This window comes from Phascolarctos cinereus, unplaced genomic scaffold (assembly GCF_003287225.1).
Source record: "Phascolarctos cinereus isolate Bilbo 61053 unplaced genomic scaffold, phaCin_HiC Scaffold_3;HRSCAF=262, whole genome shotgun sequence".
Taxonomy (NCBI): domain Eukaryota; kingdom Metazoa; phylum Chordata; class Mammalia; order Diprotodontia; family Phascolarctidae; genus Phascolarctos; species Phascolarctos cinereus.
The window spans coordinates 67,511,050-67,580,668 of NW_027555736.1; the positions used below are offsets into that span (position 1 = coordinate 67,511,050).

Consider the following 69,619-nt stretch of genomic DNA (forward strand, 5'->3'; position numbering starts at 1 on the left):
GGAAAATTATTAGATTTGGTGATTGGTGATATAAAGGATCAAGGCAAGTGAGGTAGTGCACACACGCTATTTTAGATAAAACTGGAAATTCAGGTCCCTTCATAGTCCAAGGTAACATTTCCTGCCACCCCAAGGACACTTTGCTTTTTCCTATGATTAAGGCAGCATGTATGGTAGAAACAGCACTGGACCAGGAGTTAGGAAGCCTGGGTTCTTCTCCTGGAACTGCCAATACAAGAACTGTGGGATCTTGGGAAAGTCATTTCATGTCCTTGTGTCTGTTTCCTTGCCTTTAAAATGAACGTTGAACTGAAAGATCTTTATGGCCCCTTCTGGTTCTAACACTTCTCACACTAGAACTAAAGAGACATTTGTTGAATAGCTATCATAAGTGCCTTTGAAAATTAATTTAAATGTCTTTTTTTAAAGACCTGGAAGGATCCTGGAGGTTATCTAGGTACAATCTTATTTTACAGATGGGGAAACTGAGGCCCATAGAAATAAAGTGACATGCCCAAGATCACACAGCCAGTCAGAGGCAGAGCTGAGTCTGAATCGCTAGATTCTCCTTCCCCTCCCCCCTCACTCTCCTTGAGCTCTTCCAACTGAACTATTTTACTTAATACAATGGCTAAGTCCCTGAAAGAAAGGAGCCATGGGTACTTTTAACAATAATCTCACCAGCAAATATCAAGGCTTTGCAAATCTTCTACAGAATAATTTGGGGAATTAGTGTTGAGAAGATTTTCATCCACGTTGCCAGGAGACCAATGGGTGAATTAAATGAGTCATATGAAAAGCTTTAGAAGACCGGGAAGCTAATTTTGTTCCTGTCTCTGATGCTGACTTCTAGTGTGATCTTTGGAAACTGATTTAGTTTGCATTTGTTCCAGGCTGGTTGTGCTAGCAGCCCCTAGCAAGGGGCATCATGGAAGCAATAATAATGACTGATATTTATGTGGCATTTAATGTTCTCAACATATATCATCTTCTTACAATCTCACAAGAAACCCATGAGGCAGGTGTGATTAGCCCCATTTTACAGATGAGGAAACTGAGTTTCAGCTAGGTCAAGTGATTTCCCCAGTGTCATACAGATTGTGAATGTCAGAGGTGGGATTTGAACCTAGATCTTTCTTACTTTAAATCTATCACTCTTTCCACTATGCCTGGAGCTTACTGAGAACACAAGTCAATTGTGGAAGCCAAACACCACAGAGTCACACAATCACAGAACTCAGTCAGCAAGGATGTCAAAATCCATCAAGTACGACCCCTATTCAAACAAGAATTCTATCTACAGCAGAAGTTCTTAACTTGGGGTCCATGAACTTATTTTTAAAATAAACTTTTGTAACTATTTAAATAAAAATTGTTTCCTTTGTTACCTATGTATTTTATTTTATGCATTTAAAATATTATTTTAATTCCCCAGGCTGCCAAAGGGGGTCCGTGACCAAAAAAGGTTAAGGATCTCTGTTCTACAAGCTACATCTTTTCAACATTTCTGCTTTTGCTTAAAGACCTCCACTTGTGGGGGAGAGAGGAGCCCACTACCTTATAAGTCATCCCAACTTTCCTTCGGATTTATTTGTTCTATTTGGATTTATTGTTATGCAGTGTTTCTTTACAATGAGCCCAAATCTGTTTCTCTTTAACTTCTATCTACTGCTTTTCCTTCTGTACTTTGGAGCCAAACAGAAAAAATCTTAAGACTTCGACCTGACAGATCTTCAGATATTTCAATATGGCTCTCAGGTCTCTGACATTATGATTATGTGACAATGCTCTGGGCACCTCTCCAAGACTATAAATCACAGAGGAAGCTCCAACTTGTGTTGGTCAAGGGAGTTCCTACACCGATGAACTATTAGATTCTGCCCACTAACTGTGGGTGCACCCTAAAGTCTTGTCCCAGGCCCTCTTCTCTTTTCTCTCTCTTCCCTGGTGATCTCATCAGGTCCCATGGATTCAATCATCATTCTATGTGCATTATTCCTAGATCTTTTTTCCTGGCCCTAGTTTCTCTTCTGAACTCTAGTCCCACATCACTATCTTTTAGACATCTTGAACTATGCCCAGCAGGCATTTCAAACTCAACACATTCCAAACACAGATCATCTTTTGTCTCCAGCCCTTTTCCTTGAACTTTCCTCTTACTGTTGAGGGCACCACCACCTTCACAATCACTCAGGCTCTCAACTCCAATGTCTTCCCTTCTCTTCTCACTCACCCCATAAATCTAAGGTGTTGTCAAACCTCATCACTTTTATATTCACAACATCTTTCATATAAATTCCCTTCTTTCAACTCACCCAGGAGCCACCCTAGTCCAGGCCTCATAAACTCTACCTGATCTATTTTAATAACCTACTAACTGGTTTTCCTGCCTCAAATTTCTTTTCAGTCCCATTCACCCTCCGCTCAGCTGCCAAAGTAATTCTTCTAAAGCATAAACCAAGGATGTGCTGGGAAATGTTTAACAACTGGCTCTCTAGGGAAAAATTGTACATATGATATACTTGTAAGTTTAATTTACAATATTAACATTTTCTCCATCATTTTCTGAAGTTTAGATTGACAATCAAAGAACAACAAATTGAGCCCTGATTTATAGCTTTTTTCTGTTCCAGTGGTGTAAATGCTCACATTAAACATTTAACAAGTGGCTCCAGGGTATAGCATCCCACTGGGTTTGGTGATGTCACTCCTCCTACTTAGTAAACTCCAGTGGCTTCCTGTTACTTCCAGGATCAAATATAAAACCTTCTCTTTGGCCTTTCAAGTTCCTCCTGACTGGACTCCTTCCTACCTTTCCAGTTTTCTTGCTCTTTACTCCTCTCCAGGAATGCTATGGTCTAGGTACAGGTGTCTAGTTGGCGATCCTTGCACAGAACACGCCATTTCCTTTCCCCCACCTCTCATCTCCCTGCCTTTTCTCTAGCTAGCCACCCTATGTCTGGAATCCCCTAATCTCTATCTCTCAGCGTCCCTGCATTCCTTCTAGACTGAATTCAAATCTTACCTAATGGAAGAGGTCTTTCCTGGTCCCTCCAGGTGCTGGAGGTTACCTTCTGTGTACAGTACATATATCATATAACCTACACGTACCCAGAATGTGCGTTCCATGAGGGAAGAGACCAGGTTTTGTTTTGTTTTTTACCCTTCTTTGTATCCCAGTGCTTGGTATGTAGTAGATACTTAATAAGTGTTTATTGTCTGACTGACTGACTACTGTGGTTTCTGCTCTAAATGTCTAAACAAGCATTAGAAATGCCAATAGACCAAGTTCTTCTCCCAGTGATTGGGTGATTTCTAAGAATGAGAGAGGTTTTTCTTTTTTCTTTTTTTTTTTGCCAGAGAAAAATCTCCTCCAAATCTAGGGCTTTGGTACATCAATCAGTTCTTTGATCTTTTAGTATTAGGCAGCTAGGTGGCAGAGTGGATAGAGTGCCAGGCCTGGAGTCAGGAAGACTAATCTTCCTGAGATCAAATACAGCCGCAGACATTTACTAGCTGTGTGACCCTGGGCAAGTCACTTAACCCTATTAACTCAGTTTCCTCATCTGTAAAATGAGCTGGAGAAGGAAATAGCAAACCACTCCAGTGTCTTTGCCAAGAAAACCCCAAATGGGGTCATGAAGAGTCAGACATGACTGAGCAGCAAAACAAATTGCAAACCTTAAAGTTCTATACTAATGCTATCATCATGATTGTTATTTGTAGCATCTGGGTGATCCCTCACCTGCGGGACCCTAAAAACCTATCCCAGATGTGAAGTGCTTTGTGGGTCAGATTATGCTCAAAATCATAACTTATAAGCCCCAATAATGTTTTTCTTTTTCTAAACCAACCAGAAAATACATTAGTTCAAAGCAAAACACATTTAATCTAATAGCATAGCAAAGTAAATGACCAGAAAGATACTTCTCCCAGCCACATTCAGTGGTGTGCACAGGGATATGCTTATAGGCTATCTCAGCATTAGTCAACTACCAAAAAGATGGTGTTTGGAGGGGGGAAAAGGTTGCAGATGTCAGGGAAGAGATGTATGGAGCTAATTTCTTGTCTTTCAGGAACTGAGTAAACAGGATCTTTATTTTTCCCATGCTTCCTTAATCAGAAGCAATACAAACTTGTATAAATACTACTTATCTCTTGACAAAAGAGTAAAAGCCAGATCAATCATGCATGATTCTGGAAATAGCTACAAGAAGCCGGCAGACCCGAGGTCAAGGTTCTGTAGCCACTCAGAGAGATTTTAAGAGGAAACAGTGACCATGGTAACAAACTTTTGATAAGACTGACATTTAGGAAATTAAAAAAAAAATCCCAAACCCTTCTCATTTATAATAAAGGTGGCTTGTCCCAAAGATAAGTACGGCAAGCTCCTACATCAAAAGGCGGGCCCCATACATTCATCATTGAAAAGATAATAAGGAGACTATCATAAGTAAATACACAATTTAGACTATTTAAGCTGTTACCCAGACTCAAGTTACCAAGGCTCCCACCCTCACTGAAATACAATTTCAATTTTCTTTAGGCCTGGTTAAGTGCTAAGAAATACATTTATTTTCACAAAAGGCTATGGTGTTCCCATTATCTCTTGAAACAGATGAACTCTTTTGGTTGCTATGATTCTCCCCATCTCCTGAGTCAGGAGTATTTGAACTGGGTTGAATGATCCATTATTTTTGGTGTGAAGTCAAGTCTGCCATGGGCCTGTTCTGTTCCAGTGCCATCATTAATCACAGTGGAGGAGGAGGTCTCTAGGCACATCTTGCCACAAAAGCCTCAGACAGCTTTGGGTGACCTCAGCTTCAGGGAAAACCTTAGTGTATTTGCTCAGCATCAGTGGAGAATGCTTAACTGTCTTTGAACCCTGGGCTCAAATGGCTGCCAAGACTCTTGAGGTCGATGGGGGATTTGTTGAAACCATCAAGATCATGGTTGCTTACATCTAACTTTGTGGGTTTGCCTCTTGCAGGAATATTTGTATGTATTCATGTTGCTAGCCCCACCCAACCAGTGAGTGAACATGCCTTTCAGACATCACCTTAAGGAAAGGCAAACAGGAAAGTCCTGGTTATCAGAGGGCAAGAAGTTCGACCCTGATGGCTAATTCAGGGCTCTGCCTGCATAAGATGTTTTCATTCTTCGTCTTTGCTAAATTTCTCTTTTGGATGCTTTTTAGGGCATTTTTGGAGCCTAAACTCATAGGAATTAGGATCCATGTTTGGGAGTTGAGGGTGGTGGAATGGGGGGAAAGAGAGAGAGAGAGAGAGACAGAGAGAGACAGAGAGAGACAGAGAGAGAGAGAGAGAGACAGAGAGAGAGAGAAAGAGAGAGGGGGGGGGAGAGAGCAGTATATAGACTTGGGTGGAGCAAACACCACTTGAGTCTTTAGAAAATTGGTATAGAGGCATAACCTGGGGGACTTATGCTAGTGAGTACTCTCCTGGGATCACTCCTGGGTCCCAAGGAGGCCTTCAATTCATCCCTTTATTTTTTTACAAAGCCCAGGGACTGAGTCATCTGCTTCCCTTTTGTGGACTCCACCTATTTTTCTTCTCAGGATTCTTACCTGGGGTGGGTATGGGGTCTAGTTTTATATGTGGTGAGACATGGTTTCAGGGTTTCCAGAACCCTGATCTTGGAGTCAGGAAGACCTGAGTTCAAATCTGACCTCAGACATGTAGTAACTGTGTGACCCTGGAACAAGTCACTCCTACCTGTCTCAACTGTAAAATGGTGTTAATAATGGCACCCACTTCCTAGTGTTGTTGTAAGGACTAGATGAGCTAATATTTGTAATGTACTATGTGACTGGCACGTAGTAGGTGCTTAATTTCTTATTTTCTTCCTTTTCTTCTTCTGCTCCCGGCCCTGAGCAAGAATCACACCCTTTGGTATTTTCTTAAAGTGCTTATTGATGGCAATTCTGGAGAAATAGATGGGAATGAAAGGGATCATATTAGTAATAATATCTCTCCATGGCATTTAATGACACATAACTGGAGATGGGCCTTAGCACTGGTCTCTTCAACTCACTAATGTCTCTTCGAGCCCATTTTGTGAATTGGCCCCTGCAAAGTCCTGAATTCATTTTTTGCTTCCAGGCGGGTGCTGCTGAGTCACCCCCACCCTCCTCAGTTTGGCCGTGCTTTCAAAGCATCCTGTGATTCCTGACTCATGTGGATGCTTGAATCTGCCCTCTCTGTAGCAGCGGTAATCTTGGAACTAAAGACGTAAGTTAGAAAATAAGATGGAAACACAGAATACTGAAGTGGCTAGAGAACCTTGACCTTGGATCTTCTGACTTCTTTTTGTTCCTAAGACCGGCAGCAAATATTGGGACAAGCTGGAAGGGTGGGAAGGAGGCGCATCTTGTTGGCCTACCCCTTTATGGTTAGAGGCACAGGTGGTGGCAGGTTTAAAAATTTGTAGAAAAAGAAAAAATGGAATAGATAGTAATGGAGAATTTTAACTAAGGTAGGAAGGCTGGGAACGTGTCCTGGGTATGAATTAGGGGGACTTCTCCATGGTGCTCCAAAGGCTATTGTCTTAACATCACAAGGTGGAAAAGATGGCAAGGGAATGGAGTTGAGAGCTGGTGGAGGACAGCAGTGGGCTGGTCTTTCCCTTCTTCTGGTGCGACTGGACCAAGTCCTTATGTGTGGCTTTCCACTCTCGCATTGCGTCCCAATAATTTCCCACCATCCCGTTTTGTTCCAGGTAAAATGATTTTTAGTTATGTGAATTAATCAAGTAACAGTTATTAAGTTCCTACAACGTGCCAGACATTGTCTGTACAAATATGAGAGGCAAAGTTAGCGAGGCAATGCGGCTTAATGAGAAAAAGTGTTGAATTTGGAGGCAAATGACAGGACCTCCCCTCCCAGAGGCTGAAATGTGCAATGGAGTCTCTGTTTGACTTTGGACAAGTCACTTAACCTCTATGAGCCTAAATTTCCTCATCTATGCAATAAGAGGCTTGGACTAGATGACTTTTGAGCCCCCTTACAGCTTTAAAATCTATGACGTATTATGATCCGCACTGTGTAAATTTGGGAAAATATCATTACGATTCACAATCCTGTAACTCTATGACCTAAGCTCCATACAATTTTACTTTTTTCTGCTCTCTTTAGTAACAAAGGTTTTCTGATCTCTAGCTTGGCTCTAGTAATTAGATCAGGATTAGGGGAAGATTCAGATGCTGCCTAAGATACTGGGGAAATTCTGAGTACCTCCTAGGGGGCTAGTGCTTTACTGGTGGTAATGACCATATGATTTATGAGTTCTAGAGTCCAGGGTTCAGGACTTCATGGAGTTATGACTATTCCATAGAGGGACCAGTCTTGGAACCTGGCTGCTGGTGGTGCTGGCTCCTTGCTGCACCCCATTCAAAGAGTTAGACAATTAGGCTCACGAAGACTCTCATGAAATTAAGTTCCATTTCAGAGGAAACTCCAGGCAGATCTCCATCTGTTTTCAGAAGCGATGTCATCTTAGGTCTTTCCTTCCAGTTTTAGGGATGGATCTCATGCTATACTGTGCTTTGTTAAGCCCTCTGAGCCTAGGATTTTCTTTTAAAGTTTATATTTCTTCCCATATCTGATTTGTTCAGCTCTATTTCTTCACTTACTACAGGCAAATTTTTAGACTCCACCTCTCATCTTGAGAACAGAAATGGCAACCCTTCCTTCTAATGGTACTAATCACTATACCAACTATTTTTGCAAGAATTCCTTTGTAAGATCCTAGGTTTGGAGCAGATCTTAGAGTCTGCTACCCCCTTGGAGTCCAACCCCTTCCTTTTACAGATTAAGAAACGAGGCCCAGACTAGGTGACTTGCCCAAGGTCATAGAGGTAGCAAGTATCAGAGATGGGATTTGAATCCACATTTTTGTCTCCAGAGTGAAGTTCTTTCTACTGTCCTTACTCTCTCTTTGTATTGCTCATCTCTGGCATCACAGATAGCAAAATAACGTGATTTAGGGACGGAAGAACTGATGTGATTTTGTTAGAGGAAATGACAGCAAAGAAGAGGCCTTGCCATGTGTTTTGCCGCTGCACCCTACAGACTGTGGGACAATTCCATCTGACTTGCAACTGACATTTTCCATATGTGTTGCCCTTATTTGCAGGTGAGCTTGCTGAGACTGGAAATATTGGGCTTTTTGCATCCTCATCACTTAGTTCAGTTAGAGGTTGTTAGGTAGCATGGTGGATGGGGTGCTGGGCCTGGAGTCAGGAGGATCTGAGTTCAAATCCAACGTCAGGCACTTACTAGCTGTGTGACCTTGGGAAAGTCACTTAAGCCTGTTTGCCTTGGTTTCTTCATCTGTAAAATGAGTTGGAGAAGAAAATAGTAAACCACTCCAGTATCTTTGCCAAGAAAACTCCAAATGGGGTTACGGAGAGTTGGACTCAACTAAATAGCCACAATAATTGCACACAGTAAACACTTTAATAAATTGTTTTTTCCATTCATTCATCTAAAATGTCATCTGGTTCAATCTCATTTTACAGATGAAAAAACAGACCCACAGGTAGTAAATAGTAGAATTAGGATTAGCTCCCAAATCTAAGGTTCTTTCAGGTATACCACACTCCTTCCAAGGAATTGTTTATTGAACTTCTATCAGGTAGGGTCACAGTCTTGTGTCACACTGGATAAAGAGCTGCTCTCAGGCCAGGGAGACCCGGGTTCAAATCCTACCTCTGAACACTGGCTGTGTGACCCTGTACAGATAACCTGTCGGGGCTCTAGGCAAATCGCTAAGACTCTTTAAGTTCCAGAGAAAGACTCAAGCTCTGCTGGTAGAGGGGACTTTCCTTATTTAGGGGTTCTCCATAGTGGTGAAATCACAGGCTCAGTTTTACTCCAGCCCTCATGCCTATCAGGTAGGCTACAGATGAAGCTGTCTACATGACTGGTGCCAAAACTGAGTTCTAGTCTTTCGTGCATGCTCAGGCTTCTCCTTTGAGAGCTGGGGAATGTTTTCTCTCCCTCCTTTATCTCCCTGTGTCTGGGAAAAGAGAAGGTGCTGGTTTAAACAAGCTTTAGTTCTTTCCAGCATTTCCAGGAGCTGAAGCTATGTCAATACTTATTACAGGGCACAGATCTGGCAATGTGTATGGCCCCATGGGCCTGGGCGGTTGAGCTGCTGTCCCCTTGCTTTACAGACAGAACTCCACAAGCTGCTCCCGCCCCCCCACCCCCAGCTGGGCAAAGTGCTCCGAGCCCAGCCCGCATGAGCTCCTCTCACAGAGATTTGTCTCCCTTCCTTTTCAAGGGGTCCAATGTCTAGTTCATAGACTTCCTCTGCACCCTCAGCCCTGCTTTTGTTACTCCTTGGGCACTTTGACATACGTGTACATGCCCCCTCAGACATTCTAGCCTCTCAGTTTACCAACCTCTCAACTCCATGACCTATACTCACCTGTACCTTCACCCAACCTCAGCTTCACATAGAAATTGGCCCTTTTTTTTCTTTCTTTTTTTCTTTCTTTCTCTCTCTCTTTCCTTCTTTCGCTAGCAGCTGGAGGGCATGAAAAAGGCCTCCTGAAGAAGGTGGTGTTTGAACTGAGTTTTAAAAAAATAATATTTTACTCTTTACCCCCAATTACACTTTTTTACACTAAAAAAAAGTTTTGAGTTCCAAATTGTATCCTTCCCTCCCTCCCTCCCTTCCTTCCTTCCTTCCTTCCTTCCTTCCTTCCTTCCTTCCTTCCTGAGATGGTAAGCAATCTGAAATAGGTTATATATGTGCAATCATGTAAAACATTTCTACATTAGTCATTTTGTACAAGAAGATTTGAACAAAGAAAGAAAGAAAGAAAGAAAGAAAGAAAGAAAGAAAGAAAGAAAGAAAGAAAGAAAGAAAGAAAGAAAGTGGAAAATAGCATGCTTCAGTCTGTATTCAGATGTCAGTTCTTTCTCTGGAGGTGGATAGCATGCTTCATCATGAGTTCCTAGGGAGAATTAGCTAAGTCATTCATAGTTCTTTATCATACAATATTGCTGTTACTGTGTACAACATTCTTCTGGTTCTGTTCACTTCACTATGCATCAGTTAGTGTAAGTCTTTCCAGGTTTTTCTGAAATCATCCTCCTTGTCATTTCTTATAGCACAACAATATTCCATTACAATCATATTCCACACCTTCTTTAACCATTCCCCAAATTGTTGGGAATCTCCTTAATTTCTAATTCTTAGCCATCACAAAAAGAGCTGCTATCAATATTTTTGTACAAATACGCCCTTTTCCCTATTTTAAAAATGTCTTTGGGATATAGACTTAGCAGTGGTATTGTTGGATACAGTTTTGCAGTCCTTTGGGCATGGTTCCAAATTGCTTTCCAGAATGGTTGGATCAGTTCACAACTCCATCAACAACGCTTTAATGTCTCAATTTTCCCAAATCCCCTCCAACCTTTATCATTTTCCTTTTTTGTCATATTAGCAATTTAATAGGTGTGAGGTGGTCAGAGTTGTTTTAATTTGCATTTCTCTAATCAACAGTGATTTAGAATACTTTTTCATATGATCATAAATAGCTTTGATTTCTTTGTCTGAAAACTGTCTGTTCCTGTCCTTTGACCATGTATCATTTGGGGAATGACTTGCATTTTCATAAATTTAACTCAGTTCTCTATATGTTTGAGAAATGAGGCCTTTATCAGAGATACTTGTTGCAAATTCCACCCCACCCCAGTTTTCTGCTTTCCTTCTAATTTTGGTTGCATTGGTTTTGTTTGTGCAAAAACTTTTTAATTTTATATAATCAGAATTATCTCTATCACATTTTGGAATGCTTTCTATCTCTTGTTTGGTCCAAATTCTTTCCTTATTCATAGATCTAACAGGTTATCCATTTCATGCTCTCCTAATTTGCTTATGGTATCACTCTTTATGTATAAATCATGTACTCATTTTGACCTTATCTTAGTATACAGTGTGAAATGTTGGTCTATACCTAGTTTCTGCCATACTGTTTTCTAGTTTTCCTAGCAGTTTTTAATCAAATAATGAATTTTTGTCCCAGAATCTTGGATCTTTGGGTTTATCATATACTAGATTACTATGGTCATTTACTAAATATAATGTGTACCTAATTTATTCCACTGACCCACCACTCTATTTCTTAGCCAGTACCAGATTGTTTTGATAATTACTATTTTATAACACAGAGATTTAGTATGACTAGATCACCTTCCTTCACATTTTCCCCCATTGATTCCCTTGATATGCTTGACTTTTTGTTCTTCCAGATGAACTTTGTTATTTTTTTCTAGTCCAATAAAATATATATATTTTTTGGTAGTTTGATTGGTATGGCACTGAATAAATAGATTAATTTAGATGGAATTGTCATTTTTATTATATTGGCTCAGCCTACCAATGAGCAATTAATATTGTTCCAGTTGTTTAGACCTGCATTTATTTGTGTGAAATGTGTTTTGTAATTGTGTTGAACTGAATTTTGAAGGAAGCCAGAAATGCTAAGAGGAGGAGGTGAGAAGAAGGCCTTCCAGCTAGTACAAAGGCTTGGAGGTGGGAGATAGGATGTCCTGTGTGAGGCTGCTGATTCTTTCACACCCCAATGTGTTCTTCATGGCTTCCTCACCTCTGCCCCTAAGAATCCTTAGCTTCCTCCAAGGCTTAGTCCATATGTTATCTCCTATGGGCTTTCTCAGTTATTGTTCCTGCCGTCCTTCTCAAGTTATTGTGTATATATTTGTTTACATGTTGCATCCAATTACTAGAATGTTAACTCCTTGAAGTTGGGGTTACTTTTCATCTTGTCTTTGCACCCCCAGTACTTAGTAAAGTGCACTGCACATAGTACACAAAGGCTTGTTAGTACAAGGCAGTTTGGCAGAAATTTGCTTTATACCAACATCTTACTCCAAATACCATGATAAGCTAACAATGGACATAGGTGGACTGAATATTAAAGGCCCTATCATCTAAACAAATAAAACAATAACAAGATAAGGCATCTTTCCTAGTTATGACTAGGGGGACAGTTTTTAATCAATCTAGGGAAAGAAGTTACCACAAAAGATAAAAGATAATTACAACAACGTGAAATTGAAAGGTTCTTGTGTGAGCAAACTCAATTAAACCAAGACAAAAAGGGAAGCTATTGATAAGGAATAGTGTTTGCATCAAATCCCTTTGATAAGGGCTTGATAACCAACATTTATATCCATATCTGTATCTATATACATTTAACATAAATGATTAAGACCAAGAGTTATTCACTAAGTAGTCAAAGGATATGAACAAGCAGTTCTCAAAAGAATTTCAAAGTAGTAACAGCATTTGAAAGATTGATCCAAATCATTAATAATGAAGATAAATGAAAACACTCCCAAAAAACCACTGAGGTTTTCATCTCACAGCTAGTGAAGTGACAAAGATGATAAAAGAGGGAAACGGTCAAAGTTGGAGAGCTTGTGGTAAAATAGGCATACTAAAACATTGTTGGCAGAGCTGCAAATTGTCCAATGATTCTCCAGAAAGCAATTTAAAATCATGCTAAAAAAGTGACTAAAATGTCCATACCCACTGACCCAGAAGTGTCCTTGCTAGGTGTAGAAAATGAATCAATTAATTAACATTTATTAAGTGTCTATTATTAGACTAGTACTATGCAGAAAGACAGAAGGATGGATCCCACGTAGCCCCAGATATCCATAGCTGTACCTTTGTGGTAGGTAGGAAAGGACTGGAAATAAAGTGTAGATGCCTATTGATTGCAGGTTTTCCAAATAAATTGTGGTATATAAACATATTGGAATATTACCATGCCATGGTGGACAGTGACTATGAAGAAGTCAGAGAAGCTTGTCAAGATTTATATGACCTGATGCAGAATGAAATGAACAGAATTAGGAAAATCATACACAGTGACTACAATAATGTTAAGAAAAAGAAAAAAATGAAACTGATCACTATGTAATTATAATGTGCAAGTCTAAATAAAAAAGAAAATATATTTCCCTTCCTTTTCAGAGGCGAGGAATTTGGGCGTGGAACATTGAGTGTATTGTCCAACTCAATTAATATGTTACTTAGTTTTATTAAGCTACTTTTTTCTTTTCTGCTCCCCTGTTATTTAAAAAATGTTGTTTCAAGAGATGGTTCACTGGATAAGGGAGGGAAAGGGCTATATTTGGAAATAAAGGTGGCCTAAAAGAGAAGATATCAATAAAATTGAAAATTAAAAAAATGCTTTTTAGATTGGATAAAGAGGCAAAATATATTAATGAGCAATGTCCTTGATGAATCATCGGTGATTTAATAGGTTCGTGATCATAGCAGAAAACAAGAGGTCATGGTGAAGTCACTCCCATGTCAAATTAATTATCACTCAGGAGCCTCTTAATGTGGAGGAGCAGCCAGCCTCATTGTCTGAGGATGTATTATAAGAGGCCTAATTGAATAACCCAATTGGATTGCAAAAGCTGAGAACATAATTTTTGCATATATCTTTCTGATAAGCACTACGTATTTTAATAGCTGGAAATGCAGTTATGATGGTTCATTTATATAGATTATTTCACCTCAGTATATCTGAGTGGTCTTTTTTTTAAGCAAATTAGTAATTGCAAGCAGTTGATTCGTGAACATTGCCCTTTACAATCAGCCCTGAAATGCAGCCACTTTAGGGATGGAATGTAGCCAGAATTTTCTAATACAAATAAGAAGACAAGACTGGATTAGGGTAAGAAGGAAGAACTTTTGGTTGATTTTACCAAGCAAAATAAACTTCATTTGGAAGAATTGAAGTAATGTGGTATGACATAGTTAAAAGACCTTAGGCCCAGAGGTCACAAGCCCTGGGATTTAATCTTGTCATAAACTATTCGACCTTTTTAAAATAAATGTGTTTCTATGAAATCTCAGTTTCCCCATTTGTAGACTAGACAGTTTTTATGATCCTTTCCAGCTCTAACATTGTATGAACTATTAGCTAACCATGTTGAAGGAACAGTAGCTTACAACCCTTTTCAAATGATAAAGACCTTCCTGGAGACTGATTTCGTTTCCCACAAACAATGGGTTCTTCAGTGGTACCCAGGAAGAGACAACCTCCACAAAGCTGTCAGTCTGAGTTGCCATGGTACCGGACCACAAAGCAGGGTTTCCAAGGCAGCTAGACCTTGGTATTTCCTCTCCTCATCTCTATAGGCACAAGTGCCCACTAGTCCTCCAGACCAATAGCATTGCCTGCTGACAGATGGCCAATTATCCTCTAACACTAGAAAACCCCTGCCTCACTATTGACACGATGTCAGTGCAAGATGAAGTTGTGGCCATGGAGGTCAATGAGGAGAGTTCCAGGATGAAGAGGGGCGGGGAAGGAAATAAGCACCTACTATGAGCCAGGTACTGGGCTAAGTGGTCTGATAATAATAATAGCTGACATTTATATAGCACCTACTATGTGCCAGGCACTGTTCTAAGCACTTTAATAATAATAATAAAAGCTGGTATTTATATAGCACCTACTGTGTGCCAGGCACTGTGCTAAGTACTTTATAATAATAATAGCCAACATTTATACAGCATCTACTATGTGCTAGGTGATGTGCTAAGTGCTATAATAATAATAATAATAATAATAGCTAACATTTATATAGCACCTACTATGTACCAGGCATGGCACTAAATGCTATAATAATAATAATGATAATAATAATAATAATAATAATAATAGCTAACATTTATACAGCGTCTGCTATGTGCCAGGTGCTGTGTTAAGCACTTTAATAATAATAACCATAGTTGGCATTTGTATAGCACCTACTATGTGCCAGGCACTGTGCTAAGTGCTATAATAATAGTAATAATGGCTGACATTTATACAGCATCTGTGATGTGCCTGGCGCTGTGCTAAGCACTTTAATAACAACAACAATAATAATAATAATAATAATAATAATGATAATGACAGCTGTCATTTAGATAGCTCCTACTATGTGCCAGGGCCTATGCTCAATACTTTAATAATAATAATAGCTTTTATGTTTTATATAATATATATTTTATAACATTTATATATTGCCTGCTATGTTCCAGGTGCTGTACTAAACCCTTTAATGGTAATAATAGCTAACATTTATGTAGTACTGACTATATGCCAAGTGCTGAGCTAAGCACTTTATAATAATCTGATTTTCATTTGATCTCATTTGACCCTCACAACCACCCTGGAGGTAGGTGCTATTATCACCCTCATTTTACAAAGAGGAAACTAAGGCAGACAGAAGTTAAATGACTTGCCCAAGGTCATCCAGCTAGTAAGTATCTGAGGCCAGATTTGAACTCAGATCCTCTTAACTCCACATCCAGTGCTCTATCCTGCATGCCATCCAGCTGCCTCTTCTTCAAGAGATGCCCTACTTCTACTAAATATGTAGTTCCTTCACCCACTTTGCACCATTTCCTAGTAAGGCCTCTAATAAGTAGGTCGAATATAAGCTGATGTGAAATGAGATAGCATGCCGTATAAGCAATCATATTGCCTTTGGACTTAGAGGACCTGTGTTCAGATCCCAGCTCTGCAGCTTATTGCCAGCATGACTTCAGACAAGCTATGTCAATGTTCATAGCCTCAGTTTCCTCATCTGTAAACTGAGCTGGAGAAGGAAGTGGTGAACCACTCCGGTATCTTTGCCAAGAAAACCCAACAAGAGGTCTCAGAATAACTGCACCACCACAACAACATGGACTAGTTGACCTAAGGAAGCATCACTAGAAGTGTCCCAGTCCCATCTGGGTTATAGAAAGGACTCATGCATCAGGTAAGTGTTTGGAATCCAGGACCGGCAGGGGCCTTTCCTCTCAAAGGTTCTATGACTCTGAGATGCTCACTTGCATTCCTAGAGCATGCTCAACCTCTTTTTCGTATTTCACTATTGACTAGCATACCCCTTGGAACCCCCCTCCCCCTTCTGCTTCCTGTTGGCTAATTATCTCTGCTCGTGGAGATTTAATTAATGCCCTCAACATGGAGTGTGGTTCCATGCATCACAGGGCTTGGCCTCAAATGAATGAAATAATTTGATTGCTCCAGATGAATGTGACACAAAATTAAAAGATGCCAAAAGACATTGCAACAAATTGAATGACTTTGCTCCAATTTATTATATTTCAAATTAAATTTGGTTAAGTCTCCCCAAATATTAATCCAGATTCTGGCTACAGAGACATAAACTTAAAAGTTTATTATTGTTTACTTCCAGGCTTTTCTGTCTGGATTAGATTCTAACATGAGAATCAGCTGGAAAAATAGACAGGGAAGGTCAATGAAGTTTGAAAGCAGCAGGACATTCCTCTAACCAACCTACATCCTGCCGAAAGGGAGAGTTTTTACAGTGTAGGATTTGGTTTAAGCTACTCCAAAATTATTTTCAGTTTGCGAACATTTTGATTCAATTTAGAAAAAAAAATTTATTTTTCTGAGCATCTTACTATGTGGTAGGTCCTGGAGAAACAAAGGCAAAAATGAAATAATCCCTGCTCTCAAGGAGCTTACATTCTTCTCGGGGGCTATAACCCATATACTCATAAGTAGAATATAAGGAAAATTGAGGAGGGAGGGAATATTAGCAACTTCAGGAGGGGAGCCTGTCACGGAAGACTTCACAGAGAAGGGGTGACAAGCATTATAAAAGGTGGGGACAAGGAAAAAGTGCACTACAGACCTTGGAGACAGAGACAGAGGAGATGGAGCACCCAGCCTGGGGAAGCAGCTAGTAAGTAGCTCAGGTTGTTTGGGATGTAGAATTCAAGAAGGAAGGGGCAGTACCATGAAAAAAAAAAGGCTGGCAAGGAAGATTGGAACCAAACTTTGGAGGGTTTTACATCCCAGGCTAAAGAGTTAATATTTTACCCCACAGGCAATAGGGAGCCACTGAGTGTTTTAGAGCAGGGGAGTGACCTGGTCAGTTGCATGTCTCAGAAAGGTCATTCTGGCAGCTTTGTGGAGGATAGACTGAAAAAGGAAGAGACTGGAAGCAGGAAGTCCAATTAGGACAGGATGGCTGACTTGTTTGTCTGCCCCTCTCTGCTAAGGATGGTGATCTCTGGCCCAGCTCTGTCAACCTTCCTCCTGCCCAGCTGAATTCCTAGTTCTCTCTATCTCTTTTTCTCCACCCTCCATCTCCATCTGCACCCCCTGCTGCAGGATCCCCAGCCCTGTTCTACAGCAATTGGCTCCTTTGGGTTTTGATGCCAAAAGAAAACGTAGCACCGTGTAATAATCCTAGGCATCTATGCGGTGCATTCACATACACCTTTTCATTTAATCCCAGTGCCATCCCTGGGAGGAACATAGAGCAAGCATTATCATCCCCACTGCGAAGACTAGGAAAAGAAAGTTTTGAGTGAAAAAATAATAATTGATATTTACACAGTGCTTTAAAATATTTTACACATATGATCCAATTTAATCCTTCTCACAACCATTAAAAGGTAGGTACTCAAGGTGTCATGATACCCATTTTACAGATGAGAAAACTAAGTGACTTACCAGGTCACATGGCTAATAAGTGTTAAAACCATCAGCACAACGTGGGCTTTTTCTGAGCTCCAGTCCAGCACTCTAGTCATTCAAACACGGCTACCTCTTGGTAACAATACTTAGCACACTTTTCCCAAGCTGAGTCAGCTAGGTGAGTATATAGAGAATGCTAGACTTAAGAGTCAGAAGACCTGAATGGGAATCCTGCATCAGACACTTACTAGCTGTGTGGCCCTGAGCAAGTAATTTAACTTCTCTCAGCCTCAGTTTCCTCAACTGTAAAATGAGCATAATAATAGTACCTACCTCACAGGGTTGTAAGGACCAAATCAGATAATGTGTCAGGAGCTTTATAAATCTTAAAGTTTTATGTATATGCTGGATGTTATGATTCTTATTATTATTACTAATGTGACTTGCCCAATTAGCAAGGGGCAGATCTGGAACTCAAACCCAGGATTCTTTTTTTTTTAAAGGCAATTGGGGTTAAGTGACTTGCCCAGGGTCACACAGCTAGTAAGTGTCAAGTGTTTGGTTTGAGGCCAGATTTGAACTCATGTCCTCCTGACTTCAGGGTCGGTGCACTATCCACTGGGCCACCTAGCTGCCCCCAAGATTCTTGATTAGAGGTGTAATTCATGTCCCATTACATCATCCTCTCCTACTTCTCTCCTACTGTGGAAATAAGGAAGCAGAGATGCATCAATCACCAAGCATTTGTTGAGTGCCTTTTCTGTGCTAGACACTGGGAAGGATACAGAAGACTCTTAGGGCATAGCCCCTTTTATAATCCAAAATTCCTGAAATGAAGAGGGAGGCAGTTTTGGCTTAGGGGCTAGAGGACTGGCTTTGGTCACTAGATGGGACAGTGGATGGAGCTCTGGACTTTGAGTCAGCAAGACCTGAGTTTAATCCCTGCCTCAGGTGCTTACTGGCTGTGTGGTCTTGGGCAAGTCACTTACTCGTTCTCAGGTCTTAAAGAGCCTCGAGGAGGAGGAACACAGAGCGGTTAGTGTTGGAGTGAGAAACACCTAATTGAATTCTGTCTCAAACGCTGGCTGTGTGGCCCCAAACAAGTCACTGACCAATTTCCTCATCTGTAGAATTAGGATAATAATAGCACCTACCTCCCAGGATTGTTGGGAGTATCAAAATGATACAGCGTATGTAAAGTGCTTTACAAATCTCAAAGCTCTATACAAAGGCTAGCTATTATCACTAGTATTAATTATCTGCTAAAGCAGTTTGTTCCAGTTACTAGCCTCTTTGCAATTCCCACCCCTGCTTCTGGTTTTCCTGGATGGATTTTTTTCCCCCATCTGTGACCCATTGCCCTCACCCAGAAAATTTAGAAACTTCCCTGTATGATACCACTCAATGTTGTCACCAATAGCCCTTGCAAGCACATATTTCATAAGGCTAAAAAACAACAAAATTTACAGAGCTTTTTTCAGAGCTCATGGAAAATATTCCCTCTGTCTCTCTACCTTTCTCTGTCTGTCTTTGTCTCTGTCTCTGTCTCTCTCCAACTCCAAAGATCTTTTTAAATACACCTTTGCTTTTAAATGTAAGGAAGTTGTCTGGGAATGCAAAAAGGACTCAAGGTAACCTGGAAACAGACTACTGAAGGGGAAAATCCCTTTCATAGCTGAGGGGGAGAGAAGAGCAATGGAGGTGGAATGACTGGGGAAAATGGAAGGGAACATGCTCAGGGCAAGAAAGAGAAAGAAGGTGGATTTAGTCCAGGGAAATAGGGACTTGGAATTATGACAGAGGTATCATATTTATGGTGTGATAGCACAGGGTATAATAGAAAACTAAAAATCTCTTTCTCTTTCTTTCTCTCCCTCTGTCTTTCTCCGTCTCCCTGTTCCCTTCCCCCTCCACTCTCTTAATCTCTCTCTCAGTTTCTCTCTCATTCTCTTAATCTCTCTTTCTCTCCCCCACCCCCACACAAGATCCCTTGACCCAGAGATCTGGACAATCCCCTTGTAGTCATTCACAGTCATGCATTAAGTTGGCCTTCCAGATGGCATTTCACTTCTCATTCCTCAGCAGATGGTGCCTACAGCAACACTACAAAGCTTCTAGAAAGTACCCCCCCCACATCCTTTCTGGAGGAAAGCCCCTCTCCTGTCATAGAGCTATCTCAGTGCCACAGGAGTCCATCAGAGTTCACTCTCATGGCGGTGATACTGGACCAGACCAGAGAGGTTTTCCCTTTGTACTATGGTTCCTATAGACCTCTGACCTCATGAAAGAGTTTGCTTGGCAGTCAGAAGCACATCATACCCCCTTTCATCCTTTGTTCATTCTACATTGCTAACTCCAGGTTATTTCCAAGCAAAATCACTATTTAATGTCCTCTCTCTCCCAGCTTCTAAATGGAAAAGTCAGCCTATATCAGCATTCCCCATGAATCAAGAAGCTAAAAAAAAAAACAACAAAAAAAACCCCTACCCCTGGACCCTCAGTAACTAATTGGATGGAAATGCTCAAATTGTTTAGGGCTGCTTCCCATGCCATCCAGAGCAGTGGAGTGCATGGTAGGGAAGCCAAGCACTCCCTGGCATGGCGATGCATTGAGAAGAAAAACATGGCCAGCACTCCTACCATCAAATAAGGATCCTGAGCTTTGCAGCAGCCATCTCACACAACTGAGGAAAGGATTTTGGAAACCTTTATGCTCTTACAAAGATGTGAGTTATTACTCAACGTCCAAGAAGAAACGCTAAAGATTTGATTTTCCTTTCCAAATGGTCCCCTCCCTTCTTTTTCTTGCCCCAGGCATGTTCCCTTCTATTCTCCCCAATCATTGCACCTCCATTACTCTTCTTTCAGCTCTGAAAGTGATTTTCCCTCAACAAGCTGTGTCCAGGTTACCCTGAGCCTTTTTTACATTCCCAGACAACAGATCACTTCCTTACATTTAAATAGCAAGGACGTATTTAAAGAGGGTTACGGAGCCATTTCATATGCATTACCTCAACTGATACACATGAGAATAGTAAGAGTGAGGCAGGGGAGGGATTATTATCTTCATTGAGAGAATAGGGGGTGGGGGAGAGGGAACCTAGACCAGTGATTTATCAGGAAAACTTCCTCACTTGAGGTAGAGCAGCACTTGTCTGTAATTTAGGATCTTAGAAAGAGGTCACAAAAAAAAAAAGGTCTAGGGGACTGAGAGGTTGAGTGATTGGCCAATGGCTGCACAGCTAGTATGTGTTAGAAGAAGGTCTTGTCTTACCTTATATCATAATATGTCCTATGTCATAATAATAGCTAGTATTTATTTAGTTCTTTAAGTTTGCAAAGCACTTTGCTTAGGTTATCTCTTTCGTTTGATCCTCACAACAATCCTGGGAGATAGATGCTTTTACAGATGAGGAAACTGAGGCTTAAAGAGGTTCAGTGACTTGCTTGGGGCCACACAGCTAGCATTTGAGGCAGAATTCAAAGTTAGGTGTTTCTCTAACGCTAACCACTATGGGTTCCTCCTTACTGGGGGTCTTTAAGCAATGTCTGAGTGGCCAATTGTCAGGTATGCTACAGTGGAGTTTTTTTCTTTCAGTTATGGGGTTGACTATATAGCCACTGACTGAGGTCCCTCCTTCTCTAAAATTCTGTGATTCTGTGCTACAATCAGCCTCAGAGGACTAGCAATGCAGGCATAAAACAGGATTTGGTCCAGGGGAATGGGGGACTTGGAAATATCATGATATAATAGCAAAGATCCTAGAAACCAAGGAAGTTGGATTTGCGTCCAGTCACTACCACCAAATAGCCGTGTGATCTCAAACAAGTCACTTAACTCTTCTGGACCTCAGTTTCTTCATTTGTAGATGAGAGGGTAGTAGAATATGGCCTCTAAAGTGCTTTCTAGCTCTAACATTCTCCAACTCTGTAACTTGTGCAGAGTGAGCCCGAGGGGCAGTGGTGTGAGTGATCCGTTCCAAGGATGAATCAATCATTCATCACCCAAGGCAGAACCTGAAATCTCAACACCAGTATTTAGGATATTGCAAATCTCTAGTCTCACAGGAATTTCTGAGGGAGCATTTTATCTTTTCATCTGTCTTGTGGATGCAATACTCTCCGCAATGTCAGTTCTTTATGAAAACAATTTCTTCTTTCTCTAGGAAATTGTTCTTTCCCCTTATCCTGCTTGGAGCTGTCCTCCAAGTTTTCTAAGCATGGATAGGAGGGGGAATAGGTTGATACAGATGCAGTGCAACCTGGGAAACTGGCCACCATCTTTCCTTAATATCTCCCTATAGCCTCTTGCAGTAACTGAAATTCCTACTTTGGGGATTCAATTAATTCCGATGAAATTGCCTCCAGACGTTTCCTGTTAAGGTACGTATGTGTTATGTGAGAAAGGAACTACAATAATGCATAAACTTGGTTTAGCTGATTAGACAGCAGCTATATCCAATACTATGAGGTGTTAGGGCTGGAAGAGGATGTAGGATGTCCTGGGTTTGGAGTTGGAAGGCCCAAGTTTAAATTCTCCCTCTTTTACATGTTAATTATATGATCATGGGCAAGTCATTTAATCTCCGTGGGAATTACTTTTCTCATTTATATAACTAAGAATTTGGGTTAAAAGATCTGTCTCAGCTCTAAATCCTGTGATGCTATAAATATGAGAAAAGAAAGATGAAGTGATGATCCCATTCTCACCCAGCTAGAATGGAGTTTTGGATAAGGGTGAAGATCTGATCCTTGCTCTTTGGTGCCTTTCCCCTACATCACACGGAAGGAGTGAGTAACAGAATCGCATAGCTTCAGGGCTGGAAGGAGCTCAGAGGTAGACCAGTCCAAACCATGCCTCACCAAATGTCTCCTCCATGTAATCCTTAAGAGTTGATTATCCAACCTTTGCTTGAAGACCCCTTAGTGAGGGGGAGCCTGCCACCTCCTCTATGGGGCTGATCTTGGCAGTTTCTTGATGAATTTGATGAGTCTGAAGGATGGTGGGACTTTGTTTGGTTCTTTGATTTAACTTCTTATAAAGATATATAGCTCGTAGGATCACAGATTTAGGTTGGAAGAGATCTTTGAGGCCATCTAGCTCAGATAGGTAAAATGAGGCATAGAGCAGTGAAAGGTCTAGTCCAAAATTGCACAAGTGATAGAGGTAGGCTTTGAACCCACATTCTACGACTTCAAATCCAGGGCTCATTTGCTCTATACCATGCTTCCTTTTAGTGCTGCTTGGAGGATAGGCCTTAGTGATCATGGATGAATTGCTTGACTCAGATTCTTGTAGGATGGACAATTGTGGGAGAAGTTAATATTTAATATTAGGCCTAAAATATTCTAGCCTTTTTGACTTTTTCTCTTCCTTTCTGAGAAGAGCTCAGATACTTGAGAATGGAATTTGGCCCCCAGACAGCACCTAAGACGGACCAGAGAAGCATTTTCTCAGTTTAACAGATGGCCATGAAGCTGGAGAAGACAACTATCATGCTATGGGCAGAGGGGAAAACCAAGATTTTGCCCTCCACTATTATTGTGAATTATTTAAAGATTGTAGTTCCAAAGCAGCAACCGCAAAGGAAATTAAGCCCTCAGGGTGATATCATAAGATGGTAGGCTTGTTTTGGTTTGGGGGGGATAAATGGAAGACTTGCTGGAATGTAAGGAGGGGGTTGCCTGTCTAGCAACACCAAGTTCCTTTCCCTTCTTGGGGAGGTTAAGCTTCTAGAGTAGTAAGTATCATAAAACTGAACTAATGCCCATTTGTATCTTTGGGGTGAAAATGGTATTTATTGGAATGTTAGGTGGGGGTTGCCAGTCTAGACACCCCTAAAATTCTTCCCTTTCAAGTGTAGTTCAGACTACAAGGTAATAAGCCTGGATCCCTATATGAGTATCTTCAGTGAGACAGGAACTATTCACTGAAGTATTAAGGAATTACCTCCCTAGAAATCCTCTTTGTTTTTCTCCCGGGGGTGGTGATAGGAACAAGAAAGACTTTAGGACCCTGAAAGAAAGTGGGACTCACCAGAGAGGAAGGTGAATTGAATCCATTGTCTAGGGGCTAATTTTATTTTTCCCTATTACATTTGATCTCATTAGATTTACCCAATGTTCGAGCCTCTTAAGATAATTTTGGATGCTGATTGTCATACAGTATGTTAGCTATCCCTCTTAGTTTCATGTCATTTGAAAATTTGATAAGTAGGCCGTCTATGACTTCATTCAAGTCACTGATGAAAATAACATACGGCTAAAAAATTCTATGGGGAATTCCATTATAGACTTACCTTCAAGGCCATGGGATCTTATAGCGTGTTCCTTTGAGCTCTTTGAAATATGTGCTCTCCAAATTGAGTGGGCATGTTAGACTAAGCCTAACTTTCTTTTTCTCAATCACACATTCTGAGATAGAGCAGTTACTTCTCCCTTATTTTCTCTTAATCTCCATGTTAAGCACCAATTCCTCCTTGCTGGTCAAGATTCCATTCTGCATAACATCTCCCCTTGCCTCTTCCCTTTGTCACCTTTTTGAAGGAAAAAAATAGTCCTCAAGGCAAACTAAGACTTTATGAGCGGCTCTATTTTTGGCAATCAATCAATCAATCAACCAACCAGATTTTATCAAATACTTACTAAGTGGCAGGCATTGTGCTAGGTGTGGAGGATACTAGATAGAAATGAGGCAGTCTCTGCCTTAGGCAAATGAGTTTTGTTGAGAGACTAGGGGAGAAAAATAGATACCTGAGCAGAGCAGGTGTAGAGATTTGCAGTAGAGAATCTTAGGCAACTAGAGAATTTTATGAGATCTCTAGGTTCTTGGATGAGGTGGGAGTTAGTAGGAGAATGGGTGGGAGAGGGGCTGCTGCTGATAAATACTTTATTTCACAATTTTGCCTACAGTGGGTCCTTTTCCTAGGATAATACAATCTACAGTCATAGGCTAAGAATGACTGACCTCTGTGTGTTCCTATCATCATAGGGTCAATCAACATTTCCCCTACTGAGACCCAGCTGTGTTTTTGCCCTTCAGGCCATTTCCCTTAATGGCAAGATGAGGTAGTCTCTGGGGGAAAGAGGGTCAAGAACATCCTCTCCCTAGGGAATCTACTTTAGATAGAATATGTTAGGGACTAAAACTGAGCAAAGACCAGTATCACCCGACTGAGTCAGTTGTGCAGAACAATTGAGAAGTGTGCTCTGGGGAGCGGCCTTTACTCAGGGATTTTATTCTAGTTTGCTCTGTGGATACTGGCCCCTTCCCACACCACTGCTGCAGTCAGCAGAGAGGGCCCAATGTGGGAGATGGGTCTTCAGAGACACCTTCACATCAACATTCTAAATGAAAACCATGAGGCCGATTCGGTCTACAAGCCTCACCTTACTTGTTGTCCCCCTGGCTAGTAGTTCCCTCCACCTACCCCACTAATCCCTATAAGTCAGAACTGATATCTGCCTAGGTGAGGTTTTTTCCTTATTACCTTTCTCTGTATTCTGATCTCTTATTTAGTCTATCCTTATCCCACCCAGAGGGCAGCTAAGTGGTACCATAGAGGGCTGGGCATGGAGTCAGGAAGACTCATTTTCCTGAGTTCAAATCCAGCTTTAGACACTTACTAGCTATGTGACCCTGGGCAAGTCACTTAACCCTGTTTGCCTCAGTTTCCTCATGTGTCAAATGAGCTGGAGAAGGAAATGGCAAACCACTCCAGTATCTCTGCCAAGAAAACCCCAAATGGGATCATGAGGAGTCAGACACGACTTGAAATGTCTCAACAACACTATCCCTCCCAATCTCCCAATATCCCTCCTAGTCTCCTTTGCCCATTCATTCAATTATACCATATGACTTAAAAAATTATTGATATCTTTTGTTTTTGTGTCAACAAAGCACTAGCTTTAGAGGTAGAGAACATAGGTTCAAATCCCACCTCTGACAGGATGGATTTAGTCCTAAGGAGATAAATATTCTTCCTGGTTGCTCCCCCAACTTTATATTCCCGTATCCTTAGGTGGGAACCACTAAAAGGCCTAAGCTATTATTTATTGCCATCTAGTTTTTGTTTTTGATCAGGAAAACCAAATATTTCTCTAATATTTGAAGGCCCCAAAGACTCTGTGAGCAGCAATCTTTGTGCAGAGCAGAATAATCCATGACTCAGGAACCTCTTTAGTTTGTAATTTAATTCCACTGCTCATCAACGTTTGTTAGCCTGTATAGCCATCTCAACAGAAACATGGAATCCAATTAGGGGCTGAGATTGCATCAGTTGTCATAGATCATTGTTCATCTGGCACCATCTGGCCTTCATTTGAGCCAACAGGGCCCAGCGCCAGGCAGCCAGGCAGCCAGGCAGCTAGGCTGGCAGGCAGGCAGGCAGGCAGACCCTCAGGGTGACCTTGAGCTGCGATTCTTCCCTTTTCTCTAAACCCAACCAATCGGTAGATTTGGGACCTTAGCCAGCACCTCTGTGTTCTGCTATGATTCCAGCTGTAGAGTAATTTTAAATATTTTAGGAGTCAAATTTTAGTTCTGCAAGGGACTATAAGGAAAGTTACCATGTTGGGTCAAATAGAAGTCTCACTCTCCCCCCTCAAGATGGTTAAGGCATAGGCATAGATTCGATCTGGGCTTTCAGTGGTAGAGGAAAATTCCAGGTGAGGAAACTCCCTCTACTGATATAAGTCAGCACCTTTTCTGCAACTTATGGTCTTAGAGAATTGCCTAGATCGTTAAGAGGTCAAGTGACTTGCTTACGTTTTGTCTCAGAGGCAGGACTTGAATCCAGGTTTTCCTGGCTCCAAGGTCAGGTTTCTATACATTATTTGTTGTTGTGTCATTTCTGTGATAACTGATTCTTCAAGACCTCATTTGGGTTTTTTTTTGTTTTTTGTTTTTTTGCAAAGATACTGAAGTGGTTTGACATTTCCTTCTCCAACTTGTTTTACAGATGAGGAACTGAGGCAAACAGGATGAAGTGACTTACCCAGGGTCACACAGCTTGGAAGTAAGAACACCTTTGAACTCAGGAAGATAAGGAAACTGAGGCAGATAGAGGTTAAGTAACTTGCCCAGGGTCATACATCTAAGTATTTGAGGCTGGATTTGAACTCAGGTCTTTCTAACTCTAGGGCTAGTGCTGTGTTCACTGCACCACGTAGGGGATATTGAGCTGGCGGTTGCTTCAACCCTGACTATTGCATTATGATGACATTCCATAGTACCACAAATCTATGAAGTTCCACCTCTCTGAATAAAGGTCCTTGAATTCTAGTCAAGGCTCCACCACTGACTTGTGGTTTGCCTTTTGGCAAGACATCCAGTCTCTGAGTCTGTTTCCCTATCAATAAAATGGGGAGATGATGATTGCCCTTTTTTCTCCCAGGATTGTTGTGAGGATAAATGAGGTAAGAGATAATTGGGTGTAAACTGTTGTAAATGATGAATAAATGAAAATCAGCCCTAGTTACCTTTGAGAGCCTCCAGAGCCAGAGAGACCATAGAGAATCATGTATTCAGAGGTTTTGAAATGCCAGCGAGCATTTCATTAGCCCCTTTTTATTTCTACTGACTAGTCCAAAGGAGATTTCAGCCAAGTGATTGCTCCAAACCAGAAGACTGTTAGGTTTTAATATACAAATCTTTATTAATTTGCAAAGTACAACAAAGAATTCAGAAATTCTGCAGCAGAGAGTGCCACCTATTGTAAAGTCACAAATACAAGTCAATCTCCCTGAGAATTTAATTGCTGTTAACAATTGCTAATGGGTTCTAGCAATTCCTTTCTCTGCTCTACCCCTACCCTCCTTTCAGTGCCCCCTTCCCCTCCCAGCAACTGATTTGGCAAATAAAATAGATCAGCTTAAGCTTCTCAGGTCATGAAATCTCCCAGGATTTCTAGATGAGGATGGTTAAAAAAAAAAGATACTGGCGATTTCAAGTAGTTAAAATTATGTTCTGTTTTCAGTCATTCCTAATTAGATCCTTGTGATAACTTGCCTTGAATTAAATGGATTTAATTCTATCGTCCAGATTCAAAACTTCCAGCTAGTTTCATGTGGAGCTTTGCTCACCTGTGGGCTATCAAAGACACCCTGGTATTGGGATTGTTTTTAATACCAAGTTTTTACTGATTGAGCTCCTGAGGTTTCCTTACTCAGCTTGACACACAGCCTGGTCTATATTCTCTTGTGGAGGTTGTGCTGGGATGAAGGTGGATAGATTGACAGTTTATATGTGTGGGTAATGTTTGGCTCCTCCTGCCTGAAATACTAGCTTGAAAGGGTTGGAGATTTTGTAAAAAACAAAGAAAATAGAAACTTTGTAAATAAAAGCTTATTGGGTATGATTCCCCAGTATTGGCAACAATGGTGTCCTGTAATATGTTGGTTTCCATCCCAATTCCCATCTCTGACATTTCTCTTTCATCTCTGGAAGCCTCAGGAGTCGCTCCCAACCAGATTCAGCAGAGCTGTCTTGTAATCTCCACTGGTGTCTTCCTGGAGGAGTGTCAAGAAAATGAGAGTTAACAGAGTGATCAATCAATCAATCAATCAATCAATCCATGTGTTTATTAAGTGCTAGCCATGTGCAGAGCAGCTAGGTGCCTCTAGGTGGCACAGTGGATAGAGAACACTGGGCTTGGAATCAGGAAGACTCATCTCCATGAGTTCAAATCCAGATGCAGACACTATGTTTGTGATCCTGGGCAAGTCACTTAACCCTGTTCGGCTCAGTTTCTTGCTCTGTAAAATGAGCTGGAGAAGGAAATGGCTAACCACTCCGGTGTCTTTGTCAAGGAAACCCCAAATAGGGTCACAAAGAGTTTGACATCATTGAACAACAAAAATGTACAGAGCACTGTGTTAGGGGCTAGAGGAGATAACAAAAGTTAGATAAGAGGTGTCTGTTCTCACGAAACGTATAGCCTAATATGTTAGCACTCATTCTCTCAGGGAAATCTTTTTTTTTTTAGGCAATTGGGGTTAAGTGACTTTCCCAGGGTCACACAGCTAGTAAGTGTCAAGTGTTTGGTCTGGGGCCGGATTTGAACTCAGGTCCTCCTGACTTCAGGGCTGGTGCTCTACCCACTGCAACACCTAGCTGCCCCAGGGGGTTATTTCTGAACGAGGAAGTAGAAAAGGGGAAAAACCTTGGTCCTAATTCAGTAATTAGTTATTAAATACAAGACAGAAATAAAGATTTGTCTCATCACTGATGTGAGAAGATGGATAAACTTTACACTATAGATGGAGAATGTGTGCTAGATTCAAGCAGAAGAAAGTGGGTATATTTAACATGATAGAGAAAAAAAATCTGAAGCATCTCTATGCAGTCTGAGTCTCCTTGGACAAAGAGGTCTAAGGGTTTGATCTCACACTTCCTGTGAGCCAAATGCTCGTCTTGTTGATAGATACTGGCTACATGGTGCTCCTTGGCACCATCCTGCACGAGAACTTTATAATGAGAAGCATCAGATTAACTTCAGAGGCTGCATTTCATGAAGTGAATGTTTAACTCAAGAGAAAATTTCCTCCTTTCCACTCTGTAATTTCTGACTCTGTCAAACTGGAGCCAATAAATTAATAGAGATGAGATGGAATATTCAATTCTAACACCAAATTGACCTAACAACTAGGCAATAAAAGCTAATAGAATCAGCCCTCACTCGTCTATTGGTAAATAAAGGTCTGGTGGCCTTATTATCATGAAGATCCACTGGAAGTTGAGGAGAGATAGGAGAGAGGGAGCAAGGCAGAGACAGGCAGAGATGACAGAGACATGCAGACAAATAGAGACAGTGAGCACATGCAGAGACAAAGACGGAGACACCCAGAGACAGAGACCATTGAGAGAGACAGAGAGAAAGAGACGGATAGATACTGAGACACAGAGATAGAAAAAGAGCGTGGCAGAAACACACAAAGAAGCAGAAAGAAACCAGAGAAAAATAGAGACAGGGACACAAAAAGAGACAGAAACAGAGAAAGACTGAGAGATACACAAAGACAGAGAGAGAGAGAAGCACAAAGGAAAGAGAGACAGCGAGAGTGACACATACACAGAGATAGAGAGACAAAACATGTATGGAGAGAAACAGAAACAAATAGAAAAAGACAGATACACAATGAAAGAGGCAGTGGAAGAGAGAGAGAAAGAGAGAGAGAGGGAGAGAGAGAGAGAGAGACAGAGAGAGAGAAACATTTATTCTTCTTCCACACTTCTCCAAGCTGGGCAATTAGGGAGTAGAATCCCAGGAGAGAACCTGAGGGGAGGGATTTGTGTTGATGGAATTCTTATATTAGGGCTGTAAGTGATTCTGGAGATTACATAGGTCTTTGAGACAAGTGGTTTCTAATTGAGGAATTTTTGTTTTGTTTTCCTCTTTCTTTTCATTAAAAAAAAACTCTCATTCTGTAAGCTGCATGCTTACAAATGAGAAGCCAATTTCAGCATATTGTCTGAGGCTTCTTTGGGGGGGGGGTTATGAGTCAAAGGAGTGAGGAAATCCCCCAAAGTATACTTGGATTCTTCAGATGGTGAATTAGTTTCTGGTTACTAAGGCTTAGATAACTGATATTAAAAAACGAGGCAGGTGACTACGCTAAACCAAAAAGTATGCTTCATTTACAAGCCACATAGAAAAATTCACCCAACTAAAGGCCTCCACCTCTAATAGAGATACCTTTAATGTCTGTAGTTAAGCACCACAAATAAACACAAAGCTCACTCACAAAATGGGGTAATGTTTTTTTGTGTCCTAATTTGTTGAATGAAGGAGAGTTAGGAAAGCTGACTTGTTCTCTGTTAGAATGTGTTTCACATTATTATATTGATATCCCCACACCTGTCCCCAAGCACATACTCAGTGTTACAACAGCAGGGTGTTGATTACCAATGAATCCCGGGTCTAGAGGGGCCTTTCAGAGGCTGCTCAATCATTACCACTTTCAGTTATCAGGGGGCAGCCTGAACTGCTGGAGCTATTGTGTCCTTATAGATGTCCAATTGATAGCTGGTAAATTCATTTAAAAATAGCACAATATTGGTGGAAATAGTACTGTACTCAAAGTCAGAAGATCTTCCCTCAAATACCAGGGCTGGTGCTTGTCAATGGCGTGACTTTAGTCAAATCAGTTTTCCACTCTGGGACTCAGTGTCTGCAACTATAAAATGGGGGTATTGATATTTTCTTTTTTTTCCCTTTTGGATCTATTTTCCAAGTCAGTTGTTTTATCAATGAGATATTCTATGTTTTCTGATATTTTTTCATTCTTTTGTTTCTGTTTGACTGATTCTTGATATCTCATAGAGTCATTAGCTTCCACTTGCCCAATTTTATTTTTTAATGAATTATTTCCTTCTATTAGATTTTGTACCTCTTTTTCCATTTGGCCCCTTTTACTTTTTTTTTTGTGGTGGTTGTTGTTTGTTTAAGCTCTATAGCAATTTTATTAAATTATTGCAGCATCACAGATTTTCAACCTAATCAAAGCCATAGTCCTCTCTGGATGGGGCTCATCTTAATATGGAAGAAAGACTTTCAGAAATAGGCTTCTTCAGGGTCAAATAGCATGGTGGAAGACAGGACAGGGGCAGCCTTGCCATCCACTGACCCATGGCAGGCTGTCAGGATGGGGAGGACTGATGGAGAGGTTCACTATAATACAGGGTCCAGTACAGAGCAACAGGAAGTCTTGACCACAAGTTTTTTCTAGCTTCTTCTAACCTTAATAGTACAAACAAGGGCCATTTTTGTTATATAGTCTACTCCTGGGGCAGCTTTCTCCTCAGTAAGGGAGGTCCAGCCCAAAGGGAAGATAAGAATAATTTATAGAATGTGTGGCCTTGAGAGAAAGGATTCTGGGAAGATGGCAGAGCAGGTCAGAAAATTTCAAGCTGTCGAGATTTTTTTCCTCAAAAGAGATAAATTAGCATCACTGGGCGAACATAGAGCCATGAAAACAAATAAGAGTAGGGGCAGAAGAGGGTCTTCCTGGGACAATTGGAGAAGATCCGAAGAAAAATGCTCGGCAAGATTTCCTCCCTGTGAAGAGCAAACACCTTTAGACTAGGGTCCTTAAACAAGAAGCAGCTAGCCCTGGGGTTAGCTGGTTTGAGACAGTGAGGGAAGTTGGACTTCTGACCTGGAAAAGATCAAGGGAACCTCTTCTTTTTTTTTTAAATTCAGCCAGAGACAAGGTTTATTAAAGATCCGTCATATTGGTCAGACTCTTAAGGAATCTGAACATTTGTGAGTTATTGGCTAGGTTCTTAAGGAATCTGAGCCAGGCATTGGTATTTTCACTGCCTACCACCAGAGTCATCGTGAAAAAAGAAAGTACTTTATAAATGTGAGCTATTATCTATCATTAGTTAAAGGCCATCCCCAGCATTTGCCCAATGCAATTCAGATTGTACTTGGAGGAGGTGGAGAGAAACAACAATTTTACTTAGAGATCTAAGTATTGTTTTCAACTACCAATTAACTCGGTTTGTCCAGGCAAGTCAGCTGGGGAAAAAAAAGACCTGACATTTAGATCGTAGATACAAGTATTATTTCAGCTGTGTGAGGAAATGTCTGAAGCAATCCTTTTCCTTCTCTCTTCCTTCCCTCTTGTATATTTTCTTCAGATTGGGGGAGAAGAAAAAGGGCAAAGGGGAGATAGTCATCACAAGTTTCATCAGGGAATTAATATTCATTCCAGATCCCTAAAAGGGGTTCATTAATCAAGAGAGCAGAAGCTGACATTGTATATTAGAAGAAGGAGCCTTTATCTACAGAGATTTTCTGTGGGGAGTGTTCACGTGATGAGCCTTTAGGTCCATTTCCAAGTGAGAGGGTTCATCTGTATGCTGGGGAAAAGGATACTACTTTTTTTTTCATTCATTATTCAACAAATAGTTACTAAGTTTACTATTAAAAACCAAAGTTTATAATAACTATAGGCTTAATGTATCTGCAAGTATGCCTGGGCAGGTTACAAAGGAGTGTGTTTGTGTGTATGTGTGCATGTGTGCATGTGTGTGTGTGTGTGTGTGCATGCATATGTTTTGAATCAAAGGCTAAAAGTGGTTCAATAATAATAATGACAGCTAACATTTATATAATGCTTACTATGTGCCAGCATTATGTTAAATGCTTTGCAATTATTTGATCCTTACAATAATCTTGGGAGGCAGGTGCTATTATCACCCTCATTTTATAGGTAAGGAAACTGAGGAAGAGAGGTTAGATAACTTGCCTGAGGTCACACAGCTAGTAAGTGTCTGAAGCCAGATTTGGACTTGGGTCTTCCTGACTCCAAGCCTAGCACTCTATCTACTATACCACCAAGCTACCAAGCTGCTGCCTCTATCTCAGGGAAAACCTCACTTAAACCTTAATGTATTAGCAGTGGGATTTTTTTTTTTTACATTTGTGCTTCATCAGAAGATTCTGAGCTCTGAGCTCCTCTCTCTCTCTGGGTGATATAGGAGGGCTGGGGGCTCAAAGGCCATTAGTACTAAAGTATGATGCTCTTGTGGACTCAGCCTTGCTTTAGAAGGGAATAATCTGATGAGTCCTGTCCAAGTATCGAAGTAAGAATGATAAGTTACAGGCCTTGTCAGGTGCTGGACCAGTAGATCATAGGAACTTGGACAAAGGATGCTTAACTGTCCTGGGGGGGAAGGAGAAAGGAGATCTAGATTGGGATGAGATTTTGTAAATAAGAACAGCATGATGTACTCTCGTGAAGGCTTGGGGGCATGTACTGGCTGTGTCTGCACAGCACAGGGAAAAGCTTTCTAATAACTAGAACTATCTAAAAGTGAAACGGGCTATGTTGGGAGCTAGGGGTTGCTCCCTTCGATTTAAGCCTTCAAGTGAATGTCAAATACCTACTTTACCCAGGAGGCTGTAGAACTTTGCATTGCATTAGTCAGATTAGAGTTAAGCCAGATGACTTGTGAGATCCTTTCCAACTCTGAGATTCAGTGATTCTGTGGATGACACAGAGTCCATGCTCCTGAGTTTAAGTATAGACAGTAAAGAGATGTAGAAGAGCTTCAAGAAGGGGCCATATCTGGTCGGTCTCCTCATTGCTAGAGCTCACACTGATGGAAGGAAAAACTTCTTAAAATTAGAGCATATAAGTGAAATAGGCTACCCTGGAAGGTAGGGGTTTCCCCTCATTAGAAGCCTTCAGGTAAAAATTGGATGGCCATCCATCTGTAAGGGGATAGAGGTTAATTCCAGTCTGGCTTTAGGAGAGATGACTTCTAAGATTCTTTCTGACTCAGATTTTGTGATAACTAGACTGGGAAGGTAAGGGAATGTCCACCAGTGCTCTGGTAAATTTTTTTCCATTCGTGAAATCTTCCTCTAATACACTTTGGCCAATATTCTTCCAAGAGGGTCATTGAGGGTCAGTCTTTTGGTTTTCCCAGTAGAGAATTCATAACTTGAGTGGCAAGTTCTATGATCAAAAATGGTAATAGTGTTGGCCTGGTAAGGAGAACCACATGGCTCAGGGACTTCTTTGCCAGATTCTCATGACCATTGTTTGCACTATAATGGGGCTTTCTTGGAACTGACTCTTAGAACTAAATCTCTTAGGACTCTGATTGCTTATCACTGTCCCAAGGAAGACTTTCTATTTCATCTGAAAAAGATAGTACTAGTTTTTATATTTTGAAGGGTAATGTAAGTTCATTTCTAGGACAAAACACTTTAGAAGATATTAATCTACATTCTGGTTTCTTAGTTTCATCTCAGAATATAATCATATATATATATGTAAATTTCAAAGGTCTTAAAGTAGAAGAGAATTGAATAATTGAAAAATCTCTTTGGACACAAATTCATGCTCTAAAGACACATCAATGGTTTTGAGGCAACCCCATCCAAATTCAGGGCAGCTAGGTGGAGCAGTGGATAGAGTGCTGGGCTTGGAGTTAGAAAGAGTCATCTCCCTAAATTTAAATCTGGCCTCAGACACTTACTTACTAGCTGTGTGACCCTGGGCAAGTCATTCAACTCTCTTTACCTCAGTTTCCTCATCTGTAAAATGAACTGGTGAAGGACATAGTGAACCATTCTAGTATTTCTGCCAAGAAAATATCAAATGGGATCATGAAGAGTCAGACATGATTGAAAAACAATTGTACAACAATCTAAATTCATGGTTCATTGACATTTCATTCACGAATTCCTTTAGACAGTCCAAGTTAAATAAACTTTGCTCTAGGCACCAAAAGCAAAAAAGCAAATAAAAAATGTGGTTTTTTGACTTGTCTATCAGAGGGAATTCCAAAGTTATTCCATGAATTCATTGAAAAGAACCTGGACACTGAGATGCTGCTACTACTTCAAGCCCTCAGGTTTAAAAGCCCTTTTAGGGGATGTTTTCACAGATGCCTGCAGTAAGCAGTAAAAATGAGGAGGCATTTTGGAGGGTTCTTCCATGGAAGAGGGATTGGATTTGTTCTTTGTGGTACCAGAAGGCAGAAGAATTTGATCTTTCATTGGGAGGCAATTAGACCCGGAGATGTGACATGACCACATCTGTGTGTGTGAGAACAATGAATTATGTGGGTAGAGGATAAAGATTTACTCACCATGATCATGCTAGAAAGAGACTTCCCATACAGCTTCTTAAACTCACACTTTATGAGGTTTAAGTCGATTTCACTCCTTGAAACAATATTTCGGATCAGGGTGCCATCCCGAGTTCCTAATCCCTGCATGAAATAGTTATAAAATAGATATCACTTCTGGCCTTTTCAAAAGAGAGAGAAACTAATTAGAATTCTACTGAGTCTCTAGTTAATGAAACATAGCCATACACGTTTTGAAAAACAGTAATGAAATTCATTAATGAAATGTAAAGTATCACTCTCCATGATTTCTTCTCCATTAAATTTGAACCCTTTTCTCTTTCTTAGGAGTAAAATTTTGAAGGTTTTAATGGCTGTTAGTCATTTATGTGAGAAATGTAGATTAATCAATGCTTGAAAAAATGACATTTGAGGACACCTTTACTTGTTATTTTAAAAGTAAAACTTTCCTAATAAAAGTCTACCCATACCAGTTTAATTTGAGCCTAACGAAATACTGTCTTTTGGGGCTTGTGTCTTTTTCTTACCATAGTCAAGCTGTTTTTCCTGATTTCATCTTCTTAATGGGCCTTTCTGCTTCCTCATATAGTGAGGTACTTTCACATAGTGATAATAAAAATGGTAGTGTTACTATCATTAATGAGGGGAATAGATTGTTATAGAACCCCTGTTCGATTTCACAACCATTTGCTATCTTTCTTTCAGTTTTGTCTACAAATGCTCTTGAGATCCAATTTAGCCAGGTCTTATGCCAACCTTTTTGCATACTCATTTTCCCCTCAAGGACTTTTTGATGTTTCATGAAGTGATATGGCATCTCTCTATCATATTTGTCAATAATGCATTGGAAATGAGTTTGAATCTAAGCTAATATTGTTTTTGGCAGTTATGTCCCTTTTCTAGGCAAAGAGATCACATGTTTTCTGGCTGAGGCTGTTTGTGGGAGGTCTTATTGTGATGAATACTTTAATACTGGTTAGATTTCTCAAAGGGATAGTGATAATATCTTTGCTTTCATTTATTTGCGGTCTTTCCAGGTCAGCAACTTTTAAAAATAAATTGGTCGGATGCTGTTAACTTAGTCATTTGACAAACAGTTATTAATCCCTCCCGGTTTAGCGTACTCTGCTTGTTGGTGGGGGAGGTATAAAGTTTAAATAATTAAATAAGTGATTCTCACCCTCATAGGGCTGATAGCCTATCAGGGGAATCAGCCAAGAACATACACAACCATAACACTTAAATATTATAAGTATATTAGACAGCTAGAAAACAAAGTGTTATATAAACTCCATCAATGAAAGTCATCCCTTTTGGGGTTCAGAAAAGGTTTTCTGCAGAAGGCAGCATTTAAAATTGACTATAAAGGTTGGAGAAAAATTTTAAAAAATAACTAGAGGAGGAAACAGTAAAGCACAAAGGTAAGAGGTCATGTATTATATTCAAGGGGGCAAAGAACAGACTGGTTTGGAAGCAGAGTGGGTGAGAGGAGCAAAATGAGACAAGCCTGGAAAGGTAGTGTCAAATTATTGAGAATACCGAATGCTAGGCAGAAGAATTTGAACTTTACTTGGCAAGTCATATGATTTTTTGAGCAGACAAGGGACATGTTAAGATCAATGTGCAAGAAATATTCCATGCTGAAGGATGGTTAGGGGGGATACAGAACAGAGAGGGAAGGAGAATGCCTATTAGCATCTTAAGCAACAGTGATAATAAAGTCCATTCTTATGCAAAGAATGGACACAATGGGAATAGGGAAGAGGGGACAAATGTGAGAAGTGAAATCAACAAGACTTAGTAATGAATTGGTTAGGAGAGGTAAGACAGAGAAGAATCAAAGATAATCCCAAGGTTGAAGACATGGGAGACCAGATGAATGGTGGTGCTCTACAAATGAATGATCTGGAAAAAGCATTGAGGATCAGTATGTCTCCCTGCCCTTTTTCCTGGCCCTGTGTGTTATAGGCAGTGGGGAAAAGGGAGTCCATTGGAGAAGTTTATAGAGGTATGGTAAATAGCAGAGTTTCTGTTAAAATGAGGAGGTAGAAGGCATATTGACTGAAAAAATTAAAGATATTGGGGAGTTCATTGAGAATTGAACAGGAGTTTGAAAGATCATAATATAAAGGTATAGCAGATGGATAGCCAACTTGTGTTGGAATTTAAGTTGAAGTTCACTCAAGGAGAAACAAAGAGGCATATGGTAGACGTGAGTAGGCTCTAGCAAAATTACCTTGTATTTGTTTTGTCCATACTATATAAAAATGTGTTCTATCCTCCCTCTCCATTTACCTTTCCCCACCATGTCAGTTTCTTTAAGGCAAAGACTGTTTTATTTTCAGCTTTATAGTTTCAGCCTTGTCACAAGCCTTACAAATGCTAATAAATGCTTTTTGATCAATAAGTATTGGTTACCAACCACGAATCCAACCATGTTTACTTAATATGGCTCCTTGGGAAATAAAAGAGCTTTCCATAAGTAGAATTTAGGTCAAAGGAAGATTATTTTGTTCATTTAAGAGGCTCAAAGCTAAAGAAAAAAAATACATTAAAAAAACCAAACCCCAAACCAGAATGATCATATTTGGTTTTCCCCATAAGACCCAGGAACAAGGGACTTTGAAGAGGTTGATAGGGTAAATTATTAGCACAGTCTCTCACCTTTATGGAATAGTACAGTCTCTCTGCAAAGTAACTGTGAATGTTCCGGGTACACTTCACTAGACAAAGAGAAAGGTTCTGTTAATCTTCCAGAAGTAATAGGTAATATTGCTAAAGTGTGAAATTTGAATCTCTTATGAATATATGGCAACTGGGGCCCTCTCAGCTTGACTTGCCCATGATTCCAGGATTAATGGTTCCTTGCAATATTTTATCATCATGAAAGATATCAGTGGTTGATTGATTTCATGGATATAACTTCCAACAGTCAGAGTCTAGGTTATTGTAAGGGTTGGCCTTGATAACCTAAGCTGAGCTATCTCTAAAATATGACTTCAAAAAGTTTTCTCTTAGAAAATGGCTGCAATTGTAAAATGGGAGAGACTTGGCACACTGCTGGGAGGGTCCAGGGGATCATAGGCTCCAAGACCCACTGGATTTTAATTCAAGGTTTGGAGCAGCACAGGGAATTTCAAGGCCTTCAGCTCAACCTGTGCAATTTATGGCAAACACAGACCTGTGTTTTCTGTGTTTTTTTTTTCTTTCTACTTAGTGCCTTATTTATTTATTTTTAACATTAATGTACTTGAAAATTCTTAATTTGTATGGGCATCTTTTGTTTTTATATCACCTTCATTTCCAAATATATCCCTTTCCTCCTGCAAGCCATTCCTTTTCTCTAAGATTAAAAAAAAGAGAAAAAAGCTCAGTTCTTTGCATTCACTCTGTATGTAACTTAAATACTGTCTCCTACATTAGAATGCAAGATCCTTGAAGGCAAAGATAGATCTTATTTTTTTCTTTGTATTCCCAGCACTTAGGACAGTGCCAGGCACATAGTACATCTTTAATAAATTCTTGTGGCTGATTGAAATTGGATAGTATATGCCCTATAGGGCCCTATAGGCCCTCACTCATAACATCAGTTTTTAAAAATGATATTTTTAACATCAATGCATTTTAGAATATGTTGTATAAATTAGATAGTCACAGATATTTAGAATGGGAAGACAGCTTGGAGTCCATCTAGTCTGAATAGTTTGTGGCAGATTTAGGACTTGGACCTAATCATCTGACTCCAATTCTAGTGCAGATTAATCCTAATTTCTTCCCTCTGATCTGAAGGTATAGTAAGTATAGTGAAAGGGGCACTGGACTGAGCCAAAAAATCGAGTAGCTCAGTGGAAAGAAAGCTGGAACTGGAATTGAGAAGATCAGAGTGCAAATCATCCTGCAAACACTAGTTGTGTCTCCCTGGGCAAGAATTAACTTCTCAGCCTCAGTTTCTTCATCTATAAAATGGGCATAATAATTGCACCGACTTCCCAGGGTTGCTGTAAGGCTCAAACAAGATCTTTGTAGAGCGCTTAGCACAGTGTGTAGCATATAGCAGGTGCCTAATAAATGCTTCCTTCCTTCCTTCCTTCAACCAGCTGTATGACCAAGGGCAAATAAATCAGTTCATCTCATGTAAAATAAGAAGACATTTTGAAGGGTAGTTATGTGGAAGAGAGATTAGGTTTGTGCTGTCTTATCTTAGAGGGCAGAGATATTTACTTATCTCTGGACAAGTAGAATATAAGCTGCTTGAGGGCAGGGACTGCTTTGTTTCTGTCTTAGTGTACTCAGTGTCTAGCACAGTGCTCGGCAAATACAGATAGGGACTGGACTTGTGATTTCATTGACATAAAGAATTCTTAGATGAGGAAATGTTCTCTACCAGTGCAATTTGGCACCTTATCTGCCACTTACAGCCATAGGGAGTTGCCTAAAGGCCTGGAAGTTAAATAATTTGTCCAGAATCACCCAGCCAATATTTATCAGAGGTGGGATTTGAACCCAGATGTGCCTGGCCTCAAGGACAACTCTGTACCAGGCTTAAGAAATATTTGTTGAATTGACTTGAATTCTGTGATTTTTGGTCTTGTCTCCACTGCTGGACCCAAGTAGACACAGCTCTCAAGAGGCAGCCTCCATCTGAAAGCCATAGAAGATGTGCTCAATTTTCAAGACTCTCCCAACGCCTTACCCACAGTAAGCATTGCCTCCTCCAGAGAACCATGGGTCTCACTCTTAATGCTGTCCTCAATGCTCTTGTTGGCAATTTTCTGGTACTCATCAAACACTGTGTGGAAAGAAGGGGTATTAGTCACAAGAATTTCTAAGGGAAAGAAGACTGCTATAGAGAAGTTTTCTGAACCCAAAATCACCATCCGTGGTCTAACAAAGGATTCCTCTCCTCGGTTTTGTGAAAATATGCAAAAAGGCTCCAAAAGTATGGAAATTAAATCATTCAGTTCTAAATTTATTGAAAGGAATAATAAATGAATAGAAACACAAAATTCAACAAAAATTTCTGTCAATTAGTATAATGTTTATAAACTACTGATGGCACATTTCCCCTTTCAAGTACGTTACATTCTAGCTCAAATGAACTACTTGCTTCATCTATTTGAAATTCTATCTCCAGTCTCATGGTCTTTATACGGTCTGTCTACACCCATACTTGGAATACGCTCCATTTTCACTTCTGCCTCCTAGAAACCCTAACTTCTTTCAGTTCTAGTAACATGTCTTACGTGAGGCCTTTCCTAATCCCTGACCCTTTTCTGTTATAGTTGTTAGTGCCCCTCAACTCTTAGTTTTCAGTTGCTTCTATGTGTACAATTTTATTTTTCTCTCTCAATAGACTGTAGGCCTCTGGAACACAGTAAACATAGTTAATGTTTGTTGACTGATAGAGTTGATTCTACTGATTCTTGTCTGAAGAACTTAACTTGGTCAGTAATTATTTAGTTCATCTTAATATTTTAAGGTATTAAACACATTAATAATTCACATTCATTTATTGGTTTAAGTTTATACCTTCCTCACGATCACCCTGCAAAGATGATATTCCCAAGTATAATTGGTCCCAAATTGCTAATGGGGATCAGATAGGGAAAGTCACCTTCTAGTAAAAATAAGATCCAGGAGTCAAACTCAAATCTCCTGATTCCAAGTGTGAAGCTTTTTACTTGGCAACCTGGTATAGTAAAAATGCATTGGCTCTGGAGGAACAGAAGCTGGGATGTGAGTCCAAGCTCTAGTACTTACTAGCTGTGTGACCTTAGCCTAGTCCCCTGACTTTTCTGGGCTTCTGTTTTCTCATTTGTAAGATAAGTTGTTGAATAAGACGACCTTCTAAGGTCCCTTCTAGCACTACATCTCTGTTTCTATTTCTTAAGCACCTATGGCATTGGCAATTTGATCCCCCAAAGATGGTGGAGGTTGAAAATATAAACAAAATAAAACAAAAAATTAGATCCTTTTTCAGATGATGGATTCCCTAATGAACATTCTGAAGGGAAACTGAGATGATTTGTGGATGTCCATATCATGAAAGACAATTGTAGCATTGTAGATTTAGAGCTGGAAAGGATCTTAGAGGCCATGAGTCCAACACTGTCATTCTACAGATGAGGAAACTGAGACTGAGAGAGAGAAGTTAAGTGACTTGTCTAGGGTCACACAATCTGAGACTGGATTTGAATTCAGGTCTTCCTGGCCCCAAGCCCAGAACTCTAGCCTTTCCCCCTCCTTGATGCCTCACATAACATGATGCCTGGAAAGAACATAGCATTGAGTGAGACTCTTTAAGTCTTGACTTGGCCCTTGTGACTTTAACTAAGTCACTTTCCCCCTCTGAGGTTGAGTTGCCTCAACTGTAAAAAATAATAACATACTTGCATTATCTTCCTCATAGGATGGTTATAAGGAAAGTGCTTTGTAAATGTTAAAGCAATATGTAAACGAGAGCTCTTATTAATTCAAATGCTCAAGCATCCATGATTTCCTTTGTGTGACTGACCTTCCACTGATGCAGATAGCCACCCATCTGCACTTTATGAGATGGCCTGTCTTCTGGAGTTGTTGTGGCTGAAATAATTATCACTTGATAGACAGCCTCCTAGTGAGCCATACCTTCAAACTTAGCTAGACATACAGTCTATGGTTGTCTCTGTATTAACAGCCTTCTAGCTGGTTGGGACTTGTCCCTTTGCCAAAACCTTTGGGAACACAGGATCATCTCCGTGCCCCAATGAGGCATTAGAGGAGATTCAGTAGAGGGAGCAATAATTACTTTTAGTATCACTACCAGAGACACAATCCTGAGTTTGAAGGGCCATGGTTATGCTCCTGCATGGCATTGCTTCTATTCTAAAGGCCGATTTAGTTAGTTTGTTAGTCGCATGTGAAACAGGTAGGGTGGCTCAGTGGATAGAGCACTGGTGCTACAGTAGAAAGACCTGAGTTCAAATCTAGCCTCAGACGTTTACTATCTGCGTGACCGCAGGCAAGTCACTTGAGAATCACTCTCTCACCCTCAGTTTTCTCTTAAGGGAGGTAATAAAGTACCTAATAGCACTTTTCTCCCAGAGTTATTATGAGGATAACACGGAATAATATTTGTGAATCACTTTGTAAACTTTAAAGTGTATATAAATGCTAGCTATTACGATTATTGTTATTACTATTAACAGGCCACTTGGATCAGTTCTTACAAGCCTTGGCCGATCCTCTTCTAGATATACTAGCTCCCACGAAGATGGCCAATACCCTGTCTGTGCTCATTAGACTGTGACCCAAGGCTGGTCCCTATATCTCCTTCCAGATGTACCCGCTCCAAATCTCTACCATCAATCTGCAATGTCTTGGTAGCTTCACTGGATCTAGAAGAGCCCCTATATCTAGGGGCACCCACCAATCCTGACTAGCATCAGTTGAGTAGAATTAACTCTGGATGATGAAGATCTGGGAATTTTAGTTTCATTGTTCTAGGAATTCCGACGGGGTAAAATAGTTCCAACCCATTCTCATGTAGACACTGGCCACATATAAGGGACTGAATACATCAGTTTCTATTTACTTTAGGTTTTTCCTTCCTGATGTGGATTGTGTGGGAAGTCAAATGTGATAGAGATTCAAGGTTTGAAAGCCATTCATCTAGAGCCAATGAAGGGCTCACAGATAACTCTAAGAGGGCTTAGTTAGCACAGTGCTGCACACATAGAAGGCACTGAAGAAATGCTTGTTGACTGACTATAGGAGTGTGAAAACACTACGAAGAACTCTCTGTACCTCTCATCAAGTGTGTGGCACTCCGGGTGCAAAGGATGGTGATAAATTTCATCTCATCAGTACCCCTTATCTTTTCTCCAGCTGCATACAGGTCCTAATGGCACAAATAACATTTATTTACAATGTGTTTAAGTCAATCTTGACAATATATACTTGTGAGAAAATCCAGAAACTGAAAGAGGAAAGTATTATGGTGGAGACCGTTTGAGTCAGAATCAATGGAGGGAGAACAGAAGTGATTTTGTTGCAGGAGTAAGTATTCTAGAAATGCTTGATTTGTTCCATGAATTAAAAATAAAATAATAAAAAAAAGGAATAAGTATTCTCCATGTGGCTCCAATGGGGCGAGCTTTTAAAAAGGGATCAGTGTGGATGCAGAGAGCACTCACTGGCCAGCTTATGCTTTTAAAAGCCATATCCAGAAGAGAGAAGCAAGGAAGGTGAGAAATAATGTGTAATAAAGAACAGTTGTGTAAAAATGGCACCAGGTGTGCTAAAGCTCTGAATGAATTGAGATTGGTGATGAATGTTAGGAACAACAAAAGAGGCTATTCTAAACTATGTTGTTGTTTTCTGCCATTTCAGTCATATCTGACTCTTCATGACCCCATTTGGGGTTTTCTTGGCAAAGATACTGGAATGGTTTGCTATTTCCTTCTCCAGCTCATTTGATAGATAAGGAACTGAGGCAAACAGGGTTAAGTGATTTGGCCAGTGTCACATAGCTAGTAAATATCTGAGGCTAGATTTGAACTCATGAAGATAAGTCTCCCTGATTCCAAGCCCAGCACTTTATGCACTATGGCGCCACCTAGCTGCCACTTATTTTAAACTGTGTTGGGAAGGATCAAAAAAGAACCAGGACTGCTTTTTGACTTGGATAGGACAATGATAATGGATGACAGAAAGAAGACAGAATAATAATTCATCTTTTTAGTCTTTTTTTCTGTTTTTTTTTCCCACAAAAGCCTCACTTCAGTGCCTCATTGTGGTGTGGAGGTGACCCTGCATTCTTAAAGGTTCTGCCATCAGTGTGCAAAGGAGGCAGTTCATTGAATTGAGAAAATTGGACTGGCCATCAGAAGACTTGGATTCTAGTTCTAGTTCTTTGATTGGGCAAATCATTTCCCCATCCATAGGCCTCATCTATAAAATAAGAGGGTTGGACTTTGTGACCTCTAAAATTCCTTCCTCCTTTAACACTCTCTGGTTCTAAGGATAATAATAAGAGATCTTTATGTATATTCTTGTAGACTGAGTCCTGTGGAGATTAAAAATTACAATAGTAAAGGACTAGAGGCAGCCTGATGTAGTAGTGGGCCAAGCCTCAGAGTCATAAGAGCTGGGTTCAAGTCCCACCTCTGACACATATGAGTTATGTGACCCTGGGCAAGTTCTATAACCTTTCAGAGCTCCAAGCGACTGTCTAAGATTTAAGATAGAGACTAGGTTTGGATGTCCATTGGTAGAGAGAATTTTCTTGAATGGGAATTTCCCTATAACCGTGAAATCACGGATTGGTCCAAACAAACAAAAATTGGAATAAATCAGCTATTTATCTTCAGATAACTCATGCTTTCACTTGTTTAACTGACAAGAAAGAGGTAGCTTTCTTCCACTTTCTTTCCCAAAGCATACCTCCAACTCCCTTGGTTTAGATATTTGAATGGAATGACAGAAAATTTGCTCCCAATTCAGTGACAGAAGAGGCCTTAACTGTAGACATTAGGATGTTTACTTCAAAGTGTTAGCCTGGGCCTAGAGGGGCAGAGTAGGCAAGAGAGGCAGTGACCTAGGACCCAACATTCATGGGATAAGATAACACACTTTGGAACAGTTATTTTTATAAATACGCATGTTTTAGATGCCAGAAAATTCCTTTCTCAGTGTCCTGTGTTTATTTTGAGATAATAGAATGATAGTTCAAATCCTCTAGGGGACAATGATATATAGGGGAACAACTTTATTTATTGGGGACTTTATTTCTTTTATTTTTCCCAAGAATTCCAAGTAGACAACATCATTCTAACCCCTACTCACAAAAACACTGATCAGACATAAAAAGGAGTTGAATACATTGGGTTCCAATTGCACTGGGGTCTGGTTCTAACATGGCTTTAATTTTCCAGGGCCTGGGTGAGAGGTGTTAGGTAAATGGAACATGGGGTGTGTGTGTGTGTGTGTGTGTGTTGTGTGTGTGTGTGTGTGTGTGTGTGTGTGTGTGAAGGGCATGGGGACATTTTTAATGTCTAGGGAAGGTAGAGCTCATGAATAGGGTGGACTAGATATCTTTTGAGGTTTCTTTCAGCTTATTTGGGCAAAATAAAATGATAAAAGCATTAAGGAAGCAATAAAATACCCAGAACAACACAGAAGGTGGTTCACAGGGAAACATAGACAAGTGGTAGAGCTTTGAAACTAACATTGCTAAATGTACTTAAAAAAATTCAAATTGTATGTAATAGAGGCTTGAACTTTTGTGTACAATGCTTTTTTTTTGTTCTTTGTATATCAAAATGCTCATATTTTCTGGTATTTGACAAATTCAGAATAATAAAAAATATATTTAATAATTAAAAAGTTTACCTGTGCATCCTGGAGTGCCAGTCCTGGATCCACAAAACCACTCACATCATCTCTGCTGCCCTGAGAGAGGAAAAAAAGTAGCTATATAAGGCAGTGCAATATCTCCCCACCCCCACTGATCAGACATGAGGCTGATGCTGAATCTTACATTCCTACCCTTGGCTGCCCGAGTAGTGAGTGGCAAAATAGGTCTGCACTTTTGTTCCATCCCCTTGACATGGGAATTATCAAAGGTTTTCTCTCTGCAGACCTATGTGACCCTGCTCTCCAATTCAGGGCTATCTCAAGGAATCAAGCTTGTGGACCCTTGCATGGTTGCCTTAGGGACCATTAGAAAAGCTCTTACTTGCAGAAGGCAGACCAGGATTCTCTCCAGGTATCCACTGGTGTCTGATTTAATATCTTCTTCCAGGTTGGAACCATATTCTGTAAGGCAGAAACTCAGGAGGGTTAATAATATTGGTTCAAATTTATATAGCACTTTAAAATGTAAATGTATTTAAAATTTAAAATGTAAAAGCATTTTTCCTGTGATGAAATGACCATGTGAGGTAGGCATACTTAGAGAAAATACCAGATTTAAAATGACTGGGAACTGAGTTATCATAGAGTTAGAGCAAGAAAGGATTGTAGAAGCCATTGAGACTAACTCTTTCATTTTACAGATGAGGAAATTGAGGCTGAGAAGTTAAGTGACTTGTCCAAAATCACACAGCTAGTAAATGTCTGAGACAACATTTGAATAAGTCATTTTAAAAATAAGGAAATTAAGCCTGGAGAAGTTAAGTGACTTGCTTAATGTCACAGAACTACTAAGAAAAAGAATTAAGATTTGAATCCAGGCCTTCTGACTCCAAATTCAGGTAGGATATTGAATGTGTTATACTGCTCATCATATTCTTGGCAGGCAGCAAAATCTTTCTGGTCACATCATAGTGTAATAGAGAAGGCCTTTAATATGGATTCATACACACATTTTCTCATTTCCAGATGCAAAGTCCATTGGATTTTCTATAAATATGATTTTGAGCAAGTCACATATCCTCTTTAACCTTCAGTGTTTCAATCTGTAAAATGAGAGACTTGGACTAGATGGTCTTTGAGGTCCCTTCCAGCCCTAGTTCTATGGTCCTGTGATGTCTCTACTACCATACTGAGCCCCAGCTCTTGGGGAGCTAGCTCATCACCTCATCACCCTTTCTATTCTTGCCATAGCCTGAAGATCGTCACATCTGAGGCTCTTGTTCACAACCCTCTTTTCTCATCAAAATTGGTCCATATAGCCCTACAGAGGCTACTTGTATTGTATTTCTGAATTCTATCAGACAAGCTTTCCCTAAGATTTGTCTATGGTTTCCATCTTAGTCAGTTCCCTTTCCTTTATAGGACAGTGGGGCAGAGAGCACAGGCTTTATCATTTGCACATGTCACAAGCTATTCCTCTGTATCTTATTAAACAAAAACAGTAGGAGGTAGCTAGGTGACTCAATGGATAGAGTGCTGGGCCTGGAGTCAGGAAGACCTAAATTCAAATCGGGCCTCAAACACTTACAAGCTGTGTGACCCTGGGCAAGTCACTTAACCTCTGCTTGCCTTAATATACTGGAAAAGGAAATGGCAAACCGCTTTGGTATCTTTGCAAAGAAAACCCCATGGACAATATGGTCCACTGGCTTATGAAGAGTTGTATCCAACTAAATGCCTAAACAACAACAACAAATCAATTTCTTATTAATTAATTTCTTAGTAATTCAAGGCAGTCCTTACATTCCCACTGCCCTGGTAGAGAATACCATTTTAAGTCTCAATTTTTTTCCTTCTAGAAAAACTTATTAATGAGAAAAATCAAGTAAGCACTGTAGAAAGACCATTTGAAAATACATAAATAGCCCCTAGCGGATATGAAATACAGTAATAAATATAAAGAACACTGGAGAGCAATGTGCAATTTACTTGGAAAAATGTAATTTCTCTAAAAAAAAAAAAGAAAAAATAGTCGGTGCAATACATGGTAAGCAGATTTGTTGCAAATAAAAAGAATATTGGTCTAGATGATTTCTAAAGTCTCTTCCAAGAGACAACATTCTATGCTTTTCTACTTATGTAAAATGTAGGTCAGGAAGTTCTTCTGATGTCAAGGTATTTTGCAAAGTTCCCAGGATTGGGAGGGCACTGCAGCTACCTCCTTTTTTGGAGATGTTTTGAGATGACTTCTAGAACACTAGGCAGTGTCATACAAATCCTCACTCATATCCCCAAAGTGTCTTACATTCTGATAGTGGATGGGCACTCCATCTCTCCATACCTTTGTCTCCATTGCTACTAAGCCTGCTAACTGGCAAATTCCCTTCAGTAATTGCCGTATGAATCCTTTATATGATATGCCAAAGACATAGCCACGATGATTCTTACCTTCCTCGTAAGCTCTCATGATTTCCTGAAGTTGGGTCTTGGTCCGAGATGCCAAGATCTCAATGATGACACCTTCTTTGGTTCCTATGCCCTGGGAAGAGAAAGAAATTCCATATAAGAGTAACTTCGCGCAAATAAAATGTATGTCAGCCTTTAGTCAGACTGTGAGGGTAATGTAAGAGACGGTTTCTTAGGAGAATGTTGTGCATGAGTAGATTTCAATGAGTCAGAATTGTGTGTCTGTATGTGTGTGTGTTTTCAGATTTAATGTGTTGCTTGGGTCTGACAAATTAAAGTGTGTTTTTTTTGCATTTATGTCTGCCACAATGTTAGTAACTTTATAATGTATATTGTTTGAAAACAAGAGACAGCATCAATCCTTCTCCATCTCATGGCAAACATGAACTAGACGTCTGCTATGGAGGATGCAGAAGGTTAAACATTCATCTTCCTCATTTAGAGTTGAAGCCCGAGGCAGTGTCTGGACCGGCAGCATTTTGGCTGTCACTTGACAGGCCTTTACTGCTGCTTCAGTTACCTTCATGGCATCATGTAATTCCTTAGCTTCATATTTGTATGGTGGGTACATGAGGGCTGTGATGAGTCGCTCAAACTTGCCACTCAGTTCAGATTTCAAGGTCTCAGTCAGATCCTAGTGTAAAGAGAGAGCAAAAAGATGCTTCATCAGAGACAACCTGGCTCAGAAATTTCTTTGTCATTGCCAGTGTTTAGAAAGGACATTGCTAGTTCATCCTCTTTCTTCTCTCTTCTCAGGACCATATTGCCTAGATGCCTCTCTAGTTCAAATGTTCTATTTAGGGGGAACACATGGCAATCACTAATGTTAGCTCAACAGAAGTGGACAGAGCACCATTTAACATCCAACTTTGTCAGCTAGTTTGGTGGCACTCAAGTTTTGCCGTCTAGTGGCTCTTCTCCAATCCTCCTGAGTGCTTCTTCACCCTCCTATGCTCTGTATTACTTCTTCATCCAACAAATGTGAGTCAGCCTTTTTCTCTTGGGGACTTCCCCCGATGGAATAGTCCTGGATCACTCTACAAAAGGAACTTGAGACTGCAGCAAATCAGAAAGCAAGGCAGGCAGGGAGGGAATGAATTCGGAGGGAAGCAGAATCAGAACGCTAAACCTTGTTGTACAGATGGTGGTTTCTCACAACACTACCTCCAGAGCAGATATTTAAACGGAGGGGGCTGGGTTGAGTAATGGATAGGGTGCTCAACTTGGAGTGCTTGAATCCTGTCTCAAAGGCTTACTCTCTGAGTGGCCCTGGGCAAGTCCCTTAATCTCTCTTAGTCTCAGTTTCTTTATCTCTAAAATGGGAATAATAAGAGCACCTATCCCTCAGGGTTGTTGTGAGGATCAAATGCATCTAATGTACTTTGCAAACCTTAAAGCTCTGTGTCAGTGTTAGTTATTATTAATCCCCACAGGACCCCTGGAATTCCACTCAGTGGCAGAGGAGAAAGTCTTGTGGCTAGTTTGGGGGATCCTTGCACCATAGGGACTGCTGATGTTACATGTTGTTTGCTCTGAGGTGTATCAGTAAGACCATCTTCCCTTCCTCTGCTTCAGCTGAGACAGAAAATGAGAAACATCTATTTTCTTCAAGTCTGAGATAGGCCTACATCATAAACATTAACTAAATCTTTTTTTTTTTTGGTCCAAGAAACATGTCTGTAATTATAGATTTAGTGAGAAGTGACTGTTTTAGTCTTAAGAGGTGGGGCTTGAATTCATGTCCTCCTATCTCCCAGGCTGGATCTCTAAGGGGCAGCAAAGTTGTACAGTGGATAGATTGAGTCAGAAGGGCCTGGGTTCAAATCTGGCCTTTAGACATTTACTAGCTACGTGACCTTGGGCAAGTCACTTAACCCTGTTTGCCTCGGTTTCCTCATCTGTAAAATCAGCTGGAGAAGGAAGTGGCAAATCACTCCAGCACCTTTGCCAAGAAAATCCCAAATGGGGTCACAAAGAGTTAGACATGACTAAAAGTACTGCACTACATTTGGGCCATTAGCCTTACTAGCAGAGTCCAAGATTATGAACTCTCCTAGTACATTCCTTGAGATACAGGAGACTGTGCATGATCTGGATATAGCAACGTCCTTTCTGAGGTTTCTGACCTATTTCCTCCACTAATCATAATAATAATTTACACTTTAATATTAATTATTAAGATTAATAATTAGCATTTTAAGATGTGCAAAGCTTTGTGTATAATAATAATAATAGTTTTAGTAGCTAGCATTTATTTAGTGTTTTCAGATTTGCAAGGAGTTTTACAATTATTATCTCATTTTATCCTTACAACAACCCTGGGAGTTTGATGTTATTATTATCCCCATTTTACAGATGAGGAAACTGAGACAGGCAGTCACACAGCTAGTAAGTATCTGAGGTCAGATTTGAACTCAGCTCTTCCTGAACTCAGGGCCAGAGCTGGTAAAAAGCAGTTATTGTTTCCATTTTATATACTTAGAGCTGGAGGCTGTAGACATAATCATATCTGACTTGGCTCCCCTTGTTTTAACACAGAGCTGTGCTACCCAAGTGGGTAACCAGGCAATTTGGTATAATAATAATAATAATAATATTTCTGTAGCACTTTAAGGTTTGCAAATTTTGTCTGATTTGCTCTCCACAACAACCCTGGGAAGTAGGTACTATTATTATCCCCATTTTACAGATTAGGAAACTGAGGCAGACAGAAGTTAAATGACTTGCCCAGGGTCACATAGCTAATAAGTGTCTAAAGCCATATTTGGGCTCAGGTCTCTCTAGACATCAAGTGCAGCACCGGTACTGCTTTCCTGGGCTGGCAAGAGAAGTGAGATTTGTAGTTTGGTCAGGCCATGTGGTGCCCTTTCTTTACCTTTCCATACCGAGACTTGTATGCTTTGGCGATCTGTTGGCGTTGTGCATTGCTCCTCTTGGTGAGGACGTCAATGATGGCCTGCTCATTGGTTCCTGTTGAGGACACGTAAAGTTTGTTTAACACGAGGCAACCGATGTTTGGAAGCAGAGCCTCCTAAGCTGATGCCTGCCATACCAACTACCTGAATAACCTGGGAGACATTGCCTAGGGGCAAACAGCTGCATCTTTGCAGTCTTCTGAATAAATCATTCAGAACCACCAGCCATTCGGGAGGTTTATTGGCGTGGCCTTGACTCTCAGCTGCAGAATGCCAAGGACTGGACAATCCTATGAGTAATCCTTTAGATTAGAACTTAGCTCAGATACCACCTCCTGCATGAGGCCTTTCTGGACAACTCCCCTACTAATATATATATATATATAGTATATGTTTTTTCTATGCTTATAGACATACATGTTATCTTCTCTGATATATTGTAAGTTCCTTGAGGTCTGAGGCTACTTCATTTTTGTCTTTGTATTACTCTCAGCACTGAACGCAGAACCTGGTACAAAGTAGGCACTTAATAAATGCTTATTAATTCATCAATTGATTTGTCCCCACATCTCTAGTTAAGGCTACTGCAAAATCAGCTTGGAGCAGCTAGTCCTGATTTTTAAAGACCTCCTTCAGACTCATGTTACTCTAATCATATCAGGAAAGGAGAAAAGGTCCCTGGATCTATCAGAAATGGGTGCTCTGTACAAAGAAAATTGGTTTCAGAATGAGAAGACCTGCTCAGCTCTCCTCGTTTACTAGTCGTGAGTTCAAAGGCAAGACATTTAACTTCTCTGAGATTCAGTTTCTTCACCTGTAAAATGGGAATAATAATAGTTATACTACCTATAAAATTCAAAACTAGGAAAGAACTTAGAGGTTGTGTGGTTCAACTCTTTTGTTTTGTACATGAAGAAACCAAGAGGAAGTGCCTTGCTCAAGAGTCAGACAGCTAGGTCATGGTAGAGATGGGACTACAATCTGTGTCTCCTTTTTCTCAGACCACTGGTCTTTCCCATGCACCAGGCTGTGATTCTTCTGCCTCTAAGGGTTATGAGAAAAGAATCTTGCTGACCTAAAAGTATCAGCTATTATCATCAGCCCTTTCTCCTGAAATCACTATCTTCTGTGCTGCCTAGAAACTTAGAGTTTGAGTGAAGTCTCTATCATGTAAGACCAGTGTGAGTGTGAGTCACTTAAGACCTCTGGGCCTTGGTCTCCTCCTCCATCCCTTTGAGCTCCAGATCTATTATTCTACGACCATCTCAGACAAATGCCTTTGCCTTACTCGGAGATGAGAAAAAGACATTTCAGATGATTTCAGACGTCTCACAAAAGCAGAGAGTCTAATATGTTATTAAAAGGCAGAAAGTAAGATGAGCTGCCTGGAATTTAGCACGATACCATCAAGCCTACCTTGACCCAAGGTCCTTATTGTGGGTGTGCCTATTTGCTTGCTTAAAAGTCTTGGGAGAAGGCCACAGCTAACTGTTTCTAACTGTTTCTACTTCCAAACTGCTCAACACTCATGGTGAATACAGATATAGATATGGATATAAAATATGTGTGTATATGTATATGTGTGCATGTTTATATCGACACATGTCGGTGTACACGTACATATTCACACACATGTGCACATAAGCACATGTACATACGTATATGCACATTACCTGCATCCATATGTGTGTATGTACATGTGTATGTGTGTATATAATTATGTATATGTATATGTGTATATATATATGTATAGCTATATATGTACATGTGTACAGGTATATATGTGAATTGAGAACAATGATTATTAATAATCAATAATTTTGGCTAAGAATTGGAAATCAAAGGGATGCCCATCAATTGAGGAACAGCTAAACAGGCTGTGATATGTGATTGTAATGGAATATTATTGTGCTATAAGCAGGATGATTTCAGAAAAACTTGGAAAGACTTACATGAACTGATATATAGTGAAGTGAAAAGAACCAGAAGAACAGTAACAGCAATATTGTTCTATGAAGAATTGTGAATGACTTAGCTATTCTCAGCAATACAATGATCCAAGACAATCCCAAAGGACTCATGATGAAGCATACTATCACCTACAGGGAAAGAACTAATGTTGATTGAATACAGGCTGAAGCATGCTATTTTTCAATTTCTTTCTTTGATTTTTTCTTTTATTCTCTCCTTTTATTCTTTTATTTAGTCTTCTTGCATAAAATGACTACTATGGAAATATTTTACCTAGTTGCACATGTATAACCTATATTTAATTACTTTCCATCTTGGAGTGGGAGGGGGAGGGAAGGATAGAATTTGGAACTCAAAACTTTAAATAAAAATGTTTTAAAAATAACCAATAATTTAGGGAGATACAGATTTCTCCCTTTCTTCTAAAGTTCTGATTTTAAAAAAGTAAAAAGTTCAGTCTCTTGAAGGACATTACTGATAAAGAGATTGAATTAACTCTCCTTACTCTTGGTCAGACTCCACCCAAATTTACAAGGAATTTAATCTAAGATGGGAAAGCCTATTGTGTTTTACTAAGGTTTGAGTGGAGATAAATTCTTTTACTAGATAGCCCAAAGCTGAGGGTGGTCTAAGTATGGAGATAAGATCCTCCATACAAGGGTGACATGATGTCATTCTCAGCCCTTATTTTAATATAGACCACCTCCCATTGTGTTAACCAATCAGAGTTGATGCTACTCCTCTTCTAAAAGAACATATAAGCCCTGAGCCCGCCACCATGATGGACTTTGGTTTAAGAACGATGGCCAAATGACCATTTTTTTTTTATTAATGATGTGCTGGCCTTATTAATAAAATGATTAAATTACCCAGAAACTATGTCTCTTAAACCTTTTAAATCTTTTTAATTGTCACATTATGTGTGTATATACACACATGCATACATATACACATGTACATAGATGCATACATGTACACACACGTATGTATGCCCCCCCCCATAAGTTTATATTAATCTTTTCATTTGAACCCAGCCTGACACAGTAATTGTTTGTTGCTGATTTGGTCAAAACCTGTGATTTCATTCTTGTATTGAGCTCCAGAGTGAGGAAACTCTTGATCAATACAGATCTACAACTGCCCTGCAATTTTTAATCTTAGAAACTTGCCTAAGAGCGCTGAGAGACAAAACTCCTTGCCCAGAATTACCCAGTCAGTATGAGGAAAGCCTGGGTTTAAATCCACACCTTCCTCAGTTCTTCATCTAAGGTTGGTTCTCTATTTCTTTGAAAACAAATAAAAACAATTAAAATGACCTTAAAATAATTTTTCAAAAGGAGGTCTGGGTAGGTTGACAACTTACCAATTCCTTTCATGGCCTTGTACAGTGTTTCAGCATCAGGGTCAGGGTTAAAGTGAGGGCTGCCCTTCACAGTGATAACTTCTTGCTCAACCTGAAGGGGCAAAAACGCTCCATCATTTCTGGTGACAGCCAGAGCAACCCTACCATCAGGACCTATATCTTTGAGGTGCTTGGTTCAGTATCTAGTATGCTCAAGGGCATTCAATAAACGGGGAATCTGCAAGTCACAGTCATTTTGGGAACATTCTCAAGACTACTTTCAGGAAAGAGAGGACTTGAATTAATTTTCCTTTCTTACTTTTTCACAGAGTTGCTGCCTTTCATACTCAAATCAACAAGGATTTATTAAATATCTACTAAGCACCAGTCACCACAGCCAGGGGTTGGGGACAGAAAGACAAAAGAGAGACTGGTGCTGGCTCACAAGGAGTTTCCATTCTACTTGCAGAGAGGATTGCTGTCTTTTCAGTCCTCCTCCAGTTTCCTCCTCCACTCCCCCCATCCCCATCTCCCTGCTCCTTTGGACCTCATATAGTATTTTGTTCTGCAACTTTAATGTACTTAGGAGGTAATACCATGTATTATGGTTCTCTGTGTTTGTGTCTTACCCTGCTACTAGACCGAAAGCTTCCAGAAGGCAGGGACCATATCTTAGCTCAGCTTTGCAGCTCTTCCAGCATATAACACAGTGTGCAACTTAGGTACTTAATAAGTGTTGAATGGATGGTCTAAATAGCAACTCCCTTCATACTTCATTTACCTTCTGGTTGATGAAATGATGTTCCAGGGAAGTGAATTGCTTAAGTACTAAGATAATGGAGGCAGCTGAGTGGCGTAGTGGATAAAGCACTGGGTTTGGAATCAGGAAGACTCATCTTCGTGAGTTCAAATATGGCCTCAGACACTTACTAGCAGTGTGACCCTGGTCACTTAACCCTATTTACCTCACTTTCCTCACGTGTAAAATGATCTGGAGAAGCAAATGGCAAACCACTCCAGTATCTTTGCCAAGAAAACCCCAAATGGGGTCATGAAGAGTCAGATGACTCAACAAGACAATGGAAAGACCTGCCTACCTAAAGTTATAACTAGTTGAGCATGATCTCAGCTTTTTGCATGTGAAAAGAGTGACATAGTGACATTCCTCTCAGTCCTAAAAGGAAAAAAAAAGTTTCCCAGATAATCCATAGCATCTATGGTTGAAATTTTGGGAGTCATTTCAGGGTCTCAAAGAAATTAATTTGCAGGTAACACCAAATTCTTTTCCAGGCTAATAATAATAATAATAGGAGCATTTACATAGCACTTTAAAGTCTGCAAAGTGCTTTACAAATATTACCTAATTTTGTCCTCACAACCACTCTAGGAGGTAGGTGTTATTATTATCACCCCTCCATTTTACAAATGGGGAAACCAAGGTGCAGGCTGAGTGACTTGCCTAGGGTTACACAGTAAGTATCTGAGGCTGGATTGGATTCAAGTTTTCCTGAATCCAGGTCCAGCTCATCCAACCTTCCAAGGAGTATCTTAAATTCCAACGCTTTAATTTGGGGCTGTTTCTCAGATGTTTGTATTTCATCTTCTTGATATGATCACTTATTACATGTTGTTTAGCACCTGTTACTGTACCCTGTCCCCGTCACCTAGCAGGGTGCTACAGATCATCTTGACCTCCTGTACACTGATACTCTCCAAATGGACCAACACCCTTGTGGCAATAACGGTGGGGCTAGCAGAGGGCCGTCTGGGAGCAGAGCAGGGACTATCCTTAGGCACAATCCTGGTCATGTTATTCCACTGCTCAAAATCTTGCAGCAGCTCCCCAGTGCTTACAAAATCAAGGCCAAATTCTTTAGACCGGCATTCAACGCTATCCATAACCTGGCTGCAGCCCATTTTTCTTGCCTTACCTCCCACCACTCCCCATTTATATTACTGTAATTTCCAGCCAGACTGAACTCACTGTTCTATGAATCTGTCTCTCACATTCCCACTTCTGTGTCTCTTGTCATTCTCTTCTCTATATTTGGACTCCCCCTCTCTTCCACAGCACATATCTCCTTCTGTTCAAGTTTTATTCTTCTTTAGAAGTCTGTATCAATTGCCATCCTGTTCACAAAGCATTTTTTTTTGACAGGACCAATTTGTTCACTGGCACGAGGAACCCCCTTTTCCAGTACAGATTAATACCTGCTCTGTGACAAAAAGTCTTGGAGCTGCCTGGGGACCCTGAGAAGTTAAGTGATTTGTTCAGGGTCACATAGCCAATATGTGTCAGAGGCAGAATTTGAACCCAAGTCTGCCCTGATTCCTAGGCTGGCTCCCTACATACCATCATGGAGCCCTCTCTGGTGCTGTCCGGTCAGAAATGTTCCAAACTTCTTAGCAGTTTTCATAGACCACGGTAAGTATACAAAAAAGGCATAAACAATGTGATATTTCCATTATAATTGTTTGTCTAAGTGCTTTGTCTAACCTGCTAGACTGTAAGTACCTTGAGGACAGTCTCTATCTTATTCTTCTCTGTTTCTTACGCAGCTCCTGGTCCAATAGCTTGCATTTAGTTTTGTTGTTGTTCAGTTATTTCAATTGTGTTTGACTCTTTGTGACCTCGTTTGGGGTTTTCTTGGCAAGGATATTTGAGTGGTTTGAAATTTCTTCATCAGCTAATTTTACAGATGAGGAAACTGAGGCAAACAGGGTTAAGTGACTTGTCCAGGGTCACACAGCTAATAAGTATCTGAGGCTGGATTTGAACTCAGGTCTTCTTGACTCCAGGCCCAGAGCTCTGATTCACTGAGCCACCTAGCTGCCTTGCATTTAGTAGGTGCTTAATAAATATTTGATAGATTTAATTGTTTTTTGACTCCAAGTTTAAGGATAAATTGTCAAGGATAAATTGGGAGAAATGGTCTTTAAAGTGGCAGGTATGAAGTCCTGTTGGAAATTGGGCTAGAGCCATCATTCCACCAAGAGAGACCCTGTTTTATACAGCATCTTGGCAGAAAGGGAGCCCACTTGTATATGTTATTTAGTACTGGGTCTAGGAATAAACCTTGTTTTATTGAAAACCACTGTACCTTGCTTTGTTTTTTATATGGTTTTTAGAGCGCTTTCACACATATTATCTCATTTCTACCCTTACAATAACTTTGTTCAATAGGCAAAGCAGGTACTTTCAGTAACAGATAAAGAGGCTCAGAGACAATATAGGTGACCTACTCAAGGTTCAATGCCTAGCATAGACTAGAACTGAAACCTGTCACCTGACATCGGCTCCAGAGGGCTAGAGATGATCCATCTGGAGAGTTCTGCACTCATCTGTCTTGCTTATTATTCTCTGCTGTAAGAGTAGGAGAGTGTGTGCGTGCGTGTGTGTGTGTGTGTGTGCGTGTGTGCGCGTGCGCGTGTATGTAGGCTTGTGTGTCTCCACTAGTGGTGGTGGGTCAATGGAGTAGGGGTAGGGTGCGTACAAGTGTAAAAGTGGTTTGCTGATGGCCCATGGAATGTTGTGTGTTTGTGTGTGTGTGCATCAGTGAGGTGGCTGGGTGCCATTTGGGGTGGCATGCATGATGGGTGTGGTTCCATGGAACGTTTGGGGTGTGTCAGTGTGCTTTGTGTCTGTTATAGAGAGGAAGGGATGGGAACAGAGTCAGTGTAGTACCGTGTTCCTCCCACCTTACTTCCCTTCCACAAAGATTGCCCAAGAACTCTATCTCAGAAAGGTGTTCCTGCCACTCCCTGTTTCCTTTACCCTGAGGAATGTAGACTGGCCCACAATCCTTTTCTGTACCCAGTCTGGGAAAGGGCTAGTAGGGTGGGGTTTTCCTTTATCTCATTCAAAATAGAAGGACCGTTGTAGAGCCTTTCTTGGGTTTCTGGCCAGTGCAGAGCCGCTGTGCTGGCATTCACTGGTCTGGAGGTTGGAGGGTAGGGACTGAGGCTAATGACGTTTTAAGCTCCCTTAGAGATCTTTGAGGTTAATATTAAAAAGACTTTGAGGCTGGGGGTGGGGTGAGGCAGGAATCTGGAATTTACAAAGAGAAGTGTGATTTAACAGACCCAAACGGAGAGCTCCCAATTTTTCATCCCCATTGTGCTAAATAGTTTTTCCATAAAACCTCTTAGTCTTTTATATAAATCAACTACCTAAAGATAGTAATAGACAGAGGCACTAGTAATTTCCCAAGGTTTTAGAGGCTTATCCAAGCAGAACTGTTTTATAGAATAAATATGACTCAGCCGAGCATGTTTGCACACATTAACGAAGTCTCTAATAATCATCACAAAGGAGATCACCTGCTTTTTTGTCTTTCCTCATTAAGTGAATATGAGCTAGTAAAAAACTACCTAAACCACCTAACAAAGCTGCAGTGGGAAGAATAAGAAAGATATGAGGGTGGAACAGAGAGGGAGAAGGAAGGAGGGAGGGAAGGAGAGGGAGAGAGGAAAGCAGGGAGAGAAATAAAGAGAGAGAGAGAGAGAGAGAGAGAGAGAGAAGAGAGAGAGAGAGAGAGAGAGAGAGAGAGAGAGACAGAGAGAGAGAAAGAGAGGGAGAGACAGAGAGAGAGACAGAGAGAGACACACACAGAGAGAGACTCTTAAATAAGAAGGAAATTCAGGTTCTGGCATGAACTTCCAATATGTGCTGTGCCCAGAGAAAACATAGGTCAGTAATTTTGGAGTCTGTTTCTCAAATCCTGATTCTGACGCTTATTACCTAGGAGACCCTGGGCAAGTCACTTCAACTTACTTAGCCACATTTTCCTCACCTGCAAAATCAATGAGGGGGTTGGATCAGATAATTTCTAAGATCCTTTCTAGCTCTATCCCAGCCTTTCTTCTGACCTACACAGATCCTTTCTATAACCAGGGGTACTTAGCAGACCTCTGTGTCCAGGGAAAATTTAGTCTTGGAACTGAACAGATGATTTCACCAGTGAGGTAATGCCCTGGGCTAATGCAGATCAACGCCTCATTTTCCATTTAGAGTCTTAGCAAGTTGCCTGGGAGACATTGAGAGATTAAAGGTCTTAACCAACTTGCCCAGCTAGGGTCATTCAGCCAGTATGAGTCAAAGGTGGGATTTGAACCCAGCCCTTCCTGCCTGCATGGCTTACTCTTTATTCCCTAGCCTCTTCTGTCTCTCAAGCAGCAAAAAGTCCAAGTCCCAGTCCCAGCTGCTTGGCTTTCTACATCAACCTCTCTGAGACTCATTTTCTTTATCTGACAAGCAAGGCATCATGAGTTGAGATCTGGAAGAGACTTTAGAGGTACAATCCCCTCATTTTACAGATGAGAAAACTGAGGCTCAGAGAGACTTAATGACTTGCTTGGGGTCTTACAAAACTTATACTGCTACCTGCCTTACAGGGGTTGGTTGGAGCATTCAGTGAGACAACATTAAGTACAGAGCTTTGCAGCCATAAAACTTAATACAAAAATGACCTATTATTTAAATTACAGCCTCTTGGTCTGTGTGAGCCTTTCTTAAAAAAGAGGCATAGCCTTTTGTCTAGATAACCTCTGGAGCTAATGTCTGGCTCAGCTCACAATAACCTAACAGATTTTAGGCAAGATGATGCTGGCTACTGGAAGAAATGGAAGATCAGAACAATTTTCATTGCAGATCTCTTTTCCAGGTGGTCAAATTGATTCTTTTAATCCAAGGTTTCTTGACATTTTTTGTGTCTTGGACCCCTTTGGCAATCTGGGGGAGCCTGTGGACTTATTCTCAGATGAATATTTTTAATGCAAAAAATAAAAATACATAGAAATACAAAGGAAACCAATTATAATGAAATAAAAATTTCACAATATTAAAAAAAAAGTTTCTGGACCTGAGGTTAAGAATTCCTGCTTTTGATAAACAAGTCGTCAGGGACTTAGGGGCCATATGGGACATTCAGCTTCACCCTATTTCCTGTTTCACCCCTAGCTATAGAAAAAAAAATTGAGCACAAGGTGACTGGGCAAGAGGACAAGAATCGCTCAGCACAAATCCATCCCCACAGATAGAAAGCCAACTCCATTCTTATTTCTTTCTGTTTATGTGGTAGCTGATATAAAAAAATGCTAAACCCTCTATTTTCTGTTTTCTTGGGAATTCAAGGAGTCCTTATTAGATTCTACTGAAGCCATTTTCACACCAGCATTTTATTGACTTACCCAAGCTTTCCACCAGGCCATCGTCTTCAGTCCAGTGCCCCTTTCCCTAGTGAAGTGGAGGAGAAAAATACAAAATAGCATTGTCTAGACTGTAGCTGCATACTTTTAGGATTATGGCACATATGTAGGATAAATAGAAAGACACCCCCCCCCCATCCCCATCCCTACCCTTCCTTCTACCAACCTACCAGTAGGAAAAAATAAATCTGTCTTAAAGGGTTGGTTTCTTTGGACTTTGGTCACTCAGGATGGTAATCGGCTAACCAGCTCTTTTCCTGTCTGGAATAGGCAGCTTCTTTCTATATTCTCCCAGGGCCACACCCTTCAACCGGGCTGGGCCTGTTTCTCAGAAATGACTTCACTGCCAAATAATTGTCCCAGTTTGAAAAACCCACAGCTCTAAGCCAGGTAATCCAACAGTAGCTATTGGGAAATGTTCCTATTTAGAATGGAGCCCCGGAGAAGAAAGGGAGAGCAGAGATTGCCTAAATCCAACTCTTTGTGATACAAATCAAGAAACTGCCACCCAGAATGAAAGACCAAAATTCACCTCTGGGGTGGTTCTAAAACCATATTTTGCTATTTTATCAATGAGAGATAGAAACAAATCTAGGTCTTACAGATAGAGCTGAAGGGAGTTATGAAATTAACAAATACTTGTCGAGTACCTCCTATATGCACAGCATTATAATGTAGGGGAATTCAAAAGAAATGTTAAGATATGGACTCTGTTCCTCAGGAGTTTTCAGTCTAATGGGGAGGGGTGGTGGTGGAACCATACAATTCATGAATTGACATTATTATACACCTGAAATGATGTGAAAAGAGTGACAGCAATGTAGTGATCAGTGCCAAACAATGTATGGGTGTTGGAGTGGAAAGAATGCTGATTTTGGAATCAGAAGACTTGGGTCTGTTTCAGCTAGTTGTGTGACTGTGGGCAAGTCATTCAACATTTTTGAGGCTCAGATTTGTCATCTACAGGATGGGAATAATGTTTTTTGCTCTGCTTACCTCACTGGTCATTTTGAAGATCAGATAATTTAACAATGTATAACGCCCTTTGCTGCTATAACCATGTAGGTTGTTACTAGCTAGCTGCTTAGGAATGGGATAGTCTAGTTATTTTAATTTTCTGGTCAACTAAGATTTAATGACATTCTTCTCTCAACCCATGTTTCAACCAACGCTTGTTGTTGGAAGGCCACACCCTCCACTGGGAGTTTAAGGGTTAGGCTTATAGTTTACAGTCTTGATTTAAGAGTTAAGTTTGTGTTCACTTTTCAGGTTTTCTCTCTACCCACAGAACATTTGTACAGCCTTCATTTGTGCCTTGGGGATATATAAAGAAGGGAGCAGGACACTTCCTTTTCCATGAATGGAGTTAGCTTATTTTCTGGGGGCTGGTGAGAGGCAGACCATCAGGCAGGTTCCCATCTTTCCCTGGTCTAGTGGTCTTTGTCCCTAGCAGCCTTCCTAGCTCAATTTCTGTTTGTGTAGGGAAGAGGACAGATAGATAAAGAATTTATTTGGTGTGTACTATGGGCCAGGCATTGTGCTAAGTGCCAGTAATACAAATATAAGCAGGCCGAATTGTCACTGTGAACAAGGTTACATTGTAATGAGGAAAAGCAACGCATAAAGAGAAAATGGAAAAGGGAAGGGGAGTGAAAGTGGTGGCGGCATGATAGAGCAATGGCCCCTAAATGGCTTGGGGAACTGGCCACAGGTGAGAAAATATTAAAAAGGCTAAAGCTTACCAATCAGAGCCCAATATCCCAGAAAGGGAGTCTAAGATTATTGGAGTAAGGTTACAGAGTTTGAGAGTTTAAGTCTTCATATTTAGCATTCAAGAAGCCTAGTTACTAGAGAAGGGAGGGTTAGAGAGATGGTTTTGTGGATGAGATGGAAATCCTTTCAAAGTATCATGTTAGAGCTAGAAGAAGGCCGCTAGGTGATGCAGTAGATGGAGTGTCAGGCCTGGAGTCAGGAAGACTCCTCTTCCTGAGTTCGAATCTAGCCTCAGACACTTAGTAGCGGTGCCACCCTGGGCAAGTCACTTGGCCCTGTTTGCCTCAGTTTTCTTACCCGTTAAATAAGCTGGAGGAGGAAATGGCAAACCACTCCAGTATTTCTGCCAAGAAAACCCCAAATGGGGTCATGAAGAGTGAGACGCAGATGAACAAGAACAATAAGGGACTTTAGGGTTCATGTGGGGTGGGGGTGGGGAACCTGCAGCCTCGAGGCCATGTATGGCCCTCTAGGTCCTCATAAAACTGAAGCTTCTTTGAGTGGTCTGGGTCTTTTACATTCTTTAGGATCTGGGAGGAATAGCTTTCTTGAGGTCTTTTTCCTGAGAACCTAGATCTATTACTTGGCCTCTAGCAGCCATTTCCTCAATAGTGGCAAAACCAATCCTTTAAGGATGGTCTGAAACAACATTGACTTAATTTCCTCACCTCCACCACCCCCATGAATCTTTTTTTTTTTTTTAACCAGTAAAGACACTAATCCTAAGGCATTTCCTCACACTGACCCCTAGGAGCTCTCTCTTGGAAGCTACTAAGTACAATAACACCTTCTGGGAACAGATTTTTTTACAATTCAATTAAATAAGCATTTATTAAGTGCCAAGCTATAGGCTTGGCATCTCAAGTGGCCTGGATGGTGACTCAGCAACATTTATTTGCCCAGATGAATAATTGGTAATGCTAATGAGACCCTTTGCCCTTCAAGATTCATGAGAAAATACCTTTTTCCTCTTATGCAGGGCAGGATGGCTTTGCCTAAGGATCTGCCATTTACTAGGCTGCTTCTTGTGTCTCTAAATAGAATTCTGAAATATAAACCTCCTTATTTTGCAGTTAGCCTATCTGTGGCTCCATTCAATTCAGTTGATATTGTATTGGTGGGTCCAGGACGAGATAGGAAGTCATGGTCTAATGAGATTTTTGACAAAACTTTCCTCCTTTGCTAGGTCAGCCCTGAAAAATCAACATTTATTTTTTCTGTATATGAAAACAAATGTTGGCAGGCCAAGACTAACATTCATTACTTGGTGATTTATTTCTTTTATTTCACAGATGCTAGAATGACAGTGGATAGAATGTTGGACTTGGAATCAGGAAGACTTGGATTCAAATCTTGACTCCTACTTACCAGCTGAGTGGCCAGGGAAAAGTCATTCACCCCCTCTGAGCCTCATACAACTTTCTAGGACTTAGCTATTTATCTACATGAAAGCAGATGCATTACTATCATCTTTAGCTATATGTTGTCTCCCCATTAGAATGTGTGAGATCCTAGACAAGGGCTATCTTACTATGCTTTGTGTATCTCCTTCCTTTAACACAGTGCTTTGCATCTACTAAACACATAACAAATGATTTTTCATTCATTCATTCCTTCATTCAGAGATAGGTTGCAACCTGCCTTAGTTGAAGGTGCTTCCACACTTGCAGCTCCTTAGTTTTATGTCTTTTCTTGCCACTCTAAACAAAAGTAGGAAACTCCCAAGTCTCCAGGGAATTTTTTCAGTGTAAATGAGAAATTCTTCATCTTTTTTTTTTTAACATACTATTGTCAACCTTCCCTTCAGCTTGCCTAATTTTTAACATTTGCAAGAGTATCACATTCCAGGCTAACATTGCTTTGTGGAATTTATCAATATGACTCAGAATTCCATGTCAGGTTACCTGGGCACACAAAAATAGAATTTCTGTTTGGCAAAAAAGACTTTGGACCATGTGAATCATTTCTGAATTTGCTGATGTACTTATGACACTTATTGAGACCTTGAAGATGACTTTTATGGGGAATTCAATGCTTTTATAGCACTTGCTTTAGAAGACAAGGATGTTTTTCAGAGATGGCTGCCATGTGCTCATTAACACTTCCCAATGCCTGGGAGAGCCTGCCATTTTTTTTCTTTTTACTATTTCAAAAAATCCCACAGCTCTATTATTCAGAGAAACTTCATTTGCTCCTAAAAGATTAAGACTGTATGCTATATAAAGCACAGATCTGGCAAATCCATTTTCCTGAAACATGCTGGATATACTTTCTTGTACTTACTTACCATTTTAACCATTCTGTTGGCATAGTCTTGGCCTCTTTCATTTCTTGGGATGCAGAGTAAAGAGTATTGGACTTGAAATCAGAGGAACTGGGTTCAAATCCTGATTCTGACACTTACCTATGTAACCTTGGGCAAGTGGCCTCTCCTTCTTATCTCCTTATATGTAAAATTGTATAATTTATACAATGATAATAATATAGATAAATATGCCTTTGAAAGACTTTAGAACTCTGATCAACACAGTGATAAACCATGGCTCCAAAGAATGAAGATGAAACATGCTACTCACCTCCTGACAGAGAAGTGATGAACTCAAAATGCAGAAAAAAGCATATACTTCCAGACATGCCTAATGTGGAAATTAATTTTGTTGGATATTATACCTATGTGTTGAGGTCTTTATTTTTCAGGTTTGCTTTTTTATTTGCATAATTGAGTGAGTAACGGGAAAGATAGATTAATTTTAAAAATACTTGTGAACGTAAAAAATAAAAATAGTAAATTCTTAAAAATATGTAAGATGATGGTAATGTACTGGATGACCTCCACAGTTCCTTCAAGCTCATAGTAACATCTGAAGGCAATCCACTATCAAATTCACAGATTTGAAGAGAAACTCTTCTCTTAGTAATTTTTACCTTCTGAGTTAGTTGACTCACTTGTCCTTGGTCAGGGACATCATGGGGATAACTGAATTGCAATGGAAATATTTGCTTTAATTTTAGAAATTATCATGGCTTGAACTTTGTTGCTTGGCAAGCCAATAGACTAATTTTGGAGCCCATTGGACTCATTTGGAATAATTTACACTTATGTTGGACAAGTAGCTTTCAGAGCCAAAGTTGTGCTTTGAAATCATTCTCGTTGATATTTTGTTAGGCTTATGAAGAAGTTTTATATTACCCATAAAGAGCCCAATATGCAGATTTTGAGTTTTATTAAAGGGATCTCTAAGTACCAGCTTATTTTCTGCACAAAAATGAATAACCTCAGAAATGCATTTGAGACTTTTGTATAATTTTTACTTTTCTGAGTTGAGTGATTATTTGAGTAGTAGCATCAAGAAAATATCTCTTTTCAAATTCTTTTTTTTTTTTTTTTGGTTTTCTGTCCTACTTCAAAGAAAATTTATGCACTGAATCCTTATGGTATTCAGGCACAGATGCAAGTTTTTGGAATCTGAATATTCTTTTTTGGGGAGTGTGATCATACTTTATTTTGTCTTACAAAGAGAACATGAGGAGAACAAATAAAGATTTATTCAATTCGCAATATGTCAAACAATCAGAGTTTGTTAAACTTCCACTGGAGAGTTGCCTGGTAAACCAGTAGCTTGTGAATAATTCTCATCATAGCTAGCTTTGAATTGGCCCTATTTACCCTGCCAATGCTACATAATAATAATTTACCTATATAGTCCTTTTAAAGTTTGCAAAGCACTTTACATATATCATCTCATTCAATCCTCATAACCACTTTGGTAAGCATTATTATTATACCCATTTTACAGGTAAGGAAATTGAGTCTGATACAGGTTAAGTCATTTGCCATGGTTGAGTAGCTAAAAAGTGACTGAAGGAGGATTCGAAATCAGGTCTTCCTCACTCTGGGTTCAGTAATCTCTCTTCTTTATCACCTGGATGACTCTAGCTAAGAATTTAAGATTCAAAGATGAGGAGAGAGTGTATTCTAGTGTATTACCCAGGAATGGGGAAAAGTACATGCAAAAACATTGAGATGGAAGTTACATATGAGGAACAGAAGAAAGTGGACCAGATTTGCTTGAATGTAGAGTCTATGAAGGGAAGTAATATGTAATAAGCTAGGACAGATAGGTTGGAGTCACATTTTAATGGCTTTAATTATAGAGGGATTTTATATTCTATCCTAGAGGCAATAGGAAGCAACTGAATGCCATGGTCACAGCTGTCCTTTGGGAATATCACTTTGGTGACTACGTGGAAAATGGAATGAGATTTGATACACTGAGATTTGAGGTGGACCAACCAGTAGGAGGTTATTTCAATAGTCTAGGCAAAAGGTGATGAGGACTTGAACTAGGGTGATGGAGAGAAGAGAACAGATACGAGAGATATCTGTTGAGATACAATCAACAAGACTTGGAAACAGATTGTCTACGGTGGAAGGGGGTGATGGGGGGGAATGGTGAGTGAAGACTAGAGGATGTTTCTAAATTTGTGAACCCGAGTAACTGGAAGGATGATGATGTCCTGGACAGAAATGAGGAAGGTAAGAAAATGGATATGGTTTGGGGAAAGAAATAGTTAGTTCATGTTTTATTTTATTAAATTCTGTGCTGTCAGCTATAAATTAAGACATTATCTTAGATTCTTCACATTTAGATGAACTTCAGATGCATCTGTGTTATAAGCAGTGCATTCACAGTTTTATCAGCCATTATAATCTGTGTATGGCAATTGATTCCATGGAGGGATCAGGATGATGATTTTTCTGTTGGGGTTTAACTATTTGTGCCTGTGCCTCAACAGCCTTCTTTTTTCAGCTTCAACTTTTGCCTAAATTTTGCCCCTGAAAAGAATTTAAATGTCATTTAAAAACTGTATTATTAGTAATCACAATTAGATATTTGTTTAATTATTTGGGCAATAAAAGTTAATGCTGTTTTTTTCTCTTCACTTGCTTTGTAAATAATTGAGTGTGATGATTTTGGGGGAATACTGTTCACCTTAACTGAATACCTCTTCTTAGCTCCCACTGAAATTTGGAAAGATTTGGTATCTCCAAGGATTCTGTGCATATTCAGAACACTATTACATGATGCATGGCTTTGCATGGTCCATTTGAGTTCCATTGAATTCTTGTGCTTCTAGATGTTATCGCAGGGACAAAGTGCAGTGGAGCTTTTGGAGTAGGAAGTCAGGAGCTACTGTCATTTGCCTTAATGAGGGCACCAGTGCTTTTTCTTGAACTCTGTATCTATAAGATGGAGAACCACCATGCCTTACTATCTGCCTTGTCACTGACACATCGAGGCCACATGTGGGCCTCTAGGTCCTCAAGTGCGGCCCTTTGACTGAATCTAAACGTCACAGAACAAGCAATGATGACTCTGGAGCAGAACAAAACCAGCTACTTCTTGACTTACACCTCCTGGGCCTTTCTGTATTCTGTGCATTTGTGTTAGGGAGCAGAGGACCCTCACGGTTAATGGATGCTGGTGCCTGGAGCTTCATGTGCCCAACTAGTTACATTCCTTACCTATTTATCCAATTGGTTGGCTTATTTACTTAGATTTCTTACCTCTATCTCCTCCCTGGATTTGTCTCCTCCATGAATGAATTTCCAAACTGGATTCAGAACCTTAACATGCAACCTCCCCTTCCCATATAGGATAAGGGTAGAACTGGGGATCAAGGGAGCTGGGGAGAGGAGGTATGGGCATCCCATGTGAGGAGTGGGTAGAGATCTCTGATGGACCGGGAAATCTGGGGAGGAGGTGATATTTTAAAATGCTTGTAAATAATGGGAGAAAGGGAAAAGATTGGAAAAATGAACAGAAGGGGTGGGAAAAGAGCTCTTATGACCTCAATTCTTGTCCTAAGGGACTGCCTTAGCCCTGGAACATGAGCCTGGGGGAACTGAATGGATCTGTTGAGGTTTCAGGGGCACATGGGCAGCTCAGAGAGAAGAGGCCTGAGAGAACTCACACTCTTCCTAGAAACAATAGCTGACCTTGAAGCTTTCATTGCAGTAACCCCAGTCAGCCTGGCTCGGCCTTGTTTCTCTCCTGCTATCCCAAGAACCCTATTGTCTTGGAACTGTATGACTTAACTCAGTCTTTGATGCAGTCATGGATCTACCAACCTTAACCTCTCGAAATTTACTGCCATCTGATCCCTTATGTTCATCTCTTCCTGGCTCCCAGGACTTCCATTTATCATAATCTTGTACTGAGAGGATCCTCAGAGGTCATCTAATCTAACCCCATCATAAGAACCATGCATACTTGCTACAGTACAGAAGCCTCAGCAAGCGGTCACTCTTCCTGTCTGTGAAGGTCTCAGGTGGCAAAGTGACAGAGAATCCACTATCTCTGCACATAGCCCATGCCATACAAACTCTTATTGACTATGGACAATATGGCAACATGGTATGGTTGGAAGGTTGTTGGGCTTGGAGCCATATTAAATTTGAGTTAGAATCCACCTGTGACATTCAGCAGTTCTGTGATCATGGGCACCTCTCTAATCCTCAGTTTTCCCGTCTGTAAAGTAAGGATAATACCTGTAGTACTGACTTCACAGGTTGTCATGAGGATGAAATGAAATAAGAGTTAATATTTATATTGCCCCTTAAGGTTTGTAAAGTGCTTTACATTCATATCTCATTTGATTCTCACAACAGCCCTCTGTGATGGGTACTTTTATATTTGTTTTACAGATGAGGAAACTGAGACTTGGAAAAGTTAAATGACCCATCCATGGTTATACAATTGGCTAAGTATCAGAGGCTAGATTTGAACACAGGTCTCTCCTGACTCTGGGTCACGTACCCTTCCTACTACTTACCCTGTGTCTTAGCTTTGTGAACCTTAAAGTATCATATAAAGTCCAGTTATTATTACCAAGATTTTTTCTTCTTATGTTGAGCCAAAATCTGCCTTACTGGGTTGTATCTGACTCTAAGCATCTTACTTGAGAGAGAAAACAAACAAACAAATCCTTTCTTTCTGTCTCTATCTTTCTGTCTGTCTTTTACTCTCCTTCTGATTAAAAATGTGACCTTAATCAAGGATGAGAGTAAGCATAGTGATGGTGATAAGGGATAAGGAGAGCCCTAAGACTTCCTTTAATATAAAATACATATGTGAAATTATACCTTCCAAAAAACCAGTGTCATTAAACGAAAAAATCCTTGAAAGTAGCCAGAAGACCCCCTTCAGAAGCTTCACAAATATTCTCTTCTACATACTGCTAGAACTCTGAGGACTGGGCCATTGCCAGGGATCTTGACCTATGTCTTGCCTCTGTACTCCCGATGATTCTGGAGGAGAGAGCGAGGCTGATAACTTTGCACAGCTCTGCCTCACTTAAATCCAATTTACTTGCAAGTCAAGACATCACCCTCCTGATATCATTGGTCCTATTTGTGAACTAAGGACAAACCACAAAAAGAAGTCTGAGAATGTCCCTTCCACAAAACCTAG

The 69,619-nt window shown here is 40.3% G+C and overlaps 1 protein-coding gene across 1 annotated transcript; it reads right to left on the reverse strand.

Moving 5' to 3' along the window:
* Nucleotides 1–27,155: 27,155 nt before the first annotated feature.
* On the reverse strand, nucleotides 27,156–60,658 carry LOC110215491 (annexin A8). The gene is made up of 13 exons (XM_020997052.1): nucleotides 60,542–60,658; nucleotides 60,354–60,399; nucleotides 54,186–54,276; nucleotides 50,812–50,906; nucleotides 48,457–48,570; nucleotides 47,919–48,009; nucleotides 45,853–45,932; nucleotides 45,507–45,566; nucleotides 42,921–43,014; nucleotides 39,829–39,924; nucleotides 37,800–37,858; nucleotides 35,136–35,258; nucleotides 27,156–28,033 (listed from the first exon to the last, which is right to left on the reverse strand). The coding sequence occupies exons 2-13, from the start codon at nucleotides 60,372–60,374 to the stop codon at nucleotides 27,974–27,976; spliced, it is 984 nt and encodes a 327-aa protein (XP_020852711.1). The 5' UTR covers nucleotides 60,375–60,399; nucleotides 60,542–60,658; the 3' UTR covers nucleotides 27,156–27,973.
* Nucleotides 60,659–69,619: the final 8,961 nt, after the last annotated feature.

Coding starts and splice junctions, on each gene's coding strand:
- LOC110215491 (XM_020997052.1), bottom strand. CDS start 60,374: ATGGCCTGGTGGAAAGCTTGG. Junction 45,567..45,852: donor TCCTGGTCTGCCTTCTGCAA/GTAAGAGCTTTT, acceptor TTCCTCTCTCAG/GGCAGCAGAGATGATGTGAG. Junction 35,259..37,799: donor GACTGTACTATTCCATAAAG/GTGAGAGACTGT, acceptor TATTTCATGCAG/GGATTAGGAACTCGGGATGG.